This window comes from Rhipicephalus microplus, chromosome 6 (genome assembly GCF_043290135.1).
Source record: "Rhipicephalus microplus isolate Deutch F79 chromosome 6, USDA_Rmic, whole genome shotgun sequence".
NCBI classification, from domain to species: Eukaryota; Metazoa; Arthropoda; class Arachnida; order Ixodida; family Ixodidae; genus Rhipicephalus; species Rhipicephalus microplus.
In genome coordinates this window covers 43,342,877-43,403,824 of record NC_134705.1, presented here as the reverse complement: position 1 = coordinate 43,403,824, position 60,948 = coordinate 43,342,877, and the positions used below count along the sequence as shown (strand labels likewise).

Here is a 60,948-nt window from a genome sequence, read left to right as displayed (position 1 = left end):
GGCTCCACTAATTCCATCAGCTCTACAGGAGCAGTGGTTGTTCCATCTGATAATGTGTTGCCTCAATACAAGTTTCCTCACACCAAGACGTCGACAGCAGCAGAGCTCGGAGCGCTTCAAGGTTCAGTAAAATACATTCTTCGGCAGCAACCTAATCAATGGGCCATTTTTTTGGGACTCGAGATCAGCCTTACAGACACTGAGGTTCGTTATGCAGCACCGGTTACAAGAACAATTAGTATATCAGATAAGGCACGACTACCACGAGGCGCTCAAGGAAGAAAACAATATTGTATTTCAGTGGCTGCCGAGTCATTGGGGAATTGTCGGCAATGACCACGCGGATGAAGCGGCTCGTTCGGCTCATGACTAAGAGCTACGTACGCCCGTACAACTCTTGATAACGGACGCTGCAAGGCAACCACAATAACTTGCTCGCCGTATAGCTCCCCTACAATGGAATACGCCGGTTTTCTCCAACACGCACCTGTATTCGATTGACCCAAACTTGCAACTTCGTTTGCTATCCGGGCTCGTACGATGGGCTGAAACTTTACTGTGTCGCATGAGGTTGGCCGTGGCATTTACGATTGCGTATTCTCGTCTCCTTGGAATGGCGAGCACTTCGGCATGCAACATCTGCGCCTGCGAGGAAACGCTCTAGCACATTCTATGCCATTGCCCAGCATACCACTCTGAACTACGTTTTATGGGAGCCAAGCTCTGTAAGCTGGATTCGCGGCCGCTTACAGAAGGGAATATCCTGGAACCTTGGCCGACGATTTCCCATACGCGCAAAGTCACAAAAGCCCTCTTGTACTTCTTAAGGGGCACCAGACTGCAATACCGCTAATAATATTGTCGGACCATTCCAGTTAAAACTCGTCTTGTTTTATGTGCGTATAGCATTCATCAAGTCGTTTGTAGAGCATGAGTCCCATGAAATTCATTGTACGCAGAAAGTAATGTTGGCTCGCAATTTGCGTTTGTACACCTTGGCCTATGCTGTGACTTTTGTTTTTTGCGTTCGTTGATAGATGGCAGCACACTGCAAGCGATTTCTTTTTTGCGTGGTATTGGAGCGAAATGATCTCCGCACCCTCAGATAAACGTGGTGAGTGACGCGTTTTCGGCGCTATCGAATTCGTTTGGCGATGAGAATTCCTCAGATTACTTTCAGCAGTGATGTTCAAGGAAGCCATCTTGGCGTCGAGGAGATTTCACTGGACGTAGATGGTCGTCAACGCGCTTAGAGTGACCGTGACAATGAACGATCAGCTGCTAGCTCACGAGCGTGGAGTTGCACTTCACGTCCCGTCGTGCGTTGATGTTTTTTGACGCTGGTAAGTCACTTTGATTGTATTTATTGCATAATATCCTTCAGTGAGCTCAAAATAAAAGCACAATTTTAGTGAATTGAACGTATCTCGAATACAGTGAATATTACAAAATGCTCGAGTTCGACGAGTGAAGCGAAACGGTTAGAGCAATAAAATATGCAGTGACGTCCGAACAACGTTGTTGTTGAACAAATTTCCACAATTTCAACGTTGCGAAAAGCGTACGCGTGTCGATATCCTTGTTTCGATCGTCCTAATGGAATCTGCAACATATGAGTGAGGGGAATTGCGCAGTCTGTGACACAAGCGCTACTTAATGCGAAGTTAGACGCTTGTGTTCTGTTGTTGTTGAGGAAGCAGCTGCATGATGCTTACAGCGCAAGTAATTATGACGCCAAAATATGTTTGATAACCATGGCTGCGTTAAACATTCGGTACTGTGCAGTCGCGATGGCGCGCTATTCGCTAGTGGACTACTTCTGGGGCGAATCCGTCATACAGGTTCGGCACTAATGATCTCGGGGTGTCGTTAAGTTCATACGTGAACTTAAGTTTGCGCAGTTTCTGTACCATGCGCAGGATAACGCAAAGTATCGTTGATACGCGGTCGATCAGCTGACACCACCACGCTTTGCACTGCGGCAAGAATCGAGGTACCGAACATTCAGCTGTTCCTATCGGTTGGGAAAGTACTGCATGTGATTCGATATACATTCATTCGACAATCAAGAATCCATGCGGTGAAAGTGGCTAAGGGAGTACGTCTGTGCGTCCTATCTTTCCTTATGCGAGTTCACGGGTTTATCAACCTTCCGCAGCCATCTTGAATTGCACGGCGCGCCACCTATCCTAACCTAACCTAACCTAACCTAACCTAACCTAACCTGGGCATTGCGATTAGCCTATCTTAAGGTTCATCGATGCAAAGTATATGGCGTTGTTGAGTCGACCAAGTATGTCACTCATTCGGGAGACAACGCATGCGTCCTTATTAGTGATTGTGTTGAGTCGGCGATAGTAAACGCAGAAGTGTAGTGTTGCGTCCTTTTTTATCTAATGGAGATGTCACACGGGCACTTTTAATTGCAATCAGAATGATCCAGATCGGTTTGCTTGATCGCGATGAACTTTATGGCCGCTGCTACGCGGCTCAAGCTAATCCGATTCGTGCTTGGGCCACTGGATATGCACCAGGTTGCATTTGCGGGCCGTAAAACATATCGTTGACAAAACTCAGCGTACGATAGTTCAATAGAGCTACTTGTCAGCAATATGTTATTTGTGCAAGAACCGCTCGAACTTCTAAAACTTTGCGTGCCAGTACAAAAGTTATTTCATAAATCCATCATTCTGAGAGTTTTTGTTTGCACTTACGTGTATCACTGTGTGCGAATCTTGTTCTTCACCTTCATTTTTGAGGGCACCTGCTCGTAGACATCCAGTCGTAGCGAAACGGCAATGCCGTTGTACATGCCGGAGTTTCACTTCTGGTACCTCATTTATTGTAAACGTCTTTTCGTTCGGCCATAAAGTGCGCGTACGGTGTGACGTTTTAAAACCCGGCGTCACTCATTATAAATTTGATTCGAGGGGCTCCATGACAACTGCTCCGACGGTGCGAGAGTTTACATTGTCGTCTGCTTCTCGTCTCCTTCTCTATGTGGTCAATAGTAATCTTAAAGTATGCAATTTACCAATATTTTTAAAAATGAAACACATCGGATTTTTTATACATAAGTATCTACCTCTTTGAATTTGCTTTTGCAGAACTATGCTTTATTTTTCTTTTATTTTGCTTTTCAACAAGCGTGACCAGGGGGTGCAGACGAAACAAAATCGCAATCTCTAAGCCTGATCATGATGTGCGTATTGCGCTTGTCCTGATCTCGATTGGGCCTGATCGCGATTAAAGGTTACCGTGTAGAAGCACCTGATTGGGATCATGATTCATGAACCCAATCAGGTGATCGCAATTAAAAATACCCGCGTTTAAAAATGCCCGTGATCTGATCGCAATTAAAATGCCGGTGTGACACCGGTGTATCACCACCGGTGACGCCCATGGACTTTTTGAAGGCTGGATAATATCGTCGCGGCAATTACGTAGACCTATTTGTTTATGTCCTCGCGTTCCCGCGGCGAATCTCTGTACGGGTTCTGATGGATTGGCCTGGCATTTTCTTCTGTTACTATTTGATGTTCCAAGACAGAGATCTGCGGAATTTTCAGTGAGGGCGAAAGTGTTGCTGGCTTACACTATTCTTTCGACGTAGGAAGCTTTCATGTATTTGCTGACGTGCTTTTGCTCGTTGCTGAAGTTCATGAGCATCACTCTTGCACTCGCTCCACGCATCTCGTCCATTCCTCTGGTGACGCAAAATTCGTGGTTGATCAGCAGGTGCTGGTAGCCTTTGAAGACAACTTGCATGTATGTTGACTGCTGCGTGCCGATGGAAATGCTGATGATGAAGCGAAGAGGTATGGTGACTTGGTCTTCCAGCACACTCAAGGCAGGCCTTCCTGACGGCATGTGCAGTGGCAGTGCTTTTCCGGTGGATAGTGTTGTCGACTTTGTTCTTTCCTCAATGACAACACCATGTAGGCTTAAGAAGTTCATTCCAAAGATGACATCTCTCGAGTAATGCTGTAGTACGACGAAGCTTGCAAGATCAATCTTACGGTTTATGGTAACTTTGACTGTGCAGGTTCCTGCCGGCATAACTTGGTGACCTCTAGCTGTACGAATTTTGGGGCCTTTCCGAATTGTTCTAACTTTCTTCAACTTCATGGCGAATGTCCCACTGATTATAGTATAGTCGGCTCCGGTGTTGGTGAGACCTGTTACGCTGTGGCCGTCGATGAGGGCGTCGAGGTCACTAGTTTGTCTTCTCGGGTTGCAGTTAGGTTGCGGCGTTGGATCTCGGCTACAACAATTTGTACCACTGCTACGACGTTGTGTCATCGAGTCGCCTTCTAGCTGTGAAGTTTCCACGTCAGGGCAACGTTCATGTTGCGGTGGGTTCTTGAGGTTTCGTCGCGGGGTCGTCGTTCGGCGACGGAGGACCTTCAGCAGTTGGTTGCAAAGCAACCGCACTTCCATCGGTTGCTGTTTTCAGTTTTCCGAGTACGGACTAGGCGACCGGTCCCACTTTGGACCATTGTGCTGCCACCGCCGCGGTGACCTGTAGCGGCCGGGCGAGGGTGAACGAGAAGATCCCCGGGGTGGTTTATGCGCTCCGGCGAGATAGTCGGCAATGTTACGTGATCTTTCACCACGATGTGATGGCGGCACGTCTATGACGAAACCACTTAGTCCCGTATGGCGGTACTAGCATAGAGTAACTATGGTACTAGCAGCAGCGATACGTGTGTCCAGCTTCACCGCAGTGGGCGGTGGCCAGGGGTGCGCCAGACATCAGTCTTCCTAAAAGCATAGCGCTGGCCGGCAAGAGGGTGGTATGGCGTCGGTGGTGGTGGTGACGATGTCTGGCGGTAGAACTGCGGCGGAACAGTGTCCTGAAGCTAGCGTGGAGGAGCGTTGCGGCACACTGCTGCGGCGTAGCTCAAGCATCCGGTTAAGGCTGCGGTGCTTCAGGGATTTCGAGGACTGGCGAACTTTCTCGCGGAAAATGCCGGCGATCTATTTAGCTTGAGGCTGTATTGAGTGTAGCACCTTGCGCAACTCCTCCCGCATGATCGCTCGAATGGTCTCACGTAGGTCATCGGCGCTGCAAGCTTCAGCACAGTTGAATGATGAGTGGTGGTTGTGCTGCATTGTCCGCATCTCAAGCGCCTTTTATGCAGTAGTGACCTCAGTAAAAAATTCACTGACAGTCTTAAGCGCTTTCCGGACAAGTTTTGCAAACAGCTCTTGCTTCACGTCGCGCATCAGAAACCGTGGCTTCTTCTCCTCTGCCATGGTGTGGTCGGTATGACGAAACAGCTGGGTCATCTTTTCGACGAAGATTGTGGCGTTTCCCATAGAGAGTTGCACTCGTGTTTCCAGCAAGGCGGTGGCCTTTTGCTTCCGAACGACACTCGAGAGAGTGCTCGGAAACGTCGTTCGAAAGAGATCCCAGGTTTTTAGCGTGCGTTAAAGGTTCTCGAACCACATCTTAGCGGCATCTTGCTGGTAGAAGTACGTAGACGTGGCGTGTTTTTCTTTGGGGTCCCAGCTGTCCAGTGCGGTGACTCTGTCGTATATCTCAATCCAGCTTTTTGGGTCCTGGATTGACGATCTACGTAAGGATGGTGGTTCCTTGGGCTGCCGTAGAAGGATTGGGGCAGACTGCACGGGGGCGGTCATTTTTACTGCATTTGATGTGGGTATCCGGGGCTTCCTGAATGTTGCAGGAAGGGGCCCGCACTTTAGTTGCAGTCTCTTCTGTCTGTCACTTGTTCACTGTTCGGGGTTTGTTTCCGTGTCTTCTTTGTCATTTGAGCTGGGTTCACGGCTTGACTGGGTCGTCCGGAACATGACATAAGCAACACCAAAGTCTATTCAAGTAGGTCGCGAAGGCTCGGGCGAAAAGTGGTTCAGAATTTATGGCCAGCGACACCAACATGGAGATTTTGTGGAAGCTGCGATTTAAGCACGACTATGCGTGGAGGGAACAAACACTTATAGTAAAAAACAAAGTTTGATTTGAAGTTGAAGCATTGAATAAACTTTAAAATGAGATTTCTTTCCCCCAACGATATTGTGTAGGTATAATGGACAAAAATTATGGGGGCTTTTATTATTACGAAAACTTTTTTCTAGTGCCCTCTGCCGATGCGCTTATTACTCAGTGCTATCCTTGCACTACATCGGTGCACAAGCAAAACCCACTCATGACATTCCTCTGTGAAGACGCACCCGCTCACGTGTTTTAGTGTTCTGCACTTACCTGCGTTCTTTGTTGTGCTGGAAATTGTTAGGTGTGTTTTATGGTTAGCAAACGTTTTCAGTGCCGTGTATAATGGGCAACGTAATGAAGCGAATTACATATAACGCCGAGTGCTTTCGTTGGTCGCTGTGGAAACAATGGGCTGTGTATGTATGCAGTAGAAACGAACTTATGCCTGATGACTCACGTCTTCTAGATAAGGAAGAAGGACAATGATTTGGAATGCAGTGCTCGCTGGAATTTCATTAATAAATATTCCAGCAGCCTGGTTTCCTCTTTGAGCATGTAGTGCCCGCTATTGTTGTCGGTGAGCAGATTGCCAATTTATCTATCACGGCACAATTCACATGTCTTCATTTGCATAGCGGTAATTTATTGGAGCATAATGAAAAAAATATAAACTTAGCACAGCGAGCGCCGAAAGATATTTTGTTGTTATTACCATTTTGTGCAGTGTAATAAAGCTGACTTATCGTCAACACTGAAAAAAAAATTCATAATATGGCGTGACTAGGCGTCGTTTCTGCCTGCTGAAACATAAAATCACAAGCATTGTTCATGCTAAAGAACTTGCCTATGGGTGAAACAAAGAAGTCGCAGCTTTGCCACAAAGACGAAGCAATGAACACAATAACAAAAATTAGAAGGTCACGCGCAGAATGGAAAGCAGATAAAAACGTTTCCCGTGTTTTTCTCGCACAAATGGCGCATCAAACGAACTCCCAGGTACAAATGAACGCGAATAAGCGTCACATTTGTTACTTCACTGTGTCTGAAAAGCATGCCCTTTTTTCAATCAGAGACTGAAACGATTGCAGTGATCTTTGTGCGCCCGGAAACTACAACATAATCGTTCCATGAAAGCCCAACACCAGCCAAGACGTAAGATTTTGCCCACCACGACATGAGGGCGCGCGAGTGAGCGTGCATCCTCCTCCACACTGCAGGGCAAAGTACGCGTGGGAGATGAGAGCGCTCGTGGCCGCGTCCTGACGATGTGGTCACGCTAAGGTCCCTAGATAAAACAAGTTTCCAAGGTAGCGACATCTTTTCCTTTCCTCCTCGCCTATGTTCCTGGAGCACCCCCTAGAAGCTTCAAAACTTTCATCAAAAAGCAAATGTTTTTGTTCAATTGCTACGGTAAATAGATGGAAATGAAACAAAATGGAACGAAATGAGCCGTAGAATCAATGGTTACTTTTATGAATATAAACGATACAACACAGGAGCAAGCGAGATGCGCGTTACTTAACGGTCAACCTTGTGCAGTTGTATACTTCAAACCATTAGCCATGGCGTCTCGCGTCATACATCGTAGTTCGTCCAGTTAAACTGGTCCAACTCTTCGAATGTGTTTCGTTTGTGCAGTGACTTGGTGAACGTGCTTCTTGCTGGATCATGTCAGTGACCACAGGGCGCGTGTCGTTGTGACAAGTGATTACAGCCAGCTTGTGACACGCAAGGAAAAACCACAGCCAGACTCGTACGAACGCTTGACTAGCAGCACTGCGATGACGTTTTTTTTAAATTTTTTAAATGCAAGGCATTTCTTAGCAAACTTCAGCGACTTTAAGCGTATCTCTATCTATCTATCTATCTATCTATCTATCTATCTATCTATCTATCTATCTATCTATCTATCTATCTATCTATCTATCTATCTATCTATCTATCTATCTATCTATCTATCTATCTATCTATCTATCTATCTATCTAGCCGCCTACGACTTTTAGCTCTCCTGTCTCCTGGCCGTTTCGATAATAGTACCAATACCAAACTTGGTATGGCGAAACATGACTGTATGAAGAACAGATTTGACTAGTCATAACATGAAAATTATCACATGTATGTCATAGATTTCATGATTTACATGTCATTGTCCTGCAGCTTTGCGGTGGTTTTGTTCGCATGGCATGTTGCAAAACTGGTATGGTATGGCATGATTGCATGGGGAACACAGGCGACAAACCCTAACATAAAAATCATGATATGCGCGTGTCATGTGTGTGTGTTATGCGTGTGTCATGCGTGTGTCAGCGTGGCGTGTGTAATGTAACAACATGACTACACGCCATGCTCATAATGCGCTTCTGGCTGTTTCGCTAGCGTCACATGTACAAACTTTGGTATTACAGTCCGTGATTGGATGACGAAGGTATGTCATTGGTGCAAACATGATGATCATGAGAAGCGGCTCATGTAACAGCACGACTACATGCCATGCTCATGATGCGCTGGTGGCCGTTTCGCTAGGTTCACATATACCAAACTTGGTATTACGGGACGTGAATGACGAAGGTATGATACTGGTGCAAACATGATAAGCATAAGATGCGTGTCATGAAACAACATGACTACATGCAACGCTCATGATGCGCTCGTGGCCGTTTCACTAGCTTCACACGTACTAAACTCGGTATTACGAGACACGAATGGACGACATACGTAAATGACACATTAAAACATAATAATCATGACATGCGTGTCACGTAACAACATGACAACATGCCACACTAATGATGTGCTCGCGGTCATTTGGATATCTTCACATATGCCAAATTTGGTATTACGTGACGCCAATGGACGACGAAGGTACGTGACTTGTTCACACATGATAACCATAAGATGCGTGTTGTGTGAGAACACGACTACACGCCACAGTCAAGGTGCCAATACATTTCGACGTGACGCGGTGCGCGTGGTAGCCGGCTTTCATTTCGTCGCGTCCCGATGGCGTTTCCGCGCCAGGCGCCGGTCCTGCCATATACTCGTAGGCGTGCGCCGCGCTGCGTTGCTTTGACGCATGTGCGTTTCAGCGCATCGGGCGTCCCTCCGTCCCAGAAAAAGGAAGACGCAGTGTTGTCTGGGTAACGCATCGGCGGAAAATGCAACATGTCGCATTTCGCGCCGGTTGACATTGGGCCACGCCTGGCGTCAGAATATAGAGTGTTCGCGTTTTGCGAGCGTTGTGATGCTGTGCCCAGTGTGCGCGCGCGTCAACGCTACATTGGAGTATATTGGGCCCTTCATGATGCACTGGAGGCCATTTTGCTAGCTCCAAGTATACCAAATTTGGTATTACGTGACGTTCTTGAATGACGAAATATATGACTGGTGCAAACATAATGATCGTGATACGCGTGTCATGTAAGAACATGACAACATATCACGCTCATAGCGTGCTCACGGCCATTTCGCTAGCTTCGCATATAATAAATTTGGTATCACGTGACATGAATAGATGACGAAAGTAAACGACACATCTAAACATGATAATCATGGCACGGAAGTTAATACGACATCTTTAATTTCCACCTCGTGACGTTGTCAATCAATCAATCAATCAATCAATCAATATTTCTTTATTAGCATCAGAAAGGTACATTGTGAGTAAGTATGCAGGAAGAGGTCCCAAGGTAGTAAACTGCAATGTGCTGATTTTAAAGTGAAAAATCAACATTTCTCATTCGTGCTTCGCATATCATCGATTCCCACTGTACGCGGGATCTGCCAATTTTTTTTAATGTGCCCATTTGGACATTTGTGATGCCTGGGGAATATGAAGCGGTGCGCGGGACTTCCTGAGAATTGAGAGTTCTACAGGCGAGGTGTCCCAAAGCAGGGCGTTTGGGCTCCTTTACGCCACGTTCTAGTAAACTGGTCACGCGTGAAATATTTTTGAAGGTGCGTTGAATACACCCTCCTGCTGCTCTGTATACTTCCATACGCAAAAGTATTTGTAACAACTGGCATGCACTTCACGCGAGTTAGACGCGCGCATGGCGTTTAAATAAAAACCGACAAAGAAACTCGCTTCGCAGATCCGCGTCGACGTATGTCGACGGAGTAGTACAGAAGCATTCGCGTGAAATCTTTCATAGCCACACTTCACGGTGTGATCATCTCGGATAGCACAAGGTGAGTTGAAGAGAGCGAAATCGTTTTCTGTTGTTTTACGGCAACCCAGCCTTGTTGAAAAATGTGGATGTTGCATTGAACGAGCCCCGCGAAACAATCTGGTGCACACTAAAACGCTTCTTCTTTTGAGTTTATGTTCTGGCTACGACTTCGTCTTTGGTCACGTGGAGAATCTAGCTGGAGCCATTGCGTATGCGTACTCGTTTTGAACCTTTTACACAATATTAAATAACACCACCAGCTATTTTCAAGGTCACGTGTAAGGAACGCACCAATTGCAGACGTGGATGGCAGAGAAAAGAATGTGTAAGCAAGAGAGTGAGGAGGATGGCTCCAGAACAATTAGTGACGCTACCTTGAAAACTGGTTTCACCTAGGGACCTCAGGCGACGCGTGCTTAATGCGCCATCTTGATGGTAATGCAGCAAACACGATATTTCTCCCCGAGATGGCCGTGAATAGCGGTAAGAGGCAGATAAAAAAAAAACTTGCTGTTTGAACGTTCAATGAGGTGCTCCTTATTTGATCAGTGGTTAACTGCTCGCATTCACCATGCAGAGGACCCACAATCGATTTCTCGATTATTATTTTTCTTGCATTTATTCATAATAGATACGTTTGCGCATACGGTGAGTGACGGTGACGCCCACATCGACGCCGACGGGGGCGGCAAAATTCCGCGGGGAGTGTTCATAAAATTGTTATGGCAATGATAAGCCACTCTTCTGATATCACATGCGCACACGCTGCTATGTGTCGGTTGCAATAATGGATTGTTGGAAGATGTCATGAATGGTGAATAAAAGTTTGAAGAATACGTTTGCTTGTAAAGGCGAGAAAAAGTGAACAGTAGTACACCTAAACACCTCTACTTAGTCATGAGTTCACATTAGAACAGCTGGCGTTGACTTGAAGCGCACTTGTGATTGACTCTCCGGCAATCGTCTTAGCGCGAGTAATCAGCGATCAGAGGCCTATGACAAGTGATTTGAGATCAATTTTTTTACTAGTGCACACAAAATGACGTCACTTGTTTACCAACTATGGCTTCACACCCGCTTTATTTTTATACCGCTGGAAGTGATCCCTCTTCACAGAAATGGCGCTAAGCCCCACGAACAGCTCATCAGCCGCCATGTTCTCAACGTATGGGCTTCTATGGAGCCTTCGCTACCAGTATATATATGCCTTGGCAGCATCTTCACCAGAAGTCACGAAGTAGTGATGATGACGAAGGGAGCAAACTTCAGGTCGGAGGTGGAACAGTTTAGTTTGGCTGAACTTCTGGCCACGCAATAGGAAACTCAAATTACACCAAGACACTGGCACTGATAGCGAAAGCTTCAGCCGTTGATCCACTGGTGAATGGGGAAATGTGTTGGCATTTATACACCTGCCGTCGAATATTCTAGCGCTATCGCCAGCGGCCATGTATGCTCAAAAATAATCTGTAATGTTCGCGAAGTGGGCGTAATCCTGACAAATAATCTACTGCAGCCACGAAGCTTCTCCAACACTGCAGGTGTGGTTGGCACAGCGAATCACTGACAGTGAAACAGGGCGATAACACAACTTGAAATGTGGCAATACGATTGCTCTCGTCTGAAGGTGGATGATGGATGCCAGATCAGTGGTTCAAGTGTTTTACCGGGATGAAATGCAGTAAGGTCACTGTGAATAAATGCATAGTAAAGTAATTTATAACGTGTTATTGAAAACAATGTCTTTAGCAAATGAGTATGCGGATGCCAAAAGCAGTCTTCCTGATGACGGAGCTTATATGAAATTCATGGTGAGGATCTAATGTGACACCAAGAAAAGTAATGAAGTTTAACGGGGTAATGACGTAGTTCTCTATGTGTATTTATGGTTTTATTGCCACGTTTTATTTGTGTGTGTGACTGAAATAACATAAAAGTTCTTTTATTAGGGTTTATTTTCAATTGGTTATTATTGCACCAGTAAACAAGATTACCGACATCAGTGTTAAATTTTGATAGCAGATTGATGAGACTTTCGTAAGAGGAAAATATTGTTGTTTTCGCAGCATAAAAGATGCAGTCGGAAAAATTAGGTGAGGATGGTAAATCATTAACGTAGATGAGAAACAAGAGAGGTCTCAAATTTGAGCCTTGTGGAACTCGCTGGCTAGATGGTTATGGGAGAGGATAAAACACCGCCGTAGTTGAAAACTTGGGTCCTGTTAGCGAGGCAACTTTATAGAAGGAATAAAGTAGGCCCACGAACTCCTAGAAGTTCGATTTTAGCAAATAAAATAGAGTAGTCAATGGTAACAAATGTTTTAGTGAAGTCAATAAAAACCGCTCCTGCCCTTGCACCTTTATCAATAAACTGTTTAAAATATGGCAATAGCCCTAAGAGCCCAGCAGCTACTGGAAAGCAGTCACATTTCAGGGGCGAAGCTCTTTAAAGCAGCACCCGTTCGTCCCTCGTAGTTGTAGTGGTAGTGTGAAACAAGTGTTACATTTTGACCTGCAAGGTGGTGCCGGTGGGAGATTTCTCCTGTGCTTCGTTGAACAATAAAAAGTTCGCGGCGTGCGCGTTAACTAAAAGCCGAATGCTCCTGTCTGTCATTCCCTATTAGCAGCCATTGGCCTGTACATTGAGCACTATCTGACAAGAAAGAGTTGCTACGTTACACTCGCTGGGCGTAAACTTCTTGGTTTTAGAAAGGTTTAGCGAGCGTTGGGCCGCAGTGTCATGAATACAGTGAACTAGTATATACCATGAACTCGAGGTGGTTAAAGGTGGGAAGTAGACCCGAAGCGCAAGTGTGCGTGTGCCATCTCTCGTTTAGTCTTTGGAATGTCCGCTCGATGACGGTGCTTCAATATGAGGAATATACAATGAAAAGATGCAAAATGGTGGTACTTGGAGTGTTGAATAGATGGACGAATGGACACACAGACAGATTGATGGATGGACACATGAACGGACGCAGGGGCGGATGCATGGACCAACGCAGGGACGGACGCATGCACAGACGCTCGCACGGACGGCCACACAGAAAGACGCATGAACGGACGGAAGCAAGAACGAATGGACGGACGAATGCTTAACCCCACTCTCCATCATTCAGTCCGTGGATATGCTGCCATTTTTTTGTATTTGTAGTGTATGTAGGATACGATTATATTTATTACGAAATGTACATACGTATATATACAGGGTGTATACACAGAAAGTCCATTCCCGTGTAAATATTTTTCCTAATCTACCGTTACAAGAGGACAAGAAAACACGACACTCGCTACACTAACGTGTGGAAAGGTATACATCGGCCAGACGGGTCGTTGTTTGAACACCCGACTTTTAGAACACAAGCGATCATTAGGAACTGACATTCATTCTCACATAAAGAGACACTGTTCCCAGTGTGGCTGCTCACCACTGTACAGTGACACAACCGTAGTCTTCCGTCATGGTAACCAACTAACCAGAGAAATTGTCGAAGCCTTTCAAATTAAAAAAAGAAAAGAAGGATGCATTAGTCAGTCATCGGTTTCGTTAAGTAACCGAGAAGCCACCTACCTCGAAGGACTTAATTGAGATCAGTGTTTGCATGTGTCATACTCTCCTTTTTGTCGTTTCAAAATTTTGTTTCAAACACGTGTGAATTCCCGCAAAAGTTTTTGGTTTTTTTTGATTTGATGTTACCCAGGGCTGTTTTAGTTATGTCATCTAAAAGTGTCTAAGCTTAACTGCCGTGTACTATCGCTTGAGTCTGCGCAAAAGCTTCTGTTGGCAATGATTCAGTGTTCGTAGTTCTTTTCTGTGTCGCTAGGGTTATGGTATATATATGAAGTGCTGCTTCTGAAATAAAAATTAGTTGCGAGTGTAGCGAGTGTCGTGTTTTCTTGTCCTCTTCGTCCCCGTAAATTTGCGCTACTACACCATATGGTTAAATGATGTCTCACCAACTAGCCCAGCTCTCAACCCTACTGTACCGTTACAAGACACGTTCGCATGCGGAGCCACTCTTTCGCTCAAATGAAAGCAACCATTGTTGAATCTGGTTTCCGCTCAAATCATGATCGGTAACTCCGGGAATCATACGTGATATTCAAGTTTAATACTTTAGCAGATGGTTTGAATGATGTTGCAGGCTCATTGACGTGTCTCCCTTCCACGTAAGTTATCTTGTTAAACACTAACAAGTGTACGCTATAGCCTGCGTCTTTATTTTTTATCACAGCCGAGTACCTTGACAGTGGTACATTTCTTCCAAGTGTGCAATATGCGAGAATGTAGCAATGAAAAAGCAATAGGTTTATATATATTCTTCTTACTTGTAATCTTAAATGCCAAATTTTCCCGAACCAACCTTCAGTACTATCTTTTTTAAGAAACACTTAAGCCATGTGTGATGCGGTGATGTACATTTATTTATTTATTTTCAAATACTGCGGCCCCACTTAGGGCTATTGCAGGAGTGGAGTACATTTACATCAACAAAGTACAGTGATTACACGGTAGAACAATCATAACAAAAAAACAATGAAAAACCTATAACAGTGCATCTACAAAATCTGACAACAACAATTCACGAATACTACCATGTCATTCATTTCACCTTTCAATAACTTTAGGAAAATAACTGTTCTTAAAAATGTTCGTGTGTGTAAAGAAACGCTTTAGGTTGAGGCTGTGGTAACGTCTAGTTGAAAGAGTATTAGCATATGAGATGCAATCATCAGAAAATAGTCGACAAGATGGGTGAAGAAATGAATGCAGTAGCTTTAAGGAATCGGTATCTGGTCTGGTGGATAGGAGAAGGAGTTTCAAGGAATTCATTGCTGAAGAAGCTGAAAAGTTACGATCGTAGCAATGGCAAATGAAGCAAACCGCCTTCCTTTGTAGAGATTTAACTTTGTTGACATCACATGTTTTATACGGGTTCCAGACACGCACACGAAGTATACTCCAGTATAGGGCGTATAAGGGTTTGATACAGCAGTAACTTGGTGCATTTTGAAGATTTAGATCAGGTACGACGCAAGTAACCTAACTTTTTCAGTGCTTTGAATGTGATGTCATCAATATGCTGCGACCATTGTAAATTGTGTGATAGGATAACCCCAAGGTATTTGTACTCTTCCCAAGGTATTTGTACTCTTGTGCCCGCAGAGTAATCGTGTTTTCGGAAGTGTACGCATGCGGCAATGTGGAGTGGCTGTTAGTGAATGATACTACTACTGTTTTCTGAAAGTTGATGCGCATCTGGCAATGCGTACATTATGTGCAAAAGCTGGCGAAGTATTTCTGAAGTATGGTATGATCGGCAGGAGATGAAATTACTTAATATAGGACGCAGTCGTCGCCATAAAGACGGACTTTTTACTTCATATTTTTGGGCAGGTCATTTTTAAAAATTACGAATATTAAAGGTCATAGAACGGATCCCTGTGGAACACCCAAAGTTACATCGACAGTTGAGAATGAAATGAAGTAAATCACATATTGAGATTGAGATTTAAGAAAGCTAGCTATTCATTTGGTTAATTGAGGGTTGTTTAAGTTAGCGCCAATTTTACTCAGCAGCTTATTGTGTATAACGGTGTCGAAAGCTTTGGAGAAGTCTGTGAATGACACGCCAATCTCATTGCCAATGTCAAGGTTGCCGAAAAGTCGTGCGCAAATTTGACCAGTTGCGTTAGTGTGCTGAAACCGCGAAGAAAAACTTGTTGAATGTTCAAGAGTAGGTTATTCCGCTCAAGCTATTCAGTTATATGGCTGTGAATGATATGCTCAAGCAGTTTACCAGAATTCGAAGTGATATTAGTCTGTACTTAGACAGGAGTTGTTTGTTGCTTGATTTATGCAAGGGTAAGACTTTTGCTAGTTTCCAGGCCTGGGGGATAGTGCTTGAAATTGTAGATTTGCAAAAAATGATAGACAAATAACGTGCACAGCATAGTGAGTATCGCACCAGAAAAGTGTTTGGAATGTTGTCGGAACCAGTGCACTTTTCTGTGTCTAACATGAGCATCATGTTGAAGATGTCGTTCTCGTTAATCGATACATCGTTAATAGCGAGCTCAGGATTAGGGCTTCTGAACACCAACAGAGAACTATTTTCATGCGTGAACAAAGACTGAAAGTAGACATTGAAGGCGTTGGCTATTTCAAGTGAGTCTGAAATAACTTTGCCATATAGTATAAAAGATGTGGTATCACTTTTAGTTGGTGCTATAGAAACCCGAAATTCGCGTGGGTCGTATTGAAGTAATCCTGGAGGTTCAACTAGAAAATAGAAGTGTTTAGCGTTTTGCGATTCAGTACGTAATTTCCGCGAGGGAATAATAAATCGAAGGATACTGCAGGATCTGGCGTATTTTTTCGGCGACGAAGACGATGAATGCGACGTGATGTATGCAGTAGGGTGCGATTCATTCAAGGGACCTTGTGGTTTCTTTTTTTGGTCTTGAGGGTAATGAAGTTATTATAGCATAGTTTAACTATGCACTCAAATTCTTCAACTAATTTATCAACGTTTTCGCGAATACCAAAGTATCGAAAAAAATTAAACTCAAATGCATGAGTGTCCGTTATTGACGTGTCATCAGCAAGAAAAAAATCAAGGAAACGAGTAATATTAGACAGCACTTTACTCAATGAAGAAGAAATTTAAACGAACACAGCTTTGTGGTCGGAAATACCATCGAAAACATTGCACCGAAAGGCAGTTTCTACTAGATGAGACAATAAGAAAACCAGATCAAGGACAGATGAGTTTCGGGTAAGTGTATGTATGATTTGACTAAGGCCAAGGGATAATGAAAGAGATAAATGTTTCCTACAAGTGGCCAGATTATGACCGGTGTTACACGGTGTACATATTGTACACCTGTCAATGACGGAGCCAGAGTGGTATGACGCAGTGCTGTTTATATATTTTTTATCAGTGAAAGCCGTTTTTGTGCTGATACAAAATAGTCTTGTTTATTATACTAAGGTGCACAATTTTCGGGGGGCGCCAATTATTGCATGAAATACGTTACTTTTTTCAGTATCAGATCACAGTCTGCGTAATACTGCAGATAGCTTTATATATATATATATATATATATATATATATATTTATATATATATATAAGGTAGAGAATTGTATACTTAAGTTCAAAGCTCGTTTCGCGTGTTTGGACACACTAACAATGAGATGTAACAGCAGACAATCAATAATGCCAAGGAAAGTATAGGGCAGGTTAGTGGACCGAATTGTAATGTTGTAAATGAGATAAAAGAAAAGTGGGAGAAAACATAACTTGCCGTGTGCAGGAAGCATATATATATATATATATATATATATATATATATATATATATATATATATATATATATATATATATATATATATATATATATATATATATATATATATATATATATATATATATATATATATATATATATATAGTGCGAGTAATAATTTAATGGACCAGTTAGTCTTCGTGAAGGTATGGGATATGGCACAACGGGAGCGTTGTCAACAAGGATAAATATATTTATTTCCTTATTTTCTTTTTTTCACATGCACATACAAAGTGTTTACGTTCGCCTACCACTTGATGACCATTGAAGGGAAACGGACGAAGATTAAAGGTAAAGAGCCAACCGACCCATTACGGGGAAACCCTTTCTTTACGCACGCCGTCACGGACCCTCCCGGCACCGCGGCGACAATCTTGGGTAGCCCGACACACGTCGATAACTGAACAGCACGTGAGAAGAACCGTATGTGGACGTACACGGACAGTTGGTTTCGTTCTTAGTGTTGACAATGGTTCTTCCTATTTTTTACTTTCTTTCTTTTCTTTCTTTTTCTTTTTCGCCTTTTTTCTCCACCTTTTTTGTTTTTGTTTGTTTTTTTTTCCTTTTTTTAGTTCCCTATCACTCTCGCAAACATCTTTCAAGGCGAGAGGGACGCGGCAGCAACGAAGTTTGGAAGTTTATGTCAGTATAACTCATCTCCTGATAAAGGGAGGACCCCTCCCGAAACTGTCGGAAAATAAATATATTTATCCTTGTTGACAACGCTCCCGTTGCACCATATCCCATACCTATATATATATATATATATATATATAGTGGGAGTAATAATTCAATGGGCCAGCCAGTTAGTCTTCGTGAAGGTATGGGATATAGCACAACGGGAGCGTTGTCAACAAGGATAAATATATTTATTTCCCAACAGTTTCGGGAGGGGTCCTCCCTTCATCAGGGGAAGAGTTATACTAACATGAACTTCTAAACTTCGTTGCTGCCGCGTCCCTCTCGCCTTGAAAGATGTTTGCGAGAGTGAGAGAGAACTAAGAAAAGAAAGAAAGAAAGAAAGAGAAGAAAAAAAGACGAAAAAAAGGAACAAAAGAGAAGAAAAGAAAAAGAACCATTGTGAACACTGAGCACGAAACCAAATGTCAGTGTTCGTCCACATCCAGTTCTTATCCCGTGCTAGTCAGTTCTCGACTTGTGTAGGGCCACCCAAGATTGGCCAATGGCCACCCAAGACCATTGAAGGGAAACGAACGAAGATGAAAGGTAAAGAGCCGACCGACCCATTAAGGGGAAACTCTTTCCTTATGCACGCTGTCGCGGACCCCTCCCGCCACCGCGGCGACAATCTTGGGAGGCCCGACACACGTCGAGAACTGACCATCATGGGATAAGAACCGGATGTGGACGTACACGGACATTTGGTTTCGTGCTCAGTGTTCACAGTAATTTTTCTTCTTTCTTTCTTTTCTTTTTCTTTTTTCTTCTTTTTTCTGTTCTTCTTTTCTCTTCTCTTTTTTCTTTCTTTTTTTCAGTTTTCTCTCACTCTCGCAAACATCTTTCAAGGGGAGAGGGACGCGGCAGCAACGAAGTTTGAAAGGTCACTAGTGAAACTCATCCCCTGATGTTGTTGGCAACGTTCCCGTAGTGCCATATATATATATATATATATATATATATATATATATATATATATATATATATATATATATATATATATATATATATATATATATATATATATATATATATATATATATATATATATATATATATATATATATATATATATATATATATATATATATATATATATATATAGTGATGCGTGGGCCCCGCGGCTAGGAGAACATCCGTGGGTGGCATATTTGAGTCTAAAGTGGGCTGAACGTCAAATAGTAGGTAATGCGATCACTATAGACAGGTGCATCAACAGGAGCCACTTGCCTACCGACAATAGCAGATATTTTAGTGCAATGATACCCTAGGCGAAAAATGCCTTTTACAAGGAGAACATAAAAGCAAAATGAGAAGTAGGTATTGACCAGTACTGTCAGCAGTGGATACATTTTAAGCGGTGCTCCGTCAAAGACAACAGTGTCATCTGTTATGTTCAGTAAGGTCACTTGCCATCACAAGAGGCTTAGCTTTGTATAGAGCAAGCTGGCCATTCTACAAAGCTTACTCAGGCTGTACAGTTTGTGCTAGACCGAGACGATCAGCCACTCAAATGATGTAAGTCATGTCGGGAACAGGATACTTAGCTAATACACGGAGAGCAATAAAAAAAGTGAAGTGAACGTCTCATGATAGGTTTGAAATGTGGAGATTATGCACTTAGTATAAAGAGCAGAACCGGTTAAGCTGGACACGGCGCGTGGCTTTTTCGAAACATTCACAGGAAAGCATAAAACACAAATAAAGCAGGGCCTCCATCTCAAGATAAAAGCACGCTAGGCCACTCGTTTTGCATGGGCACTCCTGTTGCTTCACTGCATCTCTCAAGTGGCAGTCGTAAATTAGATAAGATACAGGTCAACAAGAACGTCCTGTCTGCATGGTTATCCTATCACGCTGCAGATGAGAAAAAAACCAAGAAACTATACCGGCAAGACGCTGACTTGAACCTCTGAAATGATCCATGATCTTTCTTTTACTCTTGCAGATAGATGTCTTTGCTTTTTCGCAGGAAGAGGTACGAAGATATATATAAAAGGCACGTTGTTCGGAGGTTGAACCATTGCAAAAGATCTGCCCTGCTTACTGAAGTGAAGCGTGAACGCACTTGATATTTTCGACATGTCTTGGTTGAAGTTCACAATCGGAGTTTTTCTTGTTGGAGTAGCAACAGTCACTGGTACACAGAACCAGCTCCCGGACGGGGTCGATAGCTTCAGGGAAGCCTTCTTTAACCTGCATGCTTCCACTGCTCTCTACGGTGCTTCCTAAGTATTAAGTAAAACCAATTCGTTGCCTTCGGTGCAATACGTAAGTACGACTCTTAGCGTTCACAGCATCTGTATGCTTTGTTGGTTTGAGTCCAGCCAGGTGGTCGCATTTTGATGGAGGTGAAATGGTCGAGGTCCGTGTACTGTGCGACGCGAGTGCACGGCAAAGAACACCAGACGGCCTCCTTTCCAGAGCCTTCTATGACGGCGTTTCTCGTAGTCATGTTGAAGTTTTGGGACATGAATCCAAGATAAATTTATAATAATAATAATAATAATAATAATAATAATAATAATAATAATAATAATAATAATAATAATAATAATAATAATAATAATAATAATAATAATAATAATAATAATAATAATAATAATAATAATAATAATATAATAATAATAATAATAATAATAATAATAATAATAATAATAATAATAATAATAATAATAATAATAATGATACCTACGCCCCGCCGCGGTGGTCTAGTGGCTAAGGTACTCGGCTGCTGACTTGCAGGTCGCGGGTTCAAATCCCGGCTGCGGCGGCTGCATTTCCGATGGAGGCGGAAATGTTGTAGGCCCGTGTGCTCAGATTTGGGTGCACGTTAAAGAACCCCAGGTGGTCAAAATTTCCGGAGCCCTCCACTACGGCGTCTCTCATAATCATATGGTGGTTTTAGGACGTTAAACCCCACAAATCAATCAATCATATGATACCTACTGATTTTTCTCTCTAATGGAGATACTGCATGCTAAAAAATCCACGCACGAACTACGAAATTGTCTACACTTACGAAAATTTTCTTGTGCTGCCCAATTATATTCGGTATATGTAAAACGTACATCAACACGGCCTTCTGTGCTGCAGGAGATAATGTACTCATAAAACACTGCTATTCCACAGCATATTGTTTTTTTTCATTATGCTAGTGTCTCCATTGGCATTTAACTGTATCGTAGCATACAGGAGAAAGCGCACCCTCACCTAAATTTTCAAAATGCCTTTGGGTGGAGTAAAATAACGAAATATGAAATTTTCATCGAATACTTTGATGACGCCTTGAAATGAATTAATGAATAAACTTTAAAGATATTCCGGTAGTTCTTACAGAGCGTGGGGGGAGAAGAGGAAATTAACCCCTGTCCCTTCAACGGGATCTGGCGATGTCAATCTAGCAAGCGTCTTGTATAATGTTCTACGTTATGGTTAAAAAACGGCCTTAGGAACTAGCCCACACAGAGAAGAAGTTTGCTAGTGTAAGTAACATCTTCAGAGCTTTATTGCAGATTTGAGATAAAACCAAAGCGGCTAACGATCATTTTTTTAACGTAACTCTGCCGAATATTTTTGCAAATGACCCTCGCAGCTTCTGTAAATACTTCGGTATAATGGAGACAGTGACACAACTATCTGCAGAAGAAAAACAAGAAAAAGCTGAGTCATTTAACAACTTTTTTCAGTCAAAATTCACTGCTGGAAACAAGTATATACTCTCGATCAGTTCGCGTAGTACTACGACCATCGATGACCTAACTATTACAGATGCCGGTATCAATATTCTTCTACTGAAAATTGATCCCAAGAAATCATTGATTGATATGTGGGGTTTTAACGTCCCAAAACCACTATATGATTATGAGAGACGCCGTAGTGGAGGGCTCCGGAAATTTAGACCACCTGGGGTTCTTTAACGTGCACCCAAATCCCTAAGAAATCATGCGGCCCGATAATATTCCAAACAAATTTCTTAGGAGGTACGCGGAATCGAGTAGTAAATATCTCGAAATAATTTTTAGGAAGTCCTTGCAGGTCGCCGAACTACCGTCAGACTGAAAATGAGCCAAAGGTATACGAATGCATAAATGTGGTTATAAAGTTGTGGTATCAAATTATAGGCCTATTTCTCTTACAAGTAAAACGTGTAAATTACCAGAACATGTTATTTCTAAACACACCACTTCTTTCCTTGAACAAATTCACTTTTTATCTCCCAACCGGCACAGATTTCGAAACGGCTTATCTACTATTACACTATTGACTGAAGTTGCTCCGCCGCGTTGGTCTAGTGGCTAAGGTACTCGGCTGCTGACCCGCAGGGCGTGTGTTCGTATCCCGGCTGCGGAGGCTGCATTTCCGATGGAGGCGGAAATGTTGTAGGCCCGTGTGCTCAGATTTGGGTGCACGTTAAAGAACCCCAGGTGGTCTAAATTTCCGGAGCCCTCCACTACGGCGTCCCTCATAATCATATAGTGGTTTTGGGACGTTAAACCCCTACATATCAATCAATCAATTGACTGAAGTTGTACATTACCTTGCACATAGCCTCAATCGCAGCAAACAGATATGGTCGTATTAGGTTTTTTGAAAGCATTTGACAACGTCTGCCATAATCAATTAAGTGCGAAACTAGCAGCCATCTTAGGTAACACTCCATTGACCTGCTGGATTAAGGATATTTTGCTCAATACAAAGCAATTCGTATTTTTTCAACAAGCTTCATTAAAAACCGTTTCTGTATCATCAGGCGTGCCACGAAGATCAGTACTTAGACCGTTGTTATTTTTAATTTATAATAATGACATTGCACGAACACAGCATCCAAGATGGATCTTTTTGCTGACGATCGTGTTATATATCAGGAAATCAGTAGCTATACAGACCACCTTGTGCTAATTGCCTCTCTAAACACTATATTAAAGTGGTGCAAACAATGCCAGATGTCGATAAACGTAAGAAAATTTGATGTGACCACAATAACGAAATGAAAACAACCATCACTATTTTTTATGAAGTCGATCGTACCATGTTACCTAAGGTAAACGATTATAAATATTTAGATGTGACGCTTACTTCAGACCTTTACTGGACCCATCACTTAGATAATATTACCGCAGCAGCAATACGCAAATTATTTTTTCTTAAAAGAAGCCTTAAACTAGCTCCCACCCCAATAAAGCTGCTTGCCTATAAGGCATTCATAAGACATGTTATAGAGTACGCCAATGTGGTCTGGTTCCCGCATACACAGACTAATATAAGGAAACTGGAAACAGTGCAAAGAAAACAATAAGATTTTTTCATAACAGGCACACGCGCACAGACTTGTCAACTAACCTTTTAAACACATCCAATCTAAAAACGCTGCCAGAAAAAGCGAAAGAAGCCCACTTAAAATTGATGTTTCAGATTATTAACAACAGTTTAAGATAAACGTATCGAAGTACGATTCGTTTTCTGAATCTCGACCTACACGCCAAAAGCATGCTAATACACTAACAGAATATTCATATAGTAATAAAGCTTTCAAACATTCGATTTTTTTTTCACTTACCATTAGGGAATGGAATCAACTACACTCTTCTATCACAAACACCAAATCGTTCTAAGAATTTGCCGATAGAATAGAAGGTACAAACAACTTATCCCAGATACGGGAAGTACATAAGTACTGGCCGATTCCCTGTTTTTCTATATATTTTTTTATTTTTACTTGAATATTTTTCGTGGAGTATGACATTGCTGTTGTACATTACCAAGTCCTGCCCGAATAGTGTGTAAATGTATTCTTTGCACATATTTCAGTAAAAGCTATTTGTTCTTGCTTGATAAATATTGTAACCCTGTTCTAGATTTGTCAAGTATTTGATTGTTCCTGAAATGCCTTATTTATTGCACTTACTTTCTGTATTGCCCTCCTGCTACGCTCTCAGATGAGAGCAGCAGTATCGAAAATAAACAAATAAATAAATGAAAATAAATAAATAAATAATTACATGTTGATTTCATGTTGAAAGCTTTTATGAAAATGATTTAGGTGGTTTCCGTTCGCTTAAAAGTAAAAAAGTCAGTTTGTGATCTCGGAAGCAGCACAATATAGAAATATTGCAGAAAAAAATACCATAAAGCCCGACAAAGAAAGTGGTAAACTCGTTTAACAAGTCGCGATGTTTTGATGCGTACCTATGCGACATACCAATAAAATTCGAGTAATACAACCAATTAATGACAAGCTGTTTTATGCTCTAATTCAAAGAATAAGTGATAGTTTGGGATGGCAAGTGCTCACAATATTATGTAAGAACTATACAGAGGCTGAAACACATCTTCAGGTGTTCTATATCAGAACCTTCATGCTTCGCATTCAAATGCGTGAACACATGTTCTAGGCTATATCATGTACCGCCAATATTTTTGTTCTTTCACCCATATTGAGAATGCTCGACAAAGCAGCTATTTGTAGGTGCTCACGTGACCTGACAAGGTGAAGAAAGTTATTTGCATGCAAAAATTTCAATAAGCAGAAAGAATAACAGTTAAGAACGTGTTGGCCTGCGCCGGGAAAACCACTGCATTTCGTGAGTGTAGAGACCACCTTGTAATTTAGAATGTTTTTTTTTATTTCGCTGCATTTTCAGTTGCGCAACATCATAACGTCTTCAAATAGTTTGCGTATGTTTTAGGCGGTTTCATTATCCTCGAGACCGATTCCCCCTTTCTGTGCTATTTGAGCAAATTGGCTATTTTGAAATATTTTTTTATATTCAGATGATAGGCGCCTTTCCTAATGTTGTCGCCGTATACACTTCGACAAATGATTCTTCCTTCAAATGTCTGAGTGCCACACGTACAAACTATGACTCCGAAGCCAAGACGGCTAGCTATGTGTGGCCACTCAGAGGTCATGGAGGTACCGAAAGGTAAGCCACATTGTTTACATTTGACAACTTCGAGCGCATCTTTCTTCTGCCACGATCACGAGTTTCTCTCTACAGAACGTAGTGCTTCGTATCTTAATGTACCACTCAACTATCGTTAAACTTTACGTTTATGTCACTATTGTTAATAGCAAAGGATGCGCGTAATACTTGGAAGTCAATTGCTTTGAAAGTGTTTGGCACTACATAATGACACATGGTTGGTTACGATTACGAGTATGGCACACTTTGCTTGGAGAGAGGAGAAATTGTTGAACTTGCATCGCTCGTGCTTTAAACAAAGTATTTTTAGCTCGAAGACTTCTTACCTCCAATATCATCCGTCGAATCTTGGATCTTTGCGTTCTTCGAACGGCCATTATATAGCATTTCGAGCAGTGTTTCTTCAAACTAGCATGCATATGGTGTGCGTTGTCAGCAGCGTTTGCGTAATGCGGAGAGACGTTTCTCCAAAAGTTTCAGGTCTTTTGCATTCCATACCTCAAGAAGTGCTCTAAATAGTACGTGCTATCCATAAACGCGTGAATTACTTTCATTCCATATGACTGAAAGTAGATGGCGCGGGAAATATGCTTTAAGCGTTTTGGGTGATTCTAAAAAAATAGAAATAGCGCTATCATATCCACGTGAAAAATAATTTCTCGTATTTTTTTTCGGATACTGCTATTACTCTCTTCTAGTGACCTTTCGCTACTTCTGTCAAGCTAAAGATGATCGTTCAAGGAAATGATTATTAGGTGGGGTCTAACGTCCCAAAACCACCATATGCTTAGAGATGCCGTAGTGGAGGACTACGAAAATTTCGACTACCTGGGTTTTCTAACTTCCACCGAAATCTGAGCACACGAGTCTACAATAAGTAAGCCTGCATCGAAAACGCAAGTTCTGCAGCCGGGATGCAATCCCGCCACCTGCGGGTCTGCAGCCGTGTACATTAACCCCTAGACTACCACGGTGGGGATATCATTAAAACAAAGAGGAAGCCAAAGGAGATGCGCCGACATTCAACTGAAAGTGTCTCACAGCTTCATATCTGCATGTGCAGCAAACAGAGGCATGGAAAAAAGGAGACTACGGAGTGCGAAAAAAAGACAAGAAATTCGAAGTAAAATGCTAGAATTGAAGTGGGGGAAATTTCCTTCGCTCAATTCTTCAATACATCAGCTTTCAGGACGCCCAGAAACAAACTTCCGCCGACAACAATGACAAAGTGTGATGTCAGGTGGTCGTGACGTGAAGGCAGGCAGAAATCAGCGTGCCAAAGACGAAATTTTTATTCAGATGAACTTGTGTCCAGGAAAGAGAAACTCAAACGACAGCCATAAACACTGTATACACTAGCACCGGTGAGCAGAGCATGGGGCGTCAGCAAACTGATCCGCGGCAAATTGCGTTAATATTCATACATGAGGCAATAAACATTCAAAGTTATCTCTGGTGGCCTTATTTGTTCGAATTTAAATTGACCTTTTTTGTGTTAGCAAGCTCAAGCCTAACAGATCATTCTAAAGTAACCTAGAATGCTCTCACACAATCTGGCGTGGTTTGCGCAAGGCCGCTTGTACACGTCAAATGGGCTGGTGACATAAAACAATAAAAGCAGTGTATGATATTATAAAGACTCATATAAAGTGTTTCTTTTAATTTTGTGCTTCTTTATTATACTGCACCTTCCCTCGGTGCAAGGTAGCAAACCGTATATGCATCTGGTGGACGTCCATTTCGGTTCTTTCCCTCAGATCTCTCTCCTCTCTCTTCGCAAGTGATGTATCCTTGTTATTTTTTTGGTCATACGAGTCTCTTCTACGCTTGTGTTTACACAGATTTTCAGGTTAACCATGTGTTTTTTCCTCATTATTTAACTTCTTCACTATCACTGCTCGTACCTTGCTTTGTGCGCCTTTTAACCATGCTACATAAGACAGTTTCTTACATCTTCGCTTCAAATCGGGCCCTCGAAGTAAACGCACAATAATAGAGAAGTCCCCTTTTTTCGTTAGCCATTAAACTGAACTAGGCTCTATATGAAACAAAGCTTTAAATATAGGTACTTAAGCACCTATTTCTTTATTTATTGAATGGTGAACTAAAATGTGGGATACTGCAACCAAAAAATAATACCTGGCTTGAGTTCCTGTTACTCTATCATAAAATATATACTCACCTCTCTATCTCACTATCGCCATCCATAAGTCTTTCTTCTCCACTTTCCCCTCCCCCAGTGTAGAGTAGCAGGCTAGAGAAAGCTATCGCCCAGGCCGCCCTCTCTGTCTTTCTGTAAATAAACCTCTCTCTCTCTCTCTTGATAGTATTCTATACTCTGCTGCTGAAGGTTCTGCTCTGCAAAATATATACCATTTCATCTCCTGATTGTCTAAAAGTTCAGCACTTTCCTTTCGTTTGTTTATTTAGTAGAAATCTCACATTCATCATAACGCCCGGAGAAGTTCCAAATCAGACGAAATATTTTGTTGACGAAGGTAAGTACAGCATTCTTCATACATGATGGCTCTCTGCTTGGTAACAAGTGACAAGAAGCCAAGCTCACCTCTTGTGCACCAAATGTAGTCACTTTCGTTTGATGGGTGAAATAAAAAGGTCACCATACTCTTCATTTGAGTATGCAACACTTGAACCACAGGAAACCTACACATATCCCTATTTAACCGTCATTGCACAGTACTGTTATATTTGTATTGTTAGGAACACGGATTTATTTGTATATTGTGTTATACGTGGAAGCGGCCCGCTGCTCAACTTTTTGAGGTAGTGTTTCTCAGGACCTCAATAAGTTCTGTCTGTCTGTCTGTCTGTCTGTCTGTCTGTCTGTCTGTCTGTCTGTCTGTCTGTCTGCCTGCCTGCCTGCCTGTCTGTCTGTCTGTCTGTCTGTCTGTCTGTCTGTCTGTCTGTCTGTCTGCCTGCCTGCCTGCCTGCCTGCCTGCCTGCCTGTCTGTCTGTCTGTCTGTCTGTCTGTCTGTCTGTCTGTCAGTCTGTGTCATAGCATAATGCCGTTTTTTATCCCGGTATTCCGTGGTCACTTCTTAATACTGCTGTGGTGAATGTGGGTGCTCCGTCGAGAAAAAGAAACTGAACTTCCTGCCCCAAGAAGCAGTCGAAACTGACCTGACAAAGCAAACAAGGGCTTGATATGGCACTGAGAGCCTTGGCTTCATCGTGGTAAGACAGAAGCTACGAGCTGATGAATGAAACTCATCATAATAGGCGTGCGCAGGGTTTTCTTTCAGGGGGGAACGAAGGTTCTCCACAGGGCCTCCTACTATATTATATCTGTAATTACTGACTTTGCTCCACTCCTTGTAAGTGACAAGGGGAAGTCTATATACATCATTATACAAGCGGTGAAAGCAACCTCTCGTTCAGTACTTGATCGCAGTTGCGCATCACTCAAGTAGATACAGCGTACTTTGAGAAAGAAGGTTACATATAAGCTTCGAGTGCAGACAAAAGGCAGGGGCCATTACAAACGAGGCGGGCGAGCTTCTTGCGCCCTAAAGCTGGCGTGGTGGTGAGTATGGTCAGCTTGAAGAAGATGCCGCCTCAAGTTTCGTCGCACACATAGTTGGGGTCTAAAAGGCATGCACCAGTATGCAGAACAATACGAGACATACAGCTAGTGAAATACAGAGCGAGCACTCGCCATACTGGTGGAAACAGAGCAGTTTCTAGCGTAGTACACAATAACGCGCGCCGAAATGAAATGAATTCAAGCAAACAAGCTGTGAGCTGATGAAGGCTGGAAATGCCACGCTCATACGCTTATGAACCGTGCAAAGCCACAGGAACTGGTGGCACCAGCATAACCCGGAGTATGGCTTTCAGTCTAAACAGCCCGATGCCTAAACATTCAAATACTAGGAGCATGAGAGGTGGACTATGAGAGAGGCCGTCAGTGTTCGGTAAACGCGTAACCAGAAATAATCTAAAGAGTATAGTAGGCACTCCCCTGTGAGAAGCCGCAAATATAAAAATAAGTTACGAGCAAGAACTAGCGTGGTGGGCTAAAAGCGATCACCCAGCAATGCATAGTGCGTGAGGAAAAAGCCTAACGACTGCAAGTAAAAAGGTCCAGCATATTCGCTGTTATGTTCTCAGTAGTCTTTACAGTCCTAAATGTTTTAAGACAGTGACTGAACTTAAAAGGTGTAGCCATGACATAGAAGCAAGAGATCTACCATGGTCATGTACCTTGTACAGAAAGGAGTTCAGGTCAGTGTGAAATAACTAGTTTCAATCAGTTACCACAGCTAAGCGTTCATGAGGATCGCGCACCGACACACCAAATCAGAATGTCGGTACTTATTTTGGGCTGCACACACCCCTCTCCAACCAAGGCCAGGGTATAGTACACACACATGAGTGGAGCCATGCTCTTTGGCTGTGCGGCTTTGAAATATTGCGTGTTGCAAGAGGTGTAGCGATGCTATCAAGAGCAGCCCATGGTTACTATCTATTAAAGACGTGAAATGTAACTGCGGGGGCCCAAGCGAACACAAGGCACCCGTTATACATATGTAAGGTGTTAGGAGCTACCAACAGACGACTGGTGCAAATATCCACCACCGCCACCACCGAAACAGTTACTCGTCGACGCTCTCTAACACAATTAGAAAAAAGACTGGGTTTTAGACGCTACTGAGCCACTTGTTAATTTTGGTTGTCAAATGTTCTATTGCACAGCCGAGCTAGTGCTTTAACCTTCGAAAAAAAGTACCTTATGCTGTCAGCATGTAATGACAAGGTTCACTTTATTAGATGTGATGTTGCGTCTTTCGAGCGTAAAATTTCAGCTGGCCTCGCGCCTTGTGAACGTTGAAACGAGTGGGTGCTTTGAAGCTACTCACTCAATATGACTGGTTCAAATGAAATTGATCGTCGCTATCAATAAACGCAGTATATCAACAGACTGTGAAGCTACGTAATGCACACATCCCCTTTCAGACAAGTAATGGGCAAGTTGGTACATAATGGAAGATGAAAACCAGCGAATAAACCAAAAATTGAAATTGACGCTTTAAAGTCAAAACCTTGATCACCAAAAAGTGAGAAAAGAGCGCGTCGCTTCACTTGTGCTTGCGCCTTTTAAGTATAAGCATTGATAAGCTTCAGATATGAGTCCGTGCGTGTATCTGATTTCTATGGATACATCACACGCTTCTCGTATACATCTGGGTATACATCTGTGTATACATCTCGTATATATCTGTGCAACAGACCGGCAGTGAATGATGCGCAAGTAGACTTTCGGAAGTGAATGTTAGAAAAATATTGCCGAAAAAACGGCCAATTTTCTGTAGCTTTTCCTAAAATTACTGTTCTCTTTCGCAAAAAACCCCAGTTTCGTTGTAAAGGCTTACAAAGCCAACACAACGCATGAGTGGGGCGCCGTCCACGCACTTCACGCTATCTCGTCACTTCCCTGGCAAGGCTGATATTCCCTCGAGATCGGCGTACAGTGAGTGGTAAATGGTGTGTATAAATAGCTCGCCGTCGGTACTGTCGTGGTCGCTGTTATCTCACTCTAGCCTTGCTACGTCTACCCGTCGACTTAAGGCAAGTGCACACCGGTGACTTGCATTGGTCGCGCGACCATTCGCGACTGGCAACTAAAAAGCGACAGATGTTCATTCACACCGGCAGAGACTGCGCGCGAGCAACCGGAAGTCGCAAAACTGCAGAGTCACATCCGGGTCTCGTTATCAGCCAGAACTCTGAAGACCGGCGCCGATCAGCTGATCGCCGCCAGCTGAGTAAGCGGAGCGAATTTTCATCCATTATCGCACATCATTGAAAAAACAAACAAAAACTGAGCATCGCTTATTGCTTCCAGCAGCATTGCGACTGCAGTCGCGCGACCGAAAACGAGAGAGAAGTGATTCTTAAGAGAGAAAGGAAGAGAAAAGTGAGCCCCGTAACTGTCTGCTTCAGTGAGCGACACCTCAACAGTAGCTCACAAGGGATGGGGGTGAGGAGGGATAAAAGGGTAGGAGTAAAGGTGTAGAAAAGAGGAAGAGACGTGAGGTGGTAAGCCAGAGCGAGCGACAACAATGATTGATTGATATCTGGGGTTTAACGTCCCAAAACCACTATATGATTAGAGCGACAACAAACTGAGGGGATAGAAGAAATAGGAAAGATGGAAGCACGGTCACTGGAGTCCGAGGATGGGGAACACTTGCGAGAGCTCTTGTCGGCGTCGGTAGATGGCATAGAGCAAGTCCAGTCGCTCAGAGCTACACTGTCGTCGAAGGTCGTTGGCGTCAGGAGGTGACGTAGGGCGAGCCCAGTCAGCCAGAGCTACGCTGACGCCGGAAATCGCGAGCGCACGCCCGCGCGCGCGCACACACAACCGGTCGGCACGGAATCCAGCAAGCGAGTCCCCTGAAAAAATCGGTCAGGAAGCGACTAGCCAAAGCAGTCGCTTTGCGACCATTTGCGACCGTTCGCGACTGTTTGCGACCAATCACAAATGGTCGCGCGACCTTTGCTTGGTGTGCACCAGCCTTTACGCCCCCGCGATGCCGAAGAATGTGCGCTGCTGTGGCCGAATAGTTAGCGCTGCGCGTTGCGGAGTGAGAGGTTGCCCATTCGAATGCACGTCGGGATACATTTTCCCGACACTTTTTTCTGTGTGGTATATATATATATATATATATATATATATATATATATATATATATATATATATATATATATATATGTTCAGCAGGAAAGTTCAGGAGGTCCTGTACGTATAAAAGAACACAAGCGAGAGCACGGTACGAGAGAGCAATTATTTCATGCCTAACGCTTTAGCCGTAGCCCAGCCTTCGTCAGAGAATGAAAAGTACCTTACACTGTCGCCATGCAGGGTCAAGATTCACTTTAATAAATGTTATGTTGCGTGGTTCAAGTGTAGAATTGCAGCTGGCTTCGCGCCTTGTGAACGTTGTAACGGGTGGGAACTTTGAAGCGACATACCCCAATATGCTCATATATATATTGTAAGACAGTAGCAGCGTTGGAGTCTCGACGGCGTTTATTAGGCCGAATCGCCTGATCAACCCTTCGAACGAAGACGACGTTCTTCGTGATGATGATTATATACAGATGAAGAAGATGAAGATCAAACGTTGTCAATATTGTGCTTACACTAATTTCCATCTCGCGCGGAAGCGGCCAATTAGGCCGATGTTTATGACGGTGGTGTACGGCACACGAATGGTTTTAGGCGTGACACGTGAACAACCTCCGTACCACGAAAACGGCCGTCGGGAGGCATGATAACAGGGGTTACTCAATAGTTAACAGGAGACGTCTGCTCGACTATAGCGTAGGGGCAGATGAAACGTGAGTGAAACTTATCACACAGGCCGGGAACCCGCGTGGGGATCCACAACAGTACTTCGTCTCCAGTATTGAAGTGAACTACGCGGTGGACGCCATCGTAGCGAGTCTTCCGCTCTTGTTGGCTTGCCTGTGTATTGAGGTGGGCGCGTCGGCGACAATCGGCCAGGCGAGAGATTAAGTGCTCCCTCGATGACGATGACGAGTTCACAGGGACGCCAAAAAAGGAGATGTCGAGCGGAGATGTTGGTTGACGGCTATAGACGAGAAAGAATGGGGAATAGCCCGTGGTGGGCTGCGTAGCGGTATTGTTCGCAAAAGTCATGAATGGCAGGATGGTATCCCAGTTGGTGTGGTTGGCGTTGATATACATAGATATCATGTCGGTCAAAGTTCGATGGAAGCGCTCTGTGAGGCCGTTAGTCTGGGGATGGTAGCTGGATGTCGTCCTATGATTTGTATTACATGCGTGGAGGACTTGTTCGAGTAGTTTCGAGAGAAACGCCTTGCCGCGATCGCTCAATAGGATGCGTGGTGCACCATGTCTTAGAAAGATTGCCTCCAGAAAAAATGTGGCAATGTCCTCTGCTGATCCTGAAGGAAGTGCAGCGGTTTCGGCGTACCTTGTTAAGTGGTCAACTGTTGTGACAATGCAGCACTTGCCGCTAGCTGATATTGGTAGTGGTCCGTAGAGGTCAATGCCAATGACATTGAAGGGAGCGTCAGGACATGGAAGAGGTTGTAGAAGACCGGCAGGGGAGGAAGTGGGTCGCTTGCGGCGTTGGCATAGCGAGCATGACACAACATATCGCGCTACCCCGCACCTCCGCCACTCTGTAAGACAGTAGCAGCGTTGGAGTCTCGACGGCGTTTATTAGGCCGAATCGCCTGATCAACCCTTCGAACGAAGACGACGTTCTTCGTGATGATTATATACAGATGAAGAAGATGAAGGTCAAACGTTGTCAATATTGTGCTTACAATATATATATATATATATATATATATATATATATATATATATATATATATATATATATATATATATATAAAAATGAAGTGCTACGACAGTAGAAGTGCTGCGACAATAAAAATAGTGTTTTTTTTCGCATGCACACTGTTCACTGTTGTGAATACCCAATTGTACGGGTTCATACTAAATATTAGTTGATTTCCAAACATTGGCCAAGTTGCTTTTCCATAATTTTTTCATTACCACGTTAAGGCAATGGACGAATTGTAACTGCTGCATTTTCGAGATATATCCGCTTTATGTCAAAACATGGCACCCCATACGCAGATCTGCATCATCAATTAGGCGATGAAAATGCCGACCGTTCAAGAGTGTTTCAAAGAAATAAAAAATAAAGCAACGTTGTTTTACAACAATAACCACAAAGACCGCACCTTTGGTTGGAATGCTTCAGCATGAGTGTCTCCACATTTGCGTCACACTGAACAATCGTTCAATGTGGTTGCCCCTTGCAATCTCACTCGCTGGAAATATAACGTGTGCACCTCCCCGTAAAGTGGGGAACAGAAATCATCTTTTCGAACTATATGTGATTGGCCACTATTTCGTGCTAATTTATATTGACAAGGAGCCACCATACATGCCAATTTGCGTTTGAGTATATTTTTTCTTTTTCGGGCAACAATATTCTTCAGCCCTAGTATATAGCGAAAGAACCACTCCGTATATTACACGACTTAAAATACGCCCAGAGGTTAAAAATATAACTGTTCTTTTCGAATGAAAATTGCATCATACGTCTGCTAGGAAGTATGTTAATATATTATACCTACGAAAATACGTCACTGATAACCCTATAAACAGAGTGTGACCTATTTGTTGAGTGTTGTGTAAGCACACTCAACAAATAGGTGTAAGTCTTGTGTAAGTCTTTTTGAGTCGACAGCGCTTACAAGAACGTTGCGAATGTCCACTGAAATAAATTCAACAAAATGTATACTATAGTGCTTATTTATACGAATCACCTGGTAACTAGTGACCATATGTTATGTTTTTTGTGTTTTCAGACAACAGTCGGGTGTACACAGGATACCACCACTACACTGACTACAAAAACTGCATGGTTATGACGATCAAATATCGGGACCACGATCGTAAGATGCCTTCTTATCATTGTGATAAACTACTGAATTACTTGCACATAGCTCTTGACAGCAATTATGCGTAGAAATAGAACTTTTCCGGTCAGACAACCGAGTGATTTTAGCTATTTTGCCTTATATAAAAGAAAACCATTTTAGGCGCTGATGTCATTTAGCTAACTGGTGTTGAAAGTATCGCAAATATTTTCAAATAGCACGGATGAAAGATAACAGAAGGCAGAAGATCAAATGCCAAGAAAGCAGCAACGCAGTAAGAAAGGATTTATATCTTGAAAAATATTGCTTGTATGCAAGAACACGTGCACTTTCTTAGTATAGTTTACGTTTTGCTTATAGCTAAACGAACGCACGTGCATACTTGTTCGCATAATAGATGTCTTATTTTACTTCACGGCGTTCGAACCGATTGATAACAGGAAATACAATCGCATAATCTTGCGAGATGTGAGCTGCAGCCAATGTGCTCAACTTTTCTGCTTTCATAATTTTGCACGAAACATCAGTGGTGGTAATTCTAACTGCGATATAGCACACTTACGTTAGTAGGTCTTGCTCTAGCTTACACGCATATGTGCAATGTGGGGTATATAACTTTCCACATATTAAAACCAAAATTTTCATCAATACTGAACTGCGTTGACATGCAAGTAAATGTTGCTTGATACTTGTTGAAGGGAAAGTCAACAGACAACGCATATTGCTGTTGCTTTTCAAAAGCATGATTGACCTAACGCTGAGATCGTAAGGTAGCAAGATGTCAAGTTGTACTAGTTACATTGCGTTCATGTTTCAAAATTTGGTTGAACCGCACCAAGAAAACGTGGACAAAAACGGCTGACAGGACAGCGCTGTCCGTCAGCCTCTTCTCTCCGTTTGTTTTCGGTAGGCTTTAATCAAATTTCGAAACATGCCTAAGAGGTAGTATTATGTGCTTTAATACATAGATCTCAGATGCCTAAATATTGCGAATATCTGTCACATAATTTGATGCCCCAAATGTCCTAATTATTGTCACAGGCGTGAAGTGTAATGCGGACAAATTTGTTGTGTAAGCATAATTTGCATGTATTATCAACGTTGACCATTTTCTGGACACTGTATAAAATTTGCGGTGGGAAACAGTTTATTATACTTGAATGTGTTTTTCAGACTGTCTGCTGTGGGTCAAGAGATCCGTGGCTCATGCTGTTCCTCAAAACTGCCTGGACCACTACGAAGCTAAGTGTTATGTCAGAGTTCCTACGTTCGACAATGATCTCTGCCGCGACGATGAATGAAAGGGAACTAAACATTAACGAATACATAAATTCACGCTGCAGACATCAAAATTATCAAAAGTTTAACGAGGGTGCCAACTAAAGAAATTTTGTCTTTCGATGCCTTGACGTGTTCTAGCATCAAAAAATTGTGAAAAGGTTTCAAGATGGTGCTTTCAGCAAAACAAGAACAACAATAAGGTCAGTTTTGTCTGTTTCCCTCTTGAACCAGACGTGCCACTTTTACGGTCGCCATGCTACTAAAGCATAATTTGGTCTTGTGCTTCTGCCCTAACAGCTACAGACTCATTTAAGAACAGCCAACTTCAGATGCTCTTCGTTTGTCAAAGCTCCTCAGCCGTTTATTGATCCAGTGACCATGTATGCGGCCAAGCTAAAATGGGGATAAAAACACTGTTATATGTTTGCCTCATTATTTTGCATGCCATATAATAACGACACAACGAGACAACAAGACATAAGTGGTCAATGAAGAAGTCGGCACCACAAGTGACTGTACCTGCAAGAGAAATTAAACGACTCAAGGTAAAGACACAGTTTTGATCCCGATTAGAGCCGAGGAGCAGCGATGCAGCCAAGTCCCGCACTTGAAAAGCATTCCCACTCTTGATAGTGTAAAGTTTTTTTTTTCATAAGGTGAGTTCTTTCTGCTGGCTTTCCTGAAAATCAGCAATTATCACGTGGTGTTTCTTTCTTCGTCGTTTTTGTTCCTTTCACGCTGGTACTTACTCTCTTTGCTCTGAAAACCTCTGCTAATTTCGCCAGGAGAAGAGCAAAGACACGAACATGGATGGTTATACGCGTGTATAGAGAGATCACAACAAAAATCATTACTAAATGTTGTTCTTTTTCATCCTTGACTAATAAGCTCTCTTTCTTTCGACCGTCAGGAGTTGCAGCGGTTACGCTGCTCTGCTGCTGACTCGAAGGTCGCGGGTTCATTCCCGTCGGCCGCATTTACAAGCAGGCGAAACGCTGCAGGCTCATGTGCTGTGCGATGTCAGTTCACTTGAGAGGGCAGCAAGCGCTCAAAATTTCCGGAGCTTTCCACGAAGTTGTGCCACATAATCATACTGTGCTTTTGTCATGCAAAACCCCAGACATTGAATTTCAATTCAGTTTCAAAAATATGCAATAGCTTTTGTGTGCAAGAAGACAAGAAATGATCTTGGGACGGAAAGCATATCGCCTGACAAAGTATTAAGCACCCTTGTGCACAGTCCGCAGCACTCCTATTTGTACAGTAATATATCAACTGGTGTTCATAAAATTGTGCTTTCGTGGCATCTAGGCCCACATGGTCAAAAAGAAGCAGCAGAGGAAAACGGCTCAGGTAAACATTTGAAATTTTGTTAAATTAGACTTACTATACATAACAACTTTTACCTTGGACACCTTTAGGTAAAATACATTGCTAATTAAAATAACTCTGTGGATTACCACATTTGACGTCCTTCGCCCAAGCTCCAGGCACAGACTGTACGCCGCTGGCAATTAATATTGAAAAGACATTGCAGCTAAGCTACAACTTAGCATAGAAATTGGAGCTAGGGTAGGACGATTCAGCACCGGTAACATAACATCTCTTTTATTGATATGCGGGGTTTAACTTCCCCAAACCACCATATGATTATGAGAGACGCCGTAGTGGAGGGCTCCGGAAATTTCGACCACCTGGGGCTCTTTAACGTGCGCCTAAATCTGAGCACACCGGCCCACAACATTTCCGCCTGCATCGGAAATGCAGCCACCGCCGCCGGAATTCGAGCGCGCGACCAGCGGGTCAGCAGACGAGTACCTTAGCCACTAGACCACTGCGGCGGGGCAACATAACATCTCTAGTAACTGTAATTGTAAGCCCATATATCTGTTGTGCCAGTGGGATGCTCTTGTAATGCATCGCGAGCGTGCATTCCCCAAGACAGCCCATAGATGACCCGCGATTCATAGTCTCTCTTCGACAGAAACATAAAGTACATGTTTATTGCATACACATCAGTATTGGAAGAAGTGGGCATGCTCAAAGTCCTACAATAAAGCATAGCATGTCACTGCTCCGTGTTGCCTCACTGCAACTGCAAGACCCGAAGAAACAAAGATGGATGGGCTGCCGCCAATAAAGCATCTCTGGAGAATAAGAGCGTTATCATCATTCAGCTATCACTGAAGGACGTGCCCACGAACCGAAGCAATAATTTTCTTGTAATGATAGCTTAGGAACATTCAATCGTTCACATTCAGCATAAGGTGAAATAAAGCTAAAAAATAATTAACAATACACTCCACTTGTTGTCGAAGTAGTAGAGAATACTGCTAGCTGGGTTACACTCACGTACGTGGTGTCACTTGCAGTGTGTCACTTAGCTATACGCCACCGCATGGAAAGACTACTGGGATTTTTTCTCTTTCTAGTAGGAGACAGACCACTTTCATGCAACGAACATTAGGGCAGTCGCTTGCTGACGGGGGTGATCAGCCACCTGGAGGACAAACTGAGAAATGAGGTAACATGAAATGGAAAGGAAAAAGGAACTGCAGGGTTCGCTGGATATGGTGGAATGCTGAATATTTTATGCTAATCTATCTATCTATCTATCTATCTATCTATCTATCTATCTATCTATCTATCTATCTATCTATCTATCTATCTATCTATCTATCTATCTATCTATCTATCTATCTATCTATCTATCTATCTATCTATCTATCGATCTATCTATCTATCTATCTATCTATCTATCTATCTATCTATCTATCTATCTATCTATCTATCTATCTATCTATCTATCTATGTATCTGTATATCTATCTATCTATCTATCTATCTATCTATCTATCTATCTATCTATCTATCTATCTATCTATCTATCTATCTATCTATCTATCTATCTATCTATCTATCTATCTATCTATCTATCTATCTATCTATCTATCTATCTATCTATCTATCTATCTGTCTGTCTGTCTGTCTGTCTGTCTGTCTGTCTGTCTGTCTGTCTGTCTGTCTATCTATCTATCTATCTATCTATCTATCTATCTATCTATCTATCTATCTATCTATCTGTCTATTCATACATCTTTCCATCAATCTATCTATGCATCTATCTATGTTGTAACATACCAAAATTGACATAGCGGCCGTTCAGTGAACTGGTTTCACTCTTCGAGACATGAACAATCCAAAATGTTTCTGGTATCGTGCGTTAAACAACTTTCCTCAGTCACGTGTGGTACATACCAGCTTGGCATAATTCATGTGAAGTAAGTAGTTGTGCACTATAGGTGACTAATAGCCTCAATCTACAAGATGACAGCTAACATGCGCAATCGAAATTTTGGCAAATCTTACGGTTGTTGGAATCGACATGGTGATGACCCACCGAATATAACAGCCGGGTTGTAATGTCCGTTGTCGTTGTAGCATTGACTTTCCGCTCTTACAATTCATGATTAGCTATCTTAATAAGTAAATAAATGCCAAAATATGCATACATATAACAAAAAGTACACACGTAAATAATTTTCACTACATGCATTGACCCGTAAATTGCAGCTCGAGCAGACGAACCATTAGAACGTGGTCTTTTGATACTCCAGTTTATTCAGGCCACGTAAATGGTCTCCCAGGATGACATGACGTTCACTTCATTTGTTACAACCGCTGTTTCTTATACTACATTACTTATGTTTTCAAGGTATACCAGAAACGTAACAGCGTCGATGCAAACACAATTATTGGATGGTATTGTAACGGATGCAGACAAGCGCTTTTCGGTACATGTTTTTTCGTCCTTTGTGTTTGCTTCCGTGCTCTTACGTTTCTGATCGAGGCTGACTACCCGATCTGCCACTGTTCAAAGTTGAATGTGAACTCGTTAGCACAAGACATAATTCGCACACCCAGGACAGGAGCCGTCATAGATCATTTCTTCGTAGGAGACATCCACAATTTTCAACAGTACACAGAACTATGCCTCATTCTCTCCTACACATCGACCCGCATCGCCACGATTGCGAACGGATCCGAAAACAAGTTCTATTCAGCTGTTGTTGCTAAATGATCAAGGTGATGAACATGATGACTTTCTTCAAGGACTGCTAGTAAGCCTTCCACAAATGTACATGGAATCGTGAAACATATGTGCATCCTATAACGGACAACATAATGGACAAATGTAAGCATGGCATCTCCAGATATACTACTTCTGTTCGCAATACACATGTGAGCTGTGGGCATTGTCGCATCATTGAGTACCAGTAGGTGAACAACTGGTTATACAACATATTTGGCTGATTATCTTGCGTGCGTCCGCATATCATTTCTACACACATATAGCGTCATTTCGTAACATTCCACTTCATAGAAAAATTACCCCCAAAGCCACCTTCCCGTCGAATACTTTGCATGACAATTATTCACAGGGTTAGTGGTATCTACCGAATTTCGTTACCTTCCCATTAAAAGCAATGTTTCAATTCAACGACTTGTTCCTAAGAAGCAATTGTTCACGGAACATATTGGATGTTCGAAAATATACCGTAAAGGTCTCCGCAGCACACCTGTGAAGAAACTGTAAGAGTTAGGTTGTTTCAAGTAAGCCTTGAATTATTACGGCTTACTTATTCCTTTTACCTTTTCGCCAGTGCTGGATGGCAAATCAAAATAATTATTCTGGTTGATCCACCCGCCTTTTACATGAGCATTTCCTCTTTCTCTAGAATATACCTTTCTTTTTAATTGCCTAAGACTCAGATGATAATAGACCAGCGCAAGTGCCACAATATTATTTTTACCTCGTAAATGCATATGGTTGATGAAGCTATGTTTCTTTCCAACATTTGTCCCTCCCCTTTCTTTGAACTAATGCCAGCTCCCAACGTTTGCTTTCGAGCTTTCGTTGACACATATCTCATCAAATTCACTTTTTAGCTCATCATAGGCAATCAATAGCTCCTGTCATGCCTTCCTGTTATACGCTTCCGGGCAAGAATCCTAAACAAATGACGCATAAGTTTAATTACATTAGTGTCGCTACCCTTATTAACTTACTTCGTTTAATATTAACCATTGTCTATGCAATTATTGAACAATTTGAACTGCTGTCTTGTTCATTCTGCTATGAGCAATATATTTCTGAAAAATGTCGTTTTCTTACCAATTTTGTTGAAGCGAATAATTTTATTTGAATTTGTTTCTCCATGAGGAATGTCACATTCACCATACGGCCAGAGAATTTGCAGATCAGGCGAAATAATTTGTTGATGTTGGGGAGGGCAGCATGCTTGATACCGCTTTATTATTTTACTGAATAACCAGAAGTTTATATAAGTTGCTGCGTGCAGGAAGAAATGTTCTTTCTCCCTGCACTTGTAAGCTAAAGGCCTAAATACATTTTTTTAGTATAATACGCTAGATAAGCGTGCGCAGAGTTCCCAATGGTTACGGAAGGGGGGGGGGGAAGGTCAATGGTTTGTCTCCGTACTACTGCCTCATAGGGCAGGTACCTTGTGCCTTCTCCCCCTCTTAGGTGATTAAGGGGAGCAGGCACCACTAGGACTCTCCGCCGCCGTGCGCGCTTCTATGATAAGCAACATATCTCGTCAAAGATACCTTAGCGTATGACCCTGTAAAGACAGTTATGTAGCGCTGCTAAGCTTATATACTGTAACACGGTAGAGGAGATCTCAAATACGTGAAAGTATTAGTTGACACCGGTAAAAGTGACCATCAAAAACATATCCGCGGGAGCCTTTACAATAACGAACCTGACTGTGTGTTCGCACTTGCTTGAAACAAGGCGAAACAAATATTCAATGTCTGAATAAGTTTTCACAAAAAGCAGTAACAACAAATGGTAGCCTATGGAGTTTCCGCAGCATTATTAGTAAGAAAAGACCTGGTTAATTAGGCAGGTTTTATCATGCCCAGACCAAAGAAAATATGGTAAAGCCTTTATAAATGAACATCAATGCGTATATGGGGTGTGACGCATGCGCAACAAGCATACAAATGAAAGAATCTCACTAATAAGCCGCATGTGTTCAGTGGGGTCTGCCGCATAAGTGTTGCACAGTGACTCGTGTTGATCAAAAAGCGGTTGAAGCAAGCATAGGGGATGACAGTTTAAAGAAACGTGATGAGCCTGAGCTTACAGCAGTAAAGAGCGATAAGCTCTTGCCGCACGTACAGTGAACCACCGTTCTATTTCCAAGCGAGAGGGTTACGGAGCCTCTGTCTTAAGAATGTCCAATGTCGGCTACGTTAATTGTGAGCGAAAATTAGTGTTGTGGGTAACCGGTAAAACAGCGATGCATTCAAAGAATAAATATCAGGGGTAAAATTCAGAATGTAACCCAGGTATTCTGCATGGCAAACAGGTGTTACAAAACACAGCTTACAGTAGTGGTTCAAGCTGATTAAATAAAAGCGAGAAATATGAAAAAACTGTACAGATGAGGAGCCGAATTAACGCATGAGATATTTCGTGGCCAGAACTTATAATCGTGCAAGTGCCACACTACTTGAATTGCGCAACGAGGTGACTTTCCAGGCGTGCCCATCGCACAGTGCTTTGGAATAATTATTTGCCGTCATAAGACAGCAGCAACAAAGTGTGCAGCTGCCGTGTGGCGTGAATTGCCAAACAAACACGCAGTCTATACTTGGCTACTTGACAAAAAGACAACTGATAAGGCAGTAAGCTTTATCAAACTGTACTTGCAGCAGGCATTTTTAGGAGAGCTTAGAATGGCCAGTATTTCCAGAACAAGTGTTTTCTTCCTCTCGGCACCGTTGAGGTGATCACCGAGGGGCGAAGCGAGACAAGGAAGTGAGAAGGCGATGCGAATGGCAGCCGTTAAAGCTGTCGTGCAGCAGTCTTTAACGGCGGAGTCGAAGCACCCTCAAAGTTGCAAGCGAACTCAGAGATTTGGGGGACGACGTCGTACGAGGAAATTCTGAGGCTTGCGAGCATAGCGTAATGCGTTGTTCGTTAATACACAAGTTTAGTGTAGTGTCCGGAAGAGCTCTGCGTAGACAGCCTGCCCGTGGAAATTGCTGGCAGGCTGCGTCCGCGCTGTTGCTGTGGACGTTCAAGTAAATCTGTTTGATAAAATTAGAGACAGCGATGATGAAAACAAGGGAGGACACGCACTTTTATCTTCGCTAACATTGATGAAGAAAAAATGGCAGCGTTGAGATGCCCTGCTCGCAGTTCTCAAAACACATCGTCCTTAATGTGCGGTTCAACTTAGAAGGAAGTGTTCATGTTTTAAATCAGACACACAACTTCTTGTATGTACAATTTTCTCCGATGTGATATACTTTGATGTTTCATCGAGGTGACTTGACGCGTCAGGTTGTCGAATTTCATCGTACCCTTAAACGGACCTTGCATCATTCTTTACACATGGCCAGAAAACGCGGCCGATCGTTAGTCGAGGCTATCGAGAAAAAGCGAGCAAAGCACAAGGCCTGGGATTTACCAGAAATTTTCAAAGTCCGCTAAATAACGCTTTCTAAATATTGTTAAATTACGAGACAAGCTTAATAATCACTCGTCACAGCTATTATAAAATTCACTGGTTGATTTGGGCATGGCGCTCTTAGTTGTTTCTCGGGTCGCTGCGGAACGCTGCGGAATGTGGTGTTGGTGGTTGTGGTTAGAAGAAGGCACTCAATTTCTGCAGCCCGGCTGGGAGCACAGCACAGTGACGCACTAAAAAGCCACGTGTTCGAAGAAAATAAGACAGACTAAGAAGGCTCAAGGTCACGAAGCGCACGTGCAAGGTTTTTCGCCTCATGTCATCCCTCCCTGCTTAGCTTCCAGTGCTTTCGTTGGGATGAGACAAGAGAGAATCCAAGTGCAGGGTGGTACAAATCTTTGTAACTCCGCTTGTGTGGGCAGGTTACAAAAATTTTATCCGCGGGGAGTTCTTGAGGCCATCACCTCCTTTAGTGAAGCCATACTATAGCTTTTCGAAAAAGTGCTGCAGAGCCCTTTTAATGTAAATGCAGGGACTATCATTGTTGTGTGTAGCAGCTGACTTGTTGCGCTGCTAAGCACAAATAACAACAACGAAGTGCAAGAATGAAAGAAAAAGTAGTTAGAAAAAATACTTAGAAGGAGGTATTGCGCTTTGAAATAAAAATGAAACAAAGCATGAGAAAAAGACAGAAACAAAGACAGGACAAAGAAAGGCAACCAATTATTGAAAGACGAGACGAAAAGTTACAAATAAGAAAAAACAAAACAGGAAGAGAGAGAAAGAGCGAACCGACGTTCTTTCTGCCTCCTCTTGTTTTCTTTTTTTTGTTGTAACCTTGCTCCAAGTCTTCCAAGTAACGATGCACAACACAACATACAGAGAAGTAGTAGGTTAGCATGCACGCCAATCTTTGCATGCCACATTTTTCGCATTTTGCAACAACTTAACAATTTTTATGTGTATGATTTCAGATTACACAACTGTCTTCACAGGCTACACTCACCGCACGAACTACCAGAACAGCCTGACTATTACCATCACGTGTCTTGACCACGATCGTAAGAAGCCTTCTTACCATTTTTTGAAACCATGGAATGATTGATACGTATTCGGATGCAATTACCTAAACAAGACAAGCATGCCTTTCTACACAAGGAATGCACTGTAGCATGTTACACCCTGAGTTAAACCATGTTCATAAAATCATCATCATCATCATCATCATCATCATCATCAGCCTGACTACGTCCATTGCAGGACAAAGGCCTCTCCCATGTTCCGCCAGTTAACCCGGTCCTGTGCTTGCTGCTGCCAATTTATACCCGCAAACCTCTTAATCTCATCTGCCCACCTAACCTTCTGTCTCCCCCTAACCCGCTTCCTTTCTCTGGGAATCCAGTCAGTTACCCTTAATGACCAGCGGTTATCCTGTCTACGCGCTACATGCCCTGCCCATGTCCATTTCTTCTTCTTGATTTCAGCTATGATATCCTTAACCCCCGTTTCTTCCCTAATCCACTCTGCTCTCTTCTTGTCTCTTAAGGTTACACCTGCCATTTTTCTTTCCATTGCTCGCTGCGTCGTCCTCCATTTAAGCTGAACCCTCTTTGTAAGTCTCCAGGTTTCTGCTCCGTAGCTAAGTACCGGCAAGATACAGCTGTTATATACCTTCCTCTTGAGGGATAGTGGCAATCTACCTGTCATAATTTGAGAGTGCTTGCCGAATGTGCTCTACCCCATTCTTATTCTTCTAGTTACTTCAATCTCGTGGTTCGGCTCTGCGGTTATTACCTGCCCTAAGTAGACATAGTCTTTTACAACTTCAAGTGCACTATTACCTATCTCGAAGCGCTGCTCCTTGCCGAGGTTGTTGTACATTACTTTCGTTTTCTGCAGATTAATTTTAAGACCCACCTTTCTGCTCTCCTTGTCTAACTCCGTAATCATGAGTTGCAATTCGTCCCCCGAGTTACTCAGCAATGCAATGTCATCGGCGAAGCGCAGGTTACTAAGGTATTCTCCATTGACTCTTATCCCTAACTGTTCCAATTCTAGGCTTCTGAAAACCTCCTGTAAGTACGCGGTAAATAGCATTGGGGAAATTGTGTCCCCCTGCCTTACACCCTTCTTGATTGGTATTCTGTTGCTTTCTTTATGAAGCACTATGGTAGCAGTTGATCCCCTGTAGATTTCTTCCAGAATGTTTATATATGGTTCATCTACGCCCTGATTCCGCAGTGTTTGCATGACGGCTGATATTTCTACAGAATCAAACGCCTTCTCGTAATCTATGAAGGCTATGTATAGTGGTTGGTTATACTCTGAGCATTTCTCTATTACCTGATTGATAGTATGAATGTGGTCAATTGTTGAGTAGCCTGTTCGAAATCCTGCTTGTTCTTTTGGTTGATTGAATTCTAATGTTTTCTTTACTCTGTTAGCAATTACCTTTGTAAATAGCTTGTATACTACAGAGAGCAAGCTGATCGGCCTGTAATTCTTCAAGTCCTTGTCATCTCCTTTCTTATGTATTAAGATGATGTTAGCGTTCTTCCAAGACTCTGGTACTCTTCCCGTCAGGAGACACCTCGTAAACAGGGTGGCTAGTTTTTCTAACACAATCTGTCCTCCATCTTTCAGCAGATCTGATGTTACCTGATCCTCACCAGCAGCTTTGCCCCTTTGCATGCTCTCCAAAGCTTTTCTGACTTCTTCTATCATTACTGTAGGGGTGTAATCTGGATTACTGCTAGTTCTTACAGTAATAAGGTCGTGGTTGTCTCGGCTACTGTACAGATCTCTGTAAAACTTCTCCGCTATATTAACTATCCTATCCATATTGGTAGTTATTTTGCCTTCTTTATCCCTTAGTGCATACATCCGACTTTTGCCTATCCCAAGTTTCCTCTTCAATGCTTTGACACTTCCTCCGTTTTTCAGAGCATGTTCAATTCTCTCCATGTTATACCTTCTTACATCGCATACCTTACGTCTATTAATCAACTTCGAAAGCTCTGCCAGTTCTATTTTGTCTGTTGTACTTGACACTTTCATGATTTGACGCTTCTTAATTAGGTTCTTCGTTTCCTGGGAAAGCTTTCCAGTGTCCTGTCTAACCACCCTGCCTCCAACTTCCACTGCACACTCCGTAATGATACTCGTCAGATTATCAATCATTGTATCTACGCTAAGGTTGGTTTCCTCACTAAGAGCCGAGTACCTGTTCTGCAGCGACACTCTGAATTCCTGTACTTTCCCTCTCAGTGCTAGCTGATTGATTGGCTTCTTGCGTATCAGTTTCTGTCGTTCCTTCTTCAAGTCTAGGTGAATTCGAGACCGTACCATTCTATGGTCACTGCATCGTACCTTGCCAATCACTTCCATATCCTGCACGATTCCAGGGTGTGCACTCATTATAAAGTCTATTTCGTTCTTATTTTCGCCATTAGGGATCCTCCATGTCCACTTGCGGTTTTCTCGTTTTCTGTAGAAGGTATTCAAAATCCGTAAATTATTGCGTTCTGCGAATTCTACTAGTAGCTCTCCTCTGGCGTTCCTAGTGCCGATGCCATAATCTCCTACTGCCTGGTCTCCAGCCTGCTTTTTCCCTACCTTTGCATTAAAGTCGCCCATCACTATAGTATACTGTGTTTTTACCTTACTCATTGCCGATTCCACGTCTTCATAGAAGCTTTCAACTGAAGCGTCATCATGGCTGGATGTAGGCGCGTAAGCCTGTACTACCTTCATTTTGTATCTTTTATTCAGTTTAATTACAATACCTATCACCCTTTCATTAATGCTATAGTATTCCTCTATGTTTTCAGCTATGTTTCTGTGAATTAGGAACCCCACTCCCAGTTCTCTTCTGTCTGCCAAGCCCCTGTAGCAAAGGACGTCCCCATTCTGTAGCACCGTATAGGCCTCATCTGTCCTCCTAACCTCACTGAGCCCTATTATATCCCATTTAACACCCTCTAGCTCCTCGAATAGTACAGCTAGACTTCCCTCATTAGATAAGGTTCTAGCGTTAAACGTCGCCAAGTTCAGGTTCCAATGGCGGCCTGTCCGGATCCAGAGATTCTTAGCACCCTCTGCTGCGTTGCAGATCTGACCGCCGCCGTGGTCAGTTGCTTCGCAGCTGCTGGGGACTGAGGGCCGTGAGTTATTTGACGTAAGCATGTGGGAGGTAGTGGCCAGATACTGCACCACGGTGGCCAATCCTTCTCTGGTGAGGGAGTACGTTCTCGGCGGTGTTTGCCGGTGAGGCCGCACCCCAGGCCTCTTAATGCAGTTCCATCAACACGCGGATTTTTTTTTAATCCGGTTTGGAACTGCGCTGTACCGGGATTTGAACCACGGACCTCTTGCAGGCGAGGCGGATGCTCTAACCACTACGCCATCGCCGCAGCTCACGAACAAGCATCCCACGAACAAGGGAATGGTAAATGTCCGTGGCTTTTCTGCACTAAGAATGCTGAATTACGAGTTAGGCTAGTTGGTTTTCATTACACTTGGATTGAGTTTTACAGCTAAATATTTATTGATATGATTGATATGTGGGGTTTCACGTCCTGAAGCCACCACATGATTATGAGAGACGCCGTAGCGGAGCGCTCCGGAAATTTCGACCACCTGGGGTTCTTTAACGTGCACCCAAATCTGAGCACACGGGCCTACAACATTTCCGCCTCCAACAGAAATGCAGCCGCCGCAGCTTGAATTCAATCCCGCGACCTGTGTGTCAGCAGCCGAGTACCTTAGCCACTAGACCACCGCGGCGGGGCATAGGTTATGTTAACAGGAACATCATGCCCCTGTACATGAGATACTTCGTACATGTAATTTTTATTCATTGGTGTGTGTGAGAGAGAATAAAATGAGGGAACGGCCGGGAGGTTAACCAGAAATTGGAGCATTCAGCTTGCTACCCTGCACACGATGAAACGGCAGTGATGAAACATTAGAGCACATTCTCTCTCACTGCCCTCGTTACAGAGTGCAAAGACGGCAGCTAGCTGCTGCATTAGCTCGACTTGACGACAGACCCTTGTCAGAACAGTCAGGCCTTGAAAGGCGGCATGATCTGTCTTCACACAGAAAATCAGTGAAGAAATTATTGAACTTTTTGCGTGGTAGTGGCCTATTGAATAGGCTATAACATCCGAGCTCACTTTTTCTATTTCGTGCGTCTGTTCATTGGTGTATTATTATTTAGTACATATACAGTCAAATGATCACCAGAGGAGGGGGGGACAAAGAATTGGAACAGTGCGCAGACCTGCACACTTCATTCAACCGAAGAAAGTGAAATCACACCTTATAAGAAGCATTGAATATCCCGCACTCGACATTAGTGCAAGAAGGAGTAAACTCTCCGAGTTCCATTCTAAGGGTTTCACTCCCTGAACCCGGGACATGATTATGAGCGACGCCGTAGGGTTTCGGAAATTTTGACCACCAGGTGTTTCGTCAAAGATCACTTAAATGTAAGTATACGAGCCTGTTGCATTTCGCCGCAATTGAAAATGACCGAAATTTTATCCCGCTACCTTCGGGTGAGCAGTCGAACACTATAACCTTTAGACCACCATGATGGAAATTGCTTCAAGTGATGCAAGACGTTTCAATAGGCAATGTCACTGAATAGGGAATGTCACTGTCGTGTGGACAAAGGAGAGCAGCTACGATGCGTTCGCCTTTCGACGCACCGCCCTTTTTTGTGCAGTTTTTCCTGTTCGGCGCATGGAATCCTATCTTGGGTGATGCAGCTGTGCTTCCAGCGTCTGCTGCTCCGTTCGTCGTGGAAACAAGTACCACACAGGATCGGCTTTACTTTCAACCTTGGCTGGAGACGGTGACTACCCCAGTAACCAGCCCAGCAGCACCATCGTCGTGGACATCACCTAACCGGGCCGATTTAAACGAGTGGCATCGCCTGTCGTCCTTCAGTGGGCACGGGAGAGCAGCTACGATGCGTTCGCCTTTCAACGCACCGCCCTTCTTTGTGCAGTTTTTCCTGTTCGGTGCATGGAATCCTATCTTGGGTGACGCAGCTGTGCTTCCAGCATCTGCTGCTCCGTTCGTCAGGAAATAAAGACATTTATTTATTACTCGTGCAGTCAAAGATCATAAAGACATTTATGATCTTTGATATCATGGCTCTTTGATCATTTATGATCTTTGATATTTGTGACTCGATATCATTCCTGCAGATGTATCAGAAAGTAGGTTCACAAGCGAAAATCAGTCCGATAATTGTCAGTGTAGTGAAACAGGTATAACGAAGGTTGTAAGCGTATACTTTACGGCTGTTGCTTTCGTTTTTGTTATAGACAAATGAAACACGTAAACTTTTTTAAAAATAGAGGTTTTCTTTTAGTCTATACATGCTACCCCAGATGATCTCGTCAAATGATGTTTAGAGAAGTGCATTGCAGAATCATTTTTTCGCCAACTTTCTTACGTGTATTTTTCTGCGTTAACAACGCCTGGTCAGGTCCTTTCCTATGTATTGTAGGACATTAAGCCATTTCCGTTGCGGCCTCAACACGTATGTGCACATGGAAATACATATGTTGACCCATACTATTACACATATTTTGAACAACAGTGAACTGTTTCATCATACAATTCAGGGCTTTTAAGCACGCCTGCTGCAGGTTGATATGAATGAAGTGTTATGGTTTTATTTCAAGCACCACAATTGCCTGATAGCGGAGCTTGTAGCTACGGTAGCGGCTACTCCTCCGTCAACATTATATGGTGCACTATAGGTTCCTGCAAACGTGGGAGCGTCAGTCAGCGCCGCCTGTTGCTATTACAGTGAGTGTGCAACACCTTTTTTTTTGCTTGTTGGACATATATACCATGCAAAATGAACTGAGGAATGACGACCACTGTAATTCAGTCGTAGAGCATTGGGAGCGTTATTGGAAGGTCGCAAGTTTGGATCCAGCTGGAGGCAAGTTAACCTTTCGTCCGCTTTTCTGTCTTCACATTTCCAATTTTCAATAACATCCCCAAAACCTTCCTTGGCATCATTGGCTGTTTTTTTTGCATTAAATTTTGCAAAATGAACTTTTAATAAATATGCAAGCAGTCTTTTAAAATATAGGTTACGGCAATACCACTTTAGTAACGATGAACAGCATTCTCACGTAAAAAGATCGGCCCCCTATCTGCATGCGATCTGCAAACGTCGATGAAAGACGATAGTCTTGCGTCTGGAGAGATTGAATAAAATGTTTATTTCATGTTTTACGCAAAAAAAGTGGTTAATGGTATTCCGGAAGTGCTGCGTTAGAGCGCCTCGAGCATGCAGCGGAGGCAAACGAGCGCACCAAGTCACGTCACACATGCGACATGAGCGCTATCTGGCAGTTATCTTGGAAAACAAAACGCGTGGCTCTCAGTGGTGATAAGGTGTAGAACGCGAGGCGACGGGTAGGTGCCACAACCGTATCGTTGGCAAAGCGTAGGAAACACTTCCCTTTTCGTGCAAGCGTTATAATACATGATCAGCGTCGCGTGATAAACGTTACGGTCCTTAGAATAACTTATGTATGCATTTTCTAGTAAAAGACGCACATACAGAATATATACGTGTTATCATGGTGCCTCAAATATGCGTGATAATTGCGTTTTAATTTACAGTCGCACAAGTATAAACGCTTAACCTTGAACAACATTGGTGGGTGCTGCGGATGGGGTCGGCCATTTAGGATAGCTGCTGGTGCCATTTGAAATACCCGGTACCGTTAGGGTTGACAAATAGACAAATCAAAATTTTTGCGTCGAAGGTCCTCAAGAAAAACTATCGCCTTCAAAAATCTTGCGTTTTACGGTACATGTAAGACGGTTGACACAAAACGGCTTGCTTAAGATTCACGAAGGACGTCGCATCACCCCGTGCCTCTTCTATATTTCACTGCTCTTTTTTTATGCATTCCAGGACGTTACGCTTATCGCATGCTTTGATCTGCCAGGTGTATCGCAGCAACGAATGCATGGCTTTGCACTCTTTTGGACTTCTTGCTGTGCGTGCTTCTTTATTTTTTTCTTCACGTTTACTTTCACAGTTTTTAAACACCATCTGTATACCTATGTTTAAAAACCAGGACCTCTGTGGAGGATGATTCTCGGAGCGCAAATGTTGGCACATTGTAATAATTCAGGTACGCGGCTGCTTGTAGAACGTCAAAATTTCGTTCGCTGAATCTGAGTGTGTTGCCTTCGCAAGTTACAGGAGGTCGCAAAAAAGTTTCAGGTAACATGGAGTTAGCTCACACTACAGTAAATATGCCTCAACCAAGAGAATATTTAAAATGCGGTCGCCACTTAGTATAATTTAAGAGCAGATGTTTTATGACAATATCATGGTATGCCTGCCACGCTAACTACCCTTGACCCAACGTCCATGCAGTTTAAGTTTTAGGTTGACGTGATTACAACGTTTGAATTATATTCCTCCTGCTCCTACACTTTCATTGTGATTCATATTTATCTAACCGTGTTGTGTGATAATGAATATCATTCATTTCATCCTCCTTTGAAATCTGTAATCAACAATGGAAACGTGGACACTGACAAAACGTGCAGTTGACTAAGAAGGGAAGCTGCTCAAGACTAAAAAGGTTGATTGATTGATATGTGGCGTTTAACGTCCCAAAACCACCATATCATTATGAGGCCCCGCCGCGGTGGTCTAGTGGCTAAGGTGTTCGGCTGCTGACCCGCAGGGCGCGGGTTCAAATCCCGGCTGCGGCGGCTGCATTTCCGATGGAGGCGGAAATGTTGTAGGCCCGTGTGCTCAGATTTGGGTGCACGTTAAAGAACCCCAGGTGGTCTGAATTTCCGGAGCCCTCCACTACGGCGTCTCTCATAATCATATAGTGGTTTTGGGACGTTAAACCCCACATATCAATCAATCATATGATTATGAGAGACGCCGTAGTGGAGGGCTCCGGAAAAACGAGCACCTGGGGTTCTTTAACGTGCACTCAAATCTGAGCCCACTAGAAGACTAAATAGGAGTTCGAGGAGAATTAACATTGCTCTCGGTGGCGAAAAGCAAGAAAAATAGTTATGTAACTTCTCGCCATACCCTATCTTAAATCAGTTTACGTACGTTTCGCAAGGCCCAAAAAATGTGCGAAATCATCGCGTAATAAGTAGCTGGCTGTTACTTATGTACATAATATATATGAGCGCAAAGTGATGTCAGAAAGTCACGCAGTAAACATGAATATATGCTTCTGGACAAATACAATACCAACTTCTCGTATCAGGCGGGAGCGCTGTTCTTTCGAGAGATGCAAACTGTAATGCTTAAACAAATACATAACTTCATTGAGAGAATACGTACTTGTCCGATTCGAATCACGCAATTCATACCTATGAATAAATGTCAATCACCATCTCTTCTTAATTATCGTTTTGAGACCACACTTGAACTAGACGATGCTTGTGTGTCAAGTTATGAGCCAACACCAAAGTAGACTGCTTTGTGTGTGTGTGTTCTTTTGCGAGAAAAAATAAACGTACACTTCTTGAATCTGAAATCACAATTGTCATTCTCTAGGTAGACTAGTGCGAAAATTATTTCAAAGGTTCAGCGTGCGCAATCTGGCAAGTACGAGCCATACATATGACATCATCGGTGAAAGCTCTCACCACTCTGCGCACTTGGCTCAGCTGATGCTGTGCACTTGGCTCAGCGAATGGTGCAGAATGTGTCGCCGAAAGAAGATCGAAGGAAAAAAGAGGCACACCCTTTCTAAGGTGATACCTAGGTTTTTGGAGCTATAGTGGAACTCCAGCAAGTAGTACGTGATCACAGTCGTGTTCTCTTTGTGTATACACAAATTTGCGGCACACCATAACTAAAATAATGTGACCATAATCTGCACACTTCAAGGAGAGGCGGCCAATGATGGAAGGAATAACAAGTCGTATATAGTTCGCAGAAAATGCTCTTTAGGCTCTTGGAATAAGTGAGCGTAGTGTACAAAAACACTCGGGTGTGTATGCAGCCGCCGGTCTTGAGCAGGCCCCGCTGACGAGAGCAGCAGGCGCGAGTCAAAGGGGTGCCATTCGCGTAGAGTGTGCCGCGAACAGTGATGAGGAGCACTGTGAAAGGAGGTTGCGGTCTCAGATGCAAGAGAAGAAATACAGCAAAGCAAGAATAGCTGAGTTACTGTAGCTGAGGAAAGCATTCGAAGAAAATAGAGGCAAGCACTAAGAGAAAACTCTAGTGGGAAATGTGAAGAGGAGGATGTAATTGAGCAGGAGAGGAAATTGCAAGTGGAAAAAAAGGTTGAAAAAAAAAATGCCTCCGTATCTGCATGTTACACTGCAAATGTCGTCAAAATACAATAGTCTTGCGTCTGGAGAGAGTGAACAGAACGTTTATTTGATGTTCTGCGCAAGAAAATTGGTGAGTTGTATTCTGGAGGCGCTGCGTTAAAGCACTTCGAGTGTGCAGCGGAGGCGAACGAGCGCATCAAGTCACGTCACACATGCGACATGAGTGCTAAATGACCGTTATCTTAGAAAACAAAGCGCACTCACCCTGCGTGCCCGTGTCGGAGGTGATAAGGTGTAGAACGCAAGGTGATGGGTAGGTGCCACCACCGTCTCGTCTTAGCAAAGCATTGGAAACACTCGCTTTTTCGTGCAAACGTTGCATGTTCAGCCAACGTGATGAACGCCTCACCATTATATTTACTTATGTATGCATATCTAGTACGAGACACACATACAGAATATTGACGTGTTGTTGTGGTGTCTCAGATAAGCGCAATAATTGCTTTTAATTGACAATCTCGGAAGGATGAATGCTAAATCTTGAGCAATATTGGTGGGCGCTGCGGATGAGGTCGGCCATTAGGAGTATCGTTTGGCCATTTTGGTGGCGGTTGGGGTACCGTTAAAAGCGGACAAACAGACAATTGTACAGACAGATAGACAGACAGACAGACCAAAGTTTTTGCGTTGAAGGTCCCCAAGAAAGACTATCATCTTTAAAATAAAACGTGCTAAAAGCTTGAGAGGACATTTGAAGCCCGGTAGCCGTAGACTGAAGGCGAGCGTCATGATCGCTCGGGCATCGAGCAGTAGCAGAAGAACAAGCATTCATGAGACCCATAGTATAGCGAGAGCTAGCTGTTATGAGATCAAAACACGGGTAACACGCGATGCCGTAGTTGTCTGCCGCCCCCGCCGGTGTCCGTCACCAGTGGAAAAAGAAATAAGAAAAAAGTTAGTAATTAAAAAAAAAAGCCGAGGACAGAATCGCATTCGAACCCATTTTCGCTGCGTGCTAGCCCAGTAAGCAACCACTGAGTCACGCCAGTGCTTGAAACTAGTTTTTAAACTGAACTTAGGCAGGCTTGATGTCGGAGAAAGAATCGCGTAAATATGAGTAATAAAGCGTTTTACAACATCAAAGGAACAGCCAGACTTCACACAATGCAAATTGCGTGGCGACTGAGTCGTTCAATGCTCCTACCCATCACAAAAGCTTGTTTTTGTCCAGCTATTTATTGTGGCAACAACCCACTTCCAGTATAATTCTTCATCGTCATCAGCCATCGCATAAAAAACTGGTACAAATTCCTAGCAAGTATGTAGCGGATACCCCACTTCTCCAAATAATGACGAACAACACTATTGCGAATGGTGGCCGCATACACAAGAATCGTTATTTTTAATGGCGTAGTGGGTAATCATAAAGTGGGCTTGTATCAGTAACCCAAACTTTGTTCAGAAAAGACTTAGAAAGGCCACTCTTCTAGCTTTCTCTGTGACTGTGCTTGGTGTTCCGCACAGGTCAGGCGTTTTTTTTTCGTTGCTTTGAGCGAGACAACGACGAAAAAGTTGAAAAAAGAGGAAATAAAAATAAAAGAGAAAGAAATAAAAGCAAACGAGACCATCGCCGTGTACAGTATTGTATAGCAAGACATGCGGTGGCCGGGCGAGTTGACCTCAACTTGCGAGGCGGTTTTTCACTCGAAAGTGGAACACCCGAGGAAAACCCGGGAAATTTCACGCCTAAAGGTACACTAAACAGAAACAACTAGTTGTTTGAAAGTCATAAAAACAAACCTGAAAATTCAATTGTCATAAGTTTCACTGTCATAAGCCCATTATTTAGCGTTGAAGCTTCATTGAAGGTTAAAGCTTCATTTTTAAATTTCGCGGCGTAATCTCCACGTGTGACGAAATAAAATTCATCATGTATTTTTTGTAGTTACATTGGCTGCATGAAAATCCCTGAGATTTTTCTGTTGAATCTATGGCACCAAGAGATTGCGATGTACGTCAATTTTAGCGATTAGAAGCTATGTAGGGTCCAGTAAACGCCTTCTCAGTGTCACAGTGTCACGTTTTCACAGTGTCACAGTGTCACGCCTTCACAGTGTCACGTCACAGTGTTTAGTGCGGGGATCTCACGGTAGTGTCTCCACCACAGTTTCTTTTCGCACGTTTTCTAGCTTACCAAGTGTTCGGTCACGGTAAGTGTGGTGTTTTCGCGATTGTGAAATCGTACTTTGTCTAATAACAGACAAAGGGTTTTGCTCTTTAGTCTTTCTTTAAGTTGGAGCGTGCTGTCACATCACAACAACTGCGAGGATTTTGCACATAGTGAGGATGATGAAACCCAGAGGGCCACAAAAAACGACAGTGATTATCAGTCATTTACTTTTACGATGAAACAAGCGCTGAAAAATACACACACTTAGAGAGGGCACAGACGAGCGCTTAGTAGCAACTGAAAATGTTATTTCGAAGCAAACACTAATAAATGCATAACACGCATGTACGTCATTCCGAACTGTCCCCTGACATCATCATCAACGTGATATACCAAAATAACCACTCCCATAATCGATGGCACACAGCCGAAAATAAACACGTGTAAACCCCCTCCCCCCCTCAAAGAAAACTAAGAAAAGATAACGTAAAAAAGAAAATGCACTGAGTTATGTTACGTCCGGAAGAGCAAATTTAGCGTCTGTAAGTAAAGCAGACGCTTAACGGACGCAACTGTTACCTTCTTTTCTCATTCTATACGCTTCCATTATTTTTCTTCTAGTCCGCTTCTTGTGCCTGTCAATTATTCGTGTGTCTGAAAATTTCGGTTGGCAAGTGCACTCCTTGCAGTGCATCGTGAAGTGTGAGTAAGTGGCCCTGTTGGGACCTAAGAAAGAAGGCGAAGCAAAGGGCTGACCCACTACACCCGTCTTCTTCTTCTTCCGATTCTCCGTCGCAATTAAAGCGTAGTAGTGTCCAGTACGCTCTGAGGTTTTTACTGCCGTGTGCTACACGATCGGCTAAGTCGTGCCAAAATATATGGGGCCGAAGACACGGAATCTCTGGCTAATCAGCGACACGAAAGGCAGCATCGACAAGAACGGTTTTTTCCAAGAATAATCGTCGGTGCTTGGTAAGCCTCGTAGGTCGCCGTATCCAAACGTCAACAAGTGGACGCAAGCTCAAGGCTTCCTGTGAGTACACTGCAGCAATGGATTGTTTGAAACAGAAGAGAACATCGGCATGCGCTCAGAATACTAAGATAATAATCGAGGCGACTGCTATTTTGGGAAGCAACCACGCCGATAGACCGACACTCGTCGCATTGAAGGAGCGGCTGACACCCAGCAATGAGAAGCTGAAAAAGAATCCGAAGATATGAAAGAATACACCCATTGCACGCCTTCATTGCCGAATCGAGGACATCAACAACAGCTTGCAAAGAGCCGTCAACGCTGGAAATTCCTCGAGTACCATTCATGCTCCTGGGAACATCGGCAACGTGAATGTCGGTCTTCACCTACCTCGGCTTGATATCAAGCCGTTTAACCTCTAAAAAAAGTTGACCTCTTTTGGGGATTATTATTTTGATTATTATTTTGAAAACGAAGGAGCGTCGGAAACACTACCACTCGAAAGAGGTACTCTTCTAGGGTCGCACACTTGAGTCCTAGGAATTTATATTCCTTAATCAACAAGACCGCTGCGTAGCAAATGTGGGACAGTGCACTACGAGATGCTCTAGTGTTTCGCAGGAGCCACGAGCTGCGCACAATGGTCTGTCCACACTCCCTTGACGGTGTAATCGTTCACGCATCCGCAAAGAGCCCACTCTTAGTTTGTACAATAACGCTCGGGAACTACGGGCAAGCCATGGCCAAGAACACGGAGAGGGAACGATCCGTTCGCCACACGCTGGTCTGTGTGCTGCTTTAGGAGGTGTCGGCGTATAAGCAGACGATCGTTGTCCACCAAACATAGAATTACCGGACAGACACAGCCATTATGGTTGCATGACGAAGCAATACAATCCGCCTCTTCATTGCCCGCAATATCCACGTGCGAAGGTACCCACTGTGCCGCTAAGCATACCCCATGTGACAGAATAATATTGATGGATTATATGATGCTGCTTAGGATAGGGCTGTCAGTCTCCTTGCTGCTGAGCCTGCCAAGGGCGCCACGGGAGTCGGTTAGGCGGACAACCTTCAATGCTGGTAACTCTCCTTGAAGGTACTTAAGGGCGACATATATCGCTGCTAGCTCGGCCATCACCGACGATGAGGAGTGCGGTATTTTAAACAGCCGCCTGATATCGGTTGAAGGGCAGAATAAAACCGCAGAAGTGCTCAGGCCATCGCTGCGTACAGAAGCATCCGTAAATTCATTTGCAAAGTCTTCGAAGTTTTCAAATAGTTGTGATTGGGCTACTTGGTATAGTTCTGAAACAGGTTGTTCACACTTTTTGCGTATTCCTGGAATTAACAGATGGGTAGGAAAGGCACATGGCCTGTGCTCTGTCGATGTTGGAGTTTCGCCTGAATCGCCAGTACTCTCATTGAACAAAGCCGCCATTTTACCCATCAGAAAAAGAGGGAACTATAACAGCCTGTTAAGAAGTGTCTTGCCATGTGGGGCTCGGTTCAGATGCTCAATATGATGTAACGCTCTCTGGTAAGCTTGCAGCCTTAGCGGCAACTCGTCTGCTTCAGTCAGTAGTGGGATGGACTGTGCTTCACGAGGTAAGCCAAACAGTACTCGAAGGGCAACACGATGATCCCGTTGCAGCTGAGACATTAAAGCAGGCGGTACATTCGAGACTGGCAAAGCATACATCACGCAAGAGAGTACAGCTGATTGGTAAACCTGTAGTGCCATCCTCTGATCAATGCCCCCACCCCTAGCAGTCAAGGCGGCTACATACTTAAACAGGGGCCGCGATTTTCACCTCAGATTCAACAGCAGGTCGCCAAGAAAGGTGATCATCGATGATCACACCCAGGCAGCGATGTTGGTGTACCCACTGTATCGGTGTGTCTCCGAGGTAAAGCCTGCTAAGGCTTCGACGAGAACCTTGCTTTGAATGATACGCGATTGCAGCTGGCTTCGCAGGTGAAAAATGCAAGCCAACTTTCACCAAGTATTCTGAAGCGGCATTCATAGCTCACTGCATTATACCACAAAGACGTGGATCATGGTGTGATGCACCACTGACCCAAAGTGCGATGTCATCAGCATAAATCACTGTTTGATGATACCATCCATTCAAATTTGGCACTAAGTGAGATCGACAAGATTCATTGCCTTCAAAATACTTCTGAGGGGAAGCTGCTGCAGCAATTGCTGGATTTGTGACCCCAAGCGCATTCTATAGAAATGCTGTGTAGCTACTCAAAGACAGATATGAAGACAAATGGTAAATAGAGCAACACCATCTACGAGCCTTGAGAGACATTCGATGGGTGAGACTGGCATCTGATGTGAAACAGCTGCGCAATCTGTACGATCAAGCTCAGACGAACATGCAAGGTCTCAACGTGCTCGGGGTGCCGACAAGCAGCTTTTCTGCAAAGCTCTATGATATACTCCTAAAAGCACTGCCGCAAGATATCGTCATTTCTTTGCCCCGCCAGCACCGTATAAACGAGGTCATGTTCTCAACATCGTTGCTACAAATGAAGAAAGAGCGTCATCGTGTCAAAAGCTGGGGGGCTTCCTACAGTTTACCAGCATCGAAATCGAAAGCCGAGAGTGATCTGGGACACAGAACTCGTCTGAACACACTTACAACAGCAAGCATGTTCCATCGGCATCTGTGCTGCATACCACACAAACGAAAAAGCAGGAATATGGTGAGTTCTTCTTCTGCAAACCCAACAGACATGAAACAGAAGTATGCGACGGTTCTCTAACCCTCGAAGAGAAAAAAAGATATGAAGTGCTATAAATAAGCTATACCAAGACACCTAGCCAAAGATTGTAGAAGACGCATAGAATGCAAGTCTTGCAAGAAAAGGCACGCAACAACTATGTACAACCCGAATGCAAAGGAAAGAAGTGACAAGAAATTGAGCACTATAACATCTGCTAACGAAACGCAATCAGATAAGGGTGAAAGATCAACAGCTGTAACGAGCTGCCAACTTGACAAAGGAGTGCATCTACAAACCTTCCGTTGTTGGGCGGGGGGAGATAAAGAGGCTTGCTAAATAAGAGGAATGTTAGTCAGCGGCAGCCAGCGCATATTTATAAAGGAAGGACTCACGGCACGATTCCAGCTGAAAGTAATTGGCGAAACAAAGCTGGCAATAAATGCGCGTCTTGAGTACCTCTCCAACCACGGCGAAGTAAAATAGCCGAATGTCACGTGAGAAGTCATTTTGGCGAAAAAGAACAGACCAGCGAAGCTATCACTATATCGGTCATTTGTCAACAAGTCACAGTACTGTATATTGACTGTTTGTTTAGCAAGAACCTACGTGCACTGAAATGTCATTAGCGGACGAGCTTACAATTCCCATGGCGCAAGATGAGCCTGGAATAAGCTTGCTTATTGGATCAGATCAAATATGAAAAATTTTAACAGGTTAAGTTATGAGAAGCCAAGATATTGAAGGACAACTGGATATCAACATCATATAGGAATGTACGTTGCAAGGACACGTGAAGAAACGGAGCTTTGTTCAAAGCCCATCCAGGGTTATGGTATGCGTATGAAGGACAGATACACATACGCAAGAGAAGATTAACGATGATCTGCAGTCCACTTGAAATTTGGACGTTATGGGCATCTCCCCAGAGGAATAACAGCTCACTTCTTCAAGCACGTTGGCCAGGTTCATAAAGAATATTGCCAAGAAATATCGAATGTTCGAAGTTGCTGTGCCATCCAAAGAACCTAACATACAACTAATCGAAGACAACTACTTTGTAGCAGCCCCACCGCGGTGGTCTAGTGGTTAAGGTACTAGGCTGCTGACCCGAAAGTCACGGGATCGAATCTCGGCTGTGGCGGCTATATTCCTGAAGGAGGCGGAAATGTTGTAGGCCCATATGCTCAGATTTGGGTGCACGTTAAAGAACCACAGGTGGTCTAAATTTCCGGCGCCCTCTATTACGGCGTCTCTTATAATTATAGGAAGGTTTTGGGACGTTCAACCCCACATATCAATCAATAAATCTACCTTGTAGCACGTAACCGCCTTCAGAGTCTTGTACGCAGACTTTATACTAAAGAGGGCCTGCTTCAAGAGTAAACCTAAAGAGGATCGTGCATACATGCCAC

At 43.3% G+C, this 60,948-nt stretch overlaps 1 protein-coding gene and 1 long non-coding RNA gene across 3 annotated transcripts; both read left to right on the top strand.

Annotated features, from left to right (window-relative positions):
• The first annotated feature begins 20,110 nt into the window (after window positions 1-20,110).
• LOC119167651 (uncharacterized) lies at window positions 20,111-36,066 on the top strand. Of its 2 annotated transcripts, none has more exons than XM_075865290.1 (5): window positions 20,111-20,339; window positions 24,933-25,084; window positions 27,518-27,582; window positions 34,487-34,573; window positions 35,732-36,066. In XM_075865290.1, the coding sequence occupies exons 1-5, from the start codon at window positions 20,241-20,243 to the stop codon at window positions 35,857-35,859; spliced, it is 531 nt and encodes a 176-aa protein (XP_075721405.1). In that variant the 5' UTR covers window positions 20,111-20,240; the 3' UTR covers window positions 35,860-36,066. The 2 variants fall into 2 exon arrangements, with proteins under 2 accessions (XP_075721405.1, XP_037275063.2); XM_037419166.2 differs by having other exon boundaries at window positions 20,112-20,339; window positions 27,515-27,582.
• A 1,586-nt stretch (window positions 36,067-37,652) lies between these two features.
• Window positions 37,653-49,459, top strand: LOC119168132 (uncharacterized). The gene is made up of 3 exons (XR_005109443.2): window positions 37,653-38,363; window positions 44,318-44,404; window positions 49,075-49,459. It is a non-coding gene; the product is annotated as an uncharacterized LOC119168132 (long non-coding RNA).
• The last annotated feature ends 11,489 nt before the right edge of the window (window positions 49,460-60,948 follow it).

Bases quoted from the DNA above. Each gene is read 5' to 3' on its own strand.
- LOC119167651 (XM_037419166.2), top strand. From the start codon at position 20,241: ATGTCTTGGTTGAAGTTCACAATCGGAGTTTTTCTTGTTGGAGTAGCA. The intron at 25,085-27,514 runs GTAAGCCACATT...TTGTTTATTTAG, and splicing joins GGTCATGGAGGTACCGAAAG to TAGAAATCTCACATTCATCA. The intron at 34,574-35,731 runs GTAAGATGCCTT...TGTGTTTTTCAG, and splicing joins CAAATATCGGGACCACGATC to ACTGTCTGCTGTGGGTCAAG.